This window comes from Urocitellus parryii, chromosome 10 (genome assembly GCF_045843805.1).
Source record: "Urocitellus parryii isolate mUroPar1 chromosome 10, mUroPar1.hap1, whole genome shotgun sequence".
Lineage (NCBI taxonomy): Eukaryota > Metazoa > Chordata > Mammalia > Rodentia > Sciuridae > Urocitellus > Urocitellus parryii.
The window spans coordinates 107,654,332-107,726,420 of record NC_135540.1 but is presented as its reverse complement, the minus strand read 5'-3'; the positions used below and the strand labels follow the sequence as shown (position 1 = coordinate 107,726,420).

At 38.0% G+C, this 72,089-nt stretch overlaps 2 protein-coding genes across 3 annotated transcripts in view; one reads left to right on the top strand and one right to left on the bottom strand.

Annotated features, from left to right (window-relative positions):
* The window catches only part of Nipal1 (NIPA like domain containing 1), a 19,744-nt gene extending 13,235 nt beyond the window's left edge, over positions 1-6,509 (top strand). The window contains exons 3-6 of the mRNA XM_026387088.2: positions 322-378; positions 2,881-2,971; positions 5,160-5,320; positions 5,824-6,509. Coding sequence (XP_026242873.2) covers positions 322-378; positions 2,881-2,971; positions 5,160-5,320; positions 5,824-6,452 — 938 coding nt within the window. The 3' untranslated portion in view covers positions 6,453-6,509. The remainder of the gene's footprint in view (positions 1-321; positions 379-2,880; positions 2,972-5,159; positions 5,321-5,823) is intronic.
* A 22,755-nt stretch (positions 6,510-29,264) lies between these two features.
* Positions 29,265-71,565, bottom strand: Txk (TXK tyrosine kinase). Of its 2 annotated transcripts, XM_026386383.2 has the most exons (14): positions 71,495-71,565; positions 70,379-70,481; positions 69,492-69,697; positions 67,682-67,747; positions 62,789-62,843; positions 57,906-57,985; positions 56,947-57,074; positions 50,962-51,033; positions 48,018-48,189; positions 39,649-39,865; positions 36,591-36,655; positions 34,101-34,219; positions 32,129-32,286; positions 29,265-29,457 (listed from the first exon to the last, which is right to left on the bottom strand). In XM_026386383.2, exons 1-14 carry the CDS (start codon positions 71,563-71,565, stop codon positions 29,389-29,391), a joined length of 1,581 nt encoding a protein of 526 aa, XP_026242168.1. In that variant the 3' UTR covers positions 29,265-29,388. The 2 variants fall into 2 exon arrangements, with proteins under 2 accessions (XP_026242168.1, XP_026242179.1); XM_026386394.2 differs by lacking the exon at positions 67,682-67,747.
* Positions 71,566-72,089: the final 524 nt, after the last annotated feature.

Here is a 72,089-nt window from a genome sequence, read left to right as displayed (position 1 = left end):
AACAAAATATTCAGAGTATATCACATTCAATGTCCATACCTCTGCCTGAGATAAATGCAATGGACCTGATGACTAAAATTTCCTACCAAAACAAACAAACAAAAAAAGCTTTCTGTAGAAATAAAAAAATGAAGTGATATAATGGAAAGTTTCAAAAGACCTTTGGAAATGACCAAGTTAGTAAGCTCAAAGATTTTAGATTTTGACTTTTTCTTTTTTTTATGTTTTTTTTTTTAATCGAGTGTCTTTACCCATTGTCAATTGTTCTACCCTTCTTTCTCTAATTTGGAACCTAATTTTTATTTTTGGTGTTTTTCCCAGGACAAGGTGGACATTCTTACCTCAAGGAATGGGTGTGGTGGGCAGGATTACTATCAAGTAAGTTCTTAATGGAGAGAATCGTGTTTACTTGTAAAATGATAAATCCATTACATGGAATTTTTCAAAATTAATTTTTCTTCCTGGCAAGGATGGAATTTAAGTCTAAAAGTTATGTGTGGATATAATGTATTGCCTTATACAGAATAGTAATAACAATGACCATTACTGTTACGATGTGGGTATCCATGTGTGTAAGATATGGATTATTTTTTACTCACCACCCCCTCCTCTCAATACTGCCCTGGAACACAAAGGGGAAAGTTGATATTTGAAATATTAATATAAGCTCACAAATTTCTGATTTATTTTTTTCATGCAAAGTGAGAAAGGTGCTTTCCATCCATATTTTCCCAGCTCCTTATGTGAATCCATGACTATCCTAGCTGCATATTTCTCAGGAATGGGTACATTTTCCTTGCAAGGACCAAACATGGATAAATTGAGGGATCCTTTGTTGACACTGGAAAAAATGGGGGAGAAGATGGAAGTGGTTGGCACAACTTCTCCCAGACTTGCTTTCAGAATCAAAGGAGACTTGGCAGCTGTGAAGGCGCTTTCTAAATGCTAGTGTAATGTCCTCACAGAAGGAAGACTTGTCCCCCTCCACCCCTTCCCCTGTTTCACCCTTGCTCTTGCCTTCTCTGAACTTTCTTAAATCCCAAGCTTGAAACCTCCAAAGAAAGGACACCATGAATGGTAGCTTCACACCACTCACTAATCACTTTCTTCAAAGTCAGAAGTCTTCATGGTTCCCTATATTTCCCCAAACCAAGTAACATATTTCAAGTATTTCATTATTTGCAAGCTCCTTGTAAGAAGGAACTTGGGTCCATTTCCTTAAAAAGGGGTGGGGGCATGGAATCCAAAAGGTGATGAATAAAACATATTTAAGTTTGTGTAGTCCTTTTGGTATTTTGTGGGGGGCGGTTACCAGAGATTGAACTAATGGGCACTCAGCCACTGAGCCACATCCCCAGCCCTATTTTGTATTTTATTTAGAGACAGGGTCTCACTGAGTTGCTTAGCACCTTGCTTTTGCTGAGGCTGGCTTTGAACTCCCCATCCTCCTGCCTCATCTTCCCAAGCCACTGGGATTACAGGCATGCCACCCTTTTGGTTTTTAAGATTCTTGCACATCCATTTCCCTACTTTAGTTGAATCAAAGTTAACAAGGACTATACTGAGAAGATTCCAGATAGATATGTGAATGATTCTCTTGTTTTTCTTTCTTGTATCTCCTCAACCTGTACTCACACTTTAGAATGAGAATAGAAGGAGACTATTTTATGGCTGCATTTACTATTGTACTCTCACAATGTAAAAACGTTGATGCTGGTATTAAGAGAGAAAAGCATACATTAGAGATTGCATCTAGTGACAAACATGGTACTTTAATCATGGAGTCAATGTTTTCCTGGAATGCTGTCCATAAAGATGAGAAAATAAGCAATTTAAAGTATTCCAAAAAAGTTTAGTGTTCTGAGAAAAATGCCATAATTTGTTTTTTTTTTTTTTTTGCTAGAATAGTCTTCTAATTGCTCTGTAATTTTAGAGTTGTTTATAGTGCTTTCTTAATGCAGGATCCTCCTTTAGATTGGGGGAAGGAGTGAAAAGGGTTAGCAAAGCAGCCAAAGAAAGGGAAAAAGAAAAAGTAGGTACTCGCACTAGTCTGCAGTAGTGTTATTTTATCTCTCCACAACAACCATTTGCTTGGTGTCGTTTGCCAGCATGAAATACTACATTCTCTGGGCAAGTGTCCAGTTATGATCTGTGAGAATAACTTGGCACCAAGACAAGAGCCCAGCTCTAGGAGGGATTTCCCTCACTCCAGGAATTGTTTGCACCACACTGCCTCATGGAAGTCTAGTGTCCTCAGATAAGGAAAAGATGACATTCTGGAGTACATCCTTAGGACTTTAAAACAGCTGCTTGGATCTTCCTGAGCTACTGAGCTTCTGTTACTTGCTATAGATCATCTGTAATTCAAGATGCCTGATGTCATAGGCCTGCGGTAGGGATTTCTTAGCTTTCCCCTATGTTGACACTAGCTCTCCACAAAGACTTCTAATTTTACAGATTGTTGTTGTCATTGTTGTTCTTAATTTGCCACAAAGAGATATTCAAGAATGTCAAGTAGATGTTCTTGAGCAAATGGAATAACTCTCAGATTATTCCAAAGCCACCTCTATTAGATTTCATCAGAGTGACCAAATATGTTTTCAGGACTGAAATAACTAAAATTAATTCTACTTAAAATCATTTGGAATGTGTATTCATTTGTCACCAGTAGTAGAGTTTATATCACCAGGTATATTGAGTTTATCTGACTCCCTTAATATTAATCTTTTCCCACTGTCCATAAAAAAATTAAATCATTCGATTTAGCTAGATCTTTGAGTGTCTTTGAGATGAAAGTCCACTGTTTTGTGAGAGTCATTTGTTTTTCTCTTCTGATAAATAAATTCATCTCATATATTAATACTTCAACTTGCTTTCTAGTGGGAGCAGGAGAGGCTGCAAATTTTGCAGCTTACGCATTTGCACCTGCCACCTTGGTCACCCCACTGGGAGCTCTGAGTGTTCTTATAAGGTAGGTAGCAATAAGGAGCTTGGCTTCTATAGGTATTTAATAACATGGTACAGTTAAACCATAAGAAACATTGCTGAATATACCTCAAAAAAAAAAAAAGGATTAGACTAACCTGGGCTCTGAAAGCATAAAAGACTCAAAATAATTTCTGGGGTCCCAGAGAAGCTTTGAACAAGTCACTTAATCTTAGTTTCCTCATTTGTAAAATATGGATTAAATAAATGATTTTTCTTGGACTGTGGATGTAGTTGAAAGTAGAACACTGTGCAAGGCCTTGGATTTGATTCCCATCACCAGGGGAAAAGCATTCTTGCCTAAAAAAAAAAAAAAAAAAAAAAAAGCAATCACAAATTAAATTGAGAAGACTCCAAAAAATAGGAAGAAATAGATTATCATATTGTTATTTAAAAAACAATGAGAGAGTAAGCTTGCTTTGTGATGATTCAGTGAAGCCTAACAGAGTTTTGTATTTTTCTACTCTTTTAACTCTGACCTGAATACATTTACAGAGTCCTTTTAATTCTTTCTGTTGTCATAGTGGTAAATGACTATAGAGGACTTTAAAAGGCATAGCATTTGGGCATAGCATAGACTTTAAAAGGCATAGCATTCTCACTAAAATGCTGTGTTGTCTGCTTTATACTTCTGTTTGTAGACCTGGTATATTCTTTTTGTGCTGGAAACAGGAATGATTTTTATCTTTTGTAGTATGTGGCTCTGATGTTTCTAAGGTGATCTGTATTATTATCCCAAATGAATGGATCCAGTGAGCCCATACACTCTTTTATTTCATAACTATCATTTCATTTTCATTCATTATCAACATTTACTATAAAATTTATGATTTGGCCTCGACATTTATCTTCATCATCTTTAATGGATTGTTATATGACAATTAACTGATGTGATACAGTAATCTGTATACGGGGTAAAATTGGGAGTTCATAACCCACTTGAATCAAACTGTGAAATATGATATATTAAGAACTATGTAATGTTTTGAACGACCAACAATAAAAAAAAAAAAAGAGTCAATACACATAAAGCACTTAAAACACTGGTCTAACGTTTTTCACTGGGGTTGCAGTCCCACAAGTGGCCACATGAGGGAGACTCTAGGCAAGCCTAGTATTTGCCCATGGGCTTGGGAGAAGATGGGCACCATTAATTTCATTTGTGCAAGTGCTAGAGCGTCAGAGGAAGGAGACTGACATGCTGAAGCCCCCATTAGGCCTACTGGTGGAGCAACAGGATGGCATACTCTAATATCATCATGGTAGTGCCAGTCTGAAGCTTCCTGAGGTCAAGGCACTAATAACAATTAAAGCATTGAGAGTATTGGCTGGGTGAAAGTGCTAAGGCAGTAGCAGGTAATAAGGAAGTATTTCAATATTTTTACAATCTCCACAGTTGTACTGGTGTTTACTAGCTACGTATCAGCCCTAAGCAGAGTAATTCTTCTTAATATATAATCCTTCTTTGAAATTTTCATGGACACACATAATTTAAGTGTACTGGTTGAGCATCTTTAGTCCAAAAAATCCAGAATCCACAATGCTCCAGAATTTGAAACTTTTCAAGCATGGACATGATGCCACAAGTAGAAAATTCCACATGTGACCTCATCAGATGGGTTGCAGTAAAAATGTAGGCACACCCAAAATATTGTATAAAATTCCCTCCAGCCTATGCATACTAGATGTATATGGAACACAAATGAATTTTATGTTTAGATTTGGGTCTCCTCCCCCAAGAGATCTCATTTCGTATATGCAAGATTCCAAAATATGGAAATAAGTAGAATTGGAAGCATTTCTAATCTTAAGTATTTCAGATAGGGATATTCAATCTGTATAGTGCCAGTAAGACATAAAAGACCTTTGGCTTTGCTTGGCTTTACAGGAGATGTTACAATTGAAAATGAATTGATCGGAACTCTTAGAAGGTCAGGGATGTTGACAGGAATATAAAAGTCTGTGATAACTCTTCAGATATAAAGGCAACAAAGCAGAATTAATTGACCATCACTTCCGAGTTTAAAACTAACTCAGATTTTTCAGTGTCATTTAGTATGTTTCAAGCCAATTTATTGGAATACAGAGTGGCAGGTACTGACTGGAATTCTGAGCTACTATAGGATCAAAAGGCAATTCAACTATAGTGATTTTGCTTTTCTCTCTCCCAACAGTGCCATCTTGTCTTCCTATTTTTTAAATGAGCATTTGAACATTCATGGGAAAATGGGCTGCATATTAAGTATATTGGGGTCAACTGTGATGGTTATCCATGCCCCACAAGAAGAGGAAGTCACGTCTTTGCATGACATGGAAATGAAATTGAGAGATCCAGGTCTGTGATTCAGCATAAAGAAGCACTTAAAGTCTGTTCCCTTTTCCTTCTTCATCAAATGATATTTGTAACAATATTATAATAGGCTTCCTACAAGTCTTCACGTGGGTTGTGAAATACAAAAAATTTTGCTTGTTACAAGTCTTCTGAAAGGAACACAGTTTATTTTTTGTATTCATTCTTCCCCTCTATACAATGAAAAAGAGAGAGAGGAAGAGTAGGGGCAAAAGATTTATCGTTAAACTCAAAGTTTTGCCATTTCTTCCCCATATAAAAATCAAAGGGACAATACTTGCCCTACCTCACAGTGTTATCGGTGAGATTCAAATAATATATTTATAAAAGTCCTTTATAAAATAATGTGAATAATGCAATTAGATGCTACTTTTAATTTAATCTCACTTCTATTTCTAAACTATCTAGGCTCTCAAATTCAGGACTAACAAGAAAGACCATGATTCTGTTAGATTTTCTGAAGTCTAATTCTGTTCTCTTCCTGACAGGATTTGTTTCCTTTGCTGTGATCATAACTGTGATCTCCTTGGTGCTGATTTTGATTGTGGCCCCCAGGAAAGGACAGACCAATATATTGGTCTATATATCAGTCTGTTCTTTGATTGGAGCATTTTCAGTTTCTTCTGTCAAGGGCCTGGGAATTGCCATCAAGGAACTACTAGAATGGAAGCCAGTTTACAAGAATCCCCTGGTCTTTGTTTTGCTGGCTGTACTTGTGCTTTCAGTCACTACACAGATTAACTATCTCAACAAAGCACTGGATACTTTTAATACGTCTCTGGTGACTCCCATCTATTATGTCTTCTTCACCTCCATGGTAGTGACTTGCTCCGCCATCTTATTCCAGGAGTGGTACGGCATGAAGGCTGGAGATGTCATCGGGACCCTGAGTGGGTTCTTCACCATTATCAATGGCATTTTCCTTCTACATGCTTTTAAAAATACTGACATTACCTGGAGTGAACTGACATCCTCTGCTAAGAAAGACATTCTTTCTCCAAATGGCAACGAGAACAGTTACGTTTTACTAGAGAACTTAGAAAGTTCGACCCCAGGATATGATGATGATGTCACCTTATTTAGCAAGACTGAAGATCGGAGTCCCCATAAAACCTAAATTGTAACCAACATTAGATACTTGAAGAGGAGAAAGAAGATTTATTCTCGAAAGGACTTCAGGGAAAGTTAGTGTTTCTAAAGTTCTGGTACCTTAGATGTGTAAGTTCAACTTCCATGAAATTTGAAAGTCAAGACCTGATATTCCTCCCAAGGATTTCTGCATGTTTTCACTGCTGAAAACTTTGAAATATCCCTTAAGCTTAAAAGAAGTCCAGGAGTTATATTTGTCTCATAATAATCTTTTTCTTCTGGTCACAATGGATTTGACTCTGCTAGGTGGATCTTCACTTCTAACTATTCTTAGATTCACAGTAATTCATAAAGTTAACTATGTTCTAATAAACAGAGTACCAATCACCAGGCTTTGATGAATCATAATCTCAAATTATTAAAACTGAGAAGAGAGAACTCTGGTGCTCTGAGCTCCCTTCTGCAACTTCCTTCTTTTAAAACTAGAGAGTAAATGGGCAAAGGGTTAAAGAAAAAAAAAGAGGCCTGCTTTGGACTCCATTCCTTCCTAAGCTAAAATGTACAAAACACCCTCACTCCCATGAAGGGTTTATGAATTACATTTTTTTTCCAAATATCATATGACTTCATTACCAATTACAGAGGGAAGACTATAGGAAGGAATAGAATACTTGACCTTTGGAAAAGGAAACACAAGTTTTATTCTTTTTTCATAAAAACACAGAAATGATTGTTGCCATAGGTTCTTTTAACAGAGACCCTGATGACATAAGACAAAATAGACTTTCTGTAGAAGTAAAAGTAAATCAGCCTTGGAGTGACTTATATTCATTTCATTTCTTTCTTTAATCATTTTCCCAAAGGTTATATTTCTTATTGACAAAGACATTTTTTTGGTAAAATCTATATTATTTTAGGATCATACTGTGCCTTTTTTTTTTTTACTAACGTTTTATCCCTAAAAGGTAAGTTTTCCATAGACTGTTTTAAAACAACTAGAAAAATCTTTTTGAAAAATTGGAAGAAATCATGCTAATGATTCTCTTGAAATTTTACTTTCACCCTTAATAAGGAAATTGTAATCAGTTACTAACTTCTCAAAATAGACCTATCCTACCACAACAAGTGCTGGACTGTCTTTTTCTGCTAAATTCATCCTGACCATGTTTTCCATGCAGCTTATTGATGGGGTTAGAGAAGATAATGCTAAGTGAAGTTAGCCAATCCCCAAAAACCAAATGCTGAATGTTTTCTTTGATATAAGGAGGCTGATTCATAGTGGGATAGGGAGGGGGAGCATGGGAGGAATAGATGAACTCTAGATAGGGCAGAGGGGTGGGAGGGGAAAGGAGGGGGCATGGGGTAATTAATGATGGTGGAATGTGATGGTCATTACAAAGTACATGTATGAGGACATGAACTTGTGTGACTATACTATGTATACAGCCAGAGATATGAAAAATTGAGCTCTATATATGTAGTAAGAGTTGTAATGCATTCCACTATTATATATAAATAAATAAATAAATAAATAAGAAACAGTAAAAAAAAAAAAAAAGAAAGAAAGAAAAAAAAGCATTTGGGGAGAGCAGGAGAGAGTGAACTTCCTTGAAAATTATGAAGACCTCAAAGGCTACTACAGGGAATATCTTCTGCATATTAAAACTTCCATACAATTTTTCTATCTCATTCCAGATTCTAGGTAAAAATAAGTTTTTGGTTGTTGTGTTTATAGACAGATTTCCCCTTACTCTTGATTTATTAAAAAGACATTACCTATCTTAGTTCTAGACTAAACTTATTTCTCTGAAAACAGAACAAAAATCTTGATCAAAAAGTTGCATTTGAAAAGAAAATTTTAGGTTGACTGGATTTTTTTCTGCCCTAACATCAAACATTATCAGTTTTGTTTTTCGTTTTTGAGCCAGCTCAAGCATACCCAGGGTAATAATAGTAACCTGTGCTTTTCAGAATTCTATTAAACTGACTTCAGCATTTCCACAGTTCTGCTGAACTGTGATTGACATTCACTGTGATGACCTGGGATGACTGCAAAGTCTTAAAATGCTTTAGAGTTTTCAGTGTAGTTTAGTGTTGAGCACAACTCCAGGCATTCTAAATTTTTGAAAATTCATGGGTTGATACCTCAGGCTAAATGTGTTTACTCTGTGCATTTCTGGTTCGCTGTACCTGTACATCAGCTATATAAGCTATGAACACAGTTTGTATGAAAAGTTTCTTCAAACAAGGTAATATGTGAAAAAATTGTAGAAATTATTTTAGCATTCTTCTTTTTAGATTGAAAACTTTATTGGTTTCTCCAGGACACCTTCTTGGTGAGGAAATTAATAGCATTTTTCTTGACATTTAACCCGAGGCTGTGGTGTTACTCCACTCTAATGAATTTAAGTTTCAGACATTTACCAAATGTCACCTGATACTTGACCACTTCAATGCCAATTCTGCCCTTGGTACATTGTGCCAAGGTCAAAAGTCCCTGTAACACAGGGATCCACGTGTACCTGGATTGAAAAATGAACTGATGTCGACATAAATGCCCAGGAGAAAGACTGAGAACAATTTCATGTGTTGAGTATGTGGAGAAACAATGAACTATTTGAAAACCTCTTTTTATAAAAATCAATGGTGGGCATATGCACTAAAAAACATTAAAATATTGCTGCAGATCTAACACAAAAATTGATTTCTTTCCCAAAATCAGAAGATATTATCTATGGAAGAGTAAAATGCTGGATTCCTATATTAATACTATATTATTCTTCTATAGTTGTTTTATATATGTATGTATTTCAATAGATATGTTTTAATTGTCATCATATAGATGTCTTAGGATTTATTATATGAATATTAGTACATGCGTTGTTAAAGATTATAAAGTTAGGTGAGCACAAGACAAATTGAAAGCTTTTCCTAGTTCTGTGAAGTTAACGGTTTTATTTTGACTTCTAATTGACTCTTATGTCAATGGTTAATGATTTTATTTTTAGTTCAGACTACAGAATGTTTATAAAAACCCTTTCGATTTAGCAACATGAAATCAAGTTAACACCTATTTTTAAAACTATTAAGCCAATACACGGAAAGCACTGGTATCATGTCCAATATATAATAGGCACTTGAGAAAATTCAGTTCTCTTTCAATCAAAATTTTAATTCTCACAGTCTTGTTATTAGAGAGGTAAGGAACACTGAATGCCAGTTGTTGTAAATCCCTTATCTTTTCTCAATATATGTCACATTAACTCACTTTAAGTACAAGTGAAAGTACATTCTAGCATTATACTATCTCAATAGCAGTATAAAATTAACCCAACAAAAACATTTAATTTTTCTTAATAAACACCAGTAAACAGAACTAAATGCTATTTTTACCTTCCAACAAAGCTTTGTGAAAAAATAATTTATTTGAGTATATATAAAATGTCCTCATATTTTACATAAATTATGTTCATGAAATGGTATATTTTTAAATGTTTATAAATAATGTTTATTTTAGGAAGTTTATACCTTTTAAATGGTTATGTATAGTTTTCATTTGTAATAAAATAATGTGGTTTAATTATGCTTTTTAGAGTTTATAGATGGTATGCATATGTAATGGCAAAGATATCCTTGTTTTGAAATTAAAAGAAGGTTCCACAGTTAAAAGAAAGCCTGCACTGATGTTTATTTTACCTTTTCACTTTCCTAAATACTGAAATTTGTTTTTAGAAGGCTGTTTTACAAAACTATCTCCCATGGGACAATAGCTTTGGCACCTCAACAAAAGAAACTGTCTTATCCTTCAGTGATTTTATTGAATCAGACAGGAATTGAAAGTCGTCAATATAATGAAATCTCCCCTCAGTTCAATAACAGTTTCTTTTTTAAAAAAGAAAATACAACCATCTACAGGGCAACCCCTTGCAGATACCAAAACCTGCAGATGATCCAGTCCTTTATTTATAATGGTGTAGTATTTGCATATAACCTGAGCACCTCTGGATGACTTGTACCTAACACAATATACATGCCATGTAAATAGTTTTCTCTGGTTTGGCTTGAACACATGTTTGAGAACAACTTCCTCCTTTGTTTCCAGTTCAGAGAAATGAATTGTCTAGTACAAGAATTATTTATCTCATCACTATTTCATAAACATGGAAACCTACTGTGCTATTCCTTGAATCAGTAATTAGAGTGAGGTCCAACACCCAAACCTCCAGCACCCCGATGGCTGAGTCAATGGAGTAAGACCTATGTGAGAAGGGCTTGGTGGGGGCTGCTGTGTATAAGAATAAAGCATCCACAGCCGAGTCAGAACTAAGGACAGGCTTCCTCAGCAAGCTAGGTTGGTACCAAACACATGAATGTCCTGACTATAGCTTAAAGGAAGCCATTAAGAGGTATGCTTGGGTCACAAAGATTCTTAAATTTTCCTTTTAACAAAAGAGCAATATTTTTTTTTCTGCCAATTGAAAACTTTGGTTGGGGGTGGGGGGAAACAGCTGAGAGAACTGACTCCCTGAGACTTTTCTCGCTTCAGTTCACAACTCATGAAGAAGTTTTCTTCTTGAGAACTGAATCTCTCTATAAATGCTATTCATGTAGGAGAGAACTTTGACGTAGCATGGATCTTCCAAGGCAGTTGAGGGAAAGGAGCGTTCCCAGATCTCTGGGGGCCACGCTCTTCTCAGGAGCCTCCACTTTACCATCTACTCCAGGACCCTCAGTTTCCAACTGCCTAAGGTGAATGTCTAGCATCAGGAGACAAAGTCTCACACCAGCTTTCCCCATGGGATGCTGCAGTCTGGCTGGGCACAAATCATGAGCCACTGAAGCAGGAACAAACTTTATTTCTGAACTCCACCAGCACACTCCACACACGCTCCCCGGGAACTCTCCCGAACGCCACCCACGAGGCTCCTCCAGCAACCACCAACCGGAAATCCCTCCTCAGGCACTTCCCCAACCAATGGGAACTCTTCAGGAATCCCCACGAGAACTCCAAAGTAGCAGGCCAAGGCGGACAGCAGGGGTCTAATATACACAGCTTAACATAATCATTATCATCTCAATGGCCATTTCTCTTTCCAGAATTCCCTGCCACACTCTGGTCCCATGATCCAGCCAGTAACTCCTGATTGTCAGTAAATGGCACACAGCTAAACCAAAAAGTTTGTGGACTGCTCTGAGAATGCTTTCTGGAGGTACTCACCAACCGTAGAAACCAAGTCAGGGCCCTGGTCATTTAGTCTGTATGGAGAAATCCCTTAGATCATCTCTGGAATGGCTTCGGCTATGGGGTAATGATATGCAGCTGCTTCCCATGCTAATTGTGCCTATCAAACATCCAGAAAGTAAACTCAAGGACTACCCTTAGCTAAATCCAATAAAACAGATTGTTTCCATACACCAGGAATGGGCAAAACAGCCCTCCAGCTCAGAAGGGTCCCTTCTCTCAATTAGCTTTTGCCTTTGTTTTTCACTACTAAATTTCATTGTATTGCCAAAACCTCTTCAGGCAAAGGTAATTGGGCAGCCAGGGCTAAAAATCGTTGTAGCAGATAAAATAGTTTGGGTTCCTGTTTGCATTGGGCTTCTTATGCTTGGTGTAATCAATAAAAGAGATCTCTCTTCTCTTAACCTGTGGAACTGTAAAATTGTGCTATAATAAACAAGACTTGGAGGAAGGAGACAAAAAAAATTGTATGGGCAGAATGCAATGGGGCTTTATTTACCAAGGTTATCTCGCTTGAACTTAATTCCTTCTGAGTAATCTTGCATGCACAGAGAAATGGGCAAAGCTCTCTATTAGTTTGGAGAGTCTTTTTTCAGGATCCTGGAGAGTAAGCTTAAGTAATGCAGTGATTCTGTCTTTTCAGCAAGTACTGAGCCGGACACTCCGCAAAGAGAGATTGCTGTATTGAGTTCACCTGGGCCAAAGGGAGGAAAAGCATCAGCAACATGCTGATGTTGTCTCACTGTGAGAACCAAACTGGTTTAGAGTGAGAAAGACTTAAGGAATTCAATGCAATTCAAGTTATGCACAATTCAATTTCACTTAGAGGGAGGCACCTGCTGATTGAAGATTAGCCTGCAGCAAAGGGGGAAAATAAAGTGTGGAGGAACTGGTCAAACAAGACCAAGCGTTCAACTATTTATTTTGCGTACAATGGCAAGTAGCTGGGACTGGAGGTACCCATAATATGAACATGTGATCTACTTTCACATATCCTAGCAAATCACAGTACAACAGTGTGAAGATTAACCACTTCTGTCCAACACATTTCTGTGTGTGGTGATTTTTAAAGGGGATAATTTTGCAATCATGAATGAGGTCAAACAGGTGAGATGCCAAATAGGAGCCACGTAGGAACAGATGCAATTCTGTTACCAAACAGACAACAAAATGAGGCTGACTTTAGTGAAAAACAAATAAACCAGCCCTGATTTTCATTTCACTAATCAACTAGCAGACTCCACAAAATAACAAATGCCCTTTTAAAATATTTGAACTTCTGGCTCTTTCCTGAGGTTTAGTGGAATTCTGCTTGTAGTATGGTCCCCTGATCAGATGTATCAGCTTCTCAGCAACTTAACTATTTCGTACTGAGAATAGATATTGAAATCAACTGAGAAGAAGCTGTTAAGTTCTAGCACTCAGCTTCGGGCTTTGGTAAGACAGCGTTATAGTTGCTCTGCTGTCCGTAACTTTGATTCCATAACTGTTCTGGTAACTAACATTGCTTTTAACCCTTGTCCAACAGTGAAATCACAGGCAAGCCAGCTAGAGCATGTGAGGACATGTAGAGATAGCTGTTAAAAAGTTGTTACTCACCAAGCATTGGAAGAATGTCTCTTTCTTCTTTTGTTCCATCTTTTAATAAATCTCATAAGAAGCACAATGCAAACAGAAATACAAACTATTTTATCTGCTACAATGAATTTTAGCCCTAGCTGCACAATTACCTTTGCCTGAAGAGGTTTTTTTTTTTTAATTTCCTTGTCTGGGATCCCTCCCAGGCCAATAATATAGAAAATCTGTGGGTGCAATCAAGTGCACAATATTTGTTAAATTCTTCTCAGATGATTTTTAAAATTTTGTTCTTATTAACATGACAGTAGAATGTATTTTGACATATTATACATATATGGAGTATAACTTACCATTCTGGTTGTACATGATGTGGAATTACATTGGTCATGTATTCATATATGCATATAGGAAAGTAATATCTGATTCCTTCTTTTCTTTCTTATTCTCATTACCCCTCCCTTCCCTTCATTCCCCTTTGTCTAATCCAAAGTACTTCTATTCTTCCCCCTTATTGTGAATTAGCATCCACATATCAGTGCCTATTCAGTTCCTTCATCCATTTATTGATTGGGTTATCTGGTTTTTGTTGGTTTTTTGTTGTTATTGTTTTGTGTTTGGTGTTGTTTTTTTGAGTTCTTTGTATATCCTGGAGATTAATGCTCTATCTGAGATGCAGGTGGCAAAGATTTTCTCCCATTCTATCGCTTCTCTCTTTATGATCTTAATTGTTTCCTTTGCCTGTGAAGACGCCTTTTAGTTTGATTCCATACGATTTGTTGATTCTTGATTTTACTTCTTGTGCTTTAGGAGTCTGGTTGAGGAAGCCAGTTCCTAATGATGTAGATTGGGGCCTACTTTTTCTTCTAATAGGCACAGGGTCTTTGTCCAATGCCAAAGTCTTTGATCCATTTTGAGTTGAGTTTTGTGCAGGGTGAGAAATAGGGGTTTAAGTTTCATTTTTCGACATGCGGATTTCCAGTGTTCCTAGCTCCATTTGTCGAGGAGGCTATCTTTTCTCCGATGTATGTTTTTGGCACCTTTGTCTAGTATTCGATAAATGTATTTATGTGGGTTTGTCTCTGTCTTCTATTCTATACCATTGGTCTACACGTCTGTTTTGGTGCTCCCCAGATGACTTAAATATGCACCTAGGGTTGAAAACCACAGATCTAATCTAAGACTTCACCTATTATAAATTGCATCCCAACTTCAGAGCTGTTTTTTAAAAAGTGCTGAAATACAGTATACACGTTCTGTGGTTGTGGTTGTTCTCAATTTCTTAGATTTCAGCAATCTTTGAAATGAGATACATCATTTGTTTCCACTGTCCCCCAACAGGGATCCTTACCCTTTGCACTCTTTTTCGAAAAACAAAGGTAATTTAACAATGCTATTCGTAACACACCTGAAATGTTTATTTACAATGATTAAAATAAAGTATTTTTGTATTAGTCCGCTTGGGCTGCCATGACACAATATCATAGACTGGTTCACTCAACCGAAAGTTATTTCCCACAGCTCTGGAGGCTAGATCAGAGTTCCAGCATGGAGGGGTTCTGGCAAGGGCTCTCTTCCTAGCTTGGACATGGCCAACTTCTTGCCATGTTCTACACAGTGTAGGGAAAGACAGAAGCTTCAGGATGTGTCTCTTATGTGCATGCTTCACTCTCAGAACCTCATATAAATCTAACCTCATCTACCTCCCAAAGGCCCTGCTTCCAAATACCATCACAGTGAAAGTTAGGGCTTCAATAAATAACTTTGGAGGGGTGGATTACAAACATTCAGCCCATAGCAAGCAATCTGATAATTTGAATTAAAAAACTAAATATTAGCTAAAACTCATTAAGTACTTACGATGACACTATGCTAAGTATCTCACATACAGTCTTATTTAATTCTAAAAACTCTGTAAGATATAGACTATCATCCCCATTTTATAGAGGAAATAAATACAAGCTGGCAAATAACATAGGGAACTAAGAAGTAGCAAAGCAGGACTGGAGGTCTGGTCTTTGGCATTGGTAATGGCTGCTACTCTTAGCATCTTTCGTAGAATTAAGGGCTTGGTAAAGATTTCTAGGTAGAAGTGTACAGTGCAGAATCTACCCTCAGAAGAGTCAGTGGAGATGTATTATTTAGGAATAGACTTGGCTCTGGGTAATGGTGGCTTGAAGAAATAGGAGCTCAATCCAAGTCTGGATGTGGAAGCTTCAAAATTGATGTCATGGCTCAACCATTCTAGGAGGAACCAAGACTCTGTCTTCATACTTCATAGGTAAGGTTGCCAGATTTAGTACATTTGAATTTCAGGTAAATAATGAATTTGTTTTAGTACAATCACATCCCATGAAATATTTGTATCACATTTTTGGTAATAAAGAGTCTGACCCCCTTTTTTGTTTGCTGATGGCTTTCAAGCCCCCCCTGCCTCTCCTCCCCTGCCTCCCCCCCCCACCTTCTGCTCTGCCCCACCCACACCTGGGCAAGATGGAGGAAAAAGCCTGGGTGCTCCTTCTTTTTATTTTTTCTTTTCTTTTTTGGTGACAGATACGAGTTCAAATCACACAAGCCTGAGATCCTCATAAAAATGGTCAATTATAAAAGAGCAAGATTGGACCCTCCCCATGTCTGGCTTCCTCTCTCACCACCATGCCATTCTCCATGATGAGACACAAACAAGGGGGCCCCCACCAGAGGTTGAACTAAAGGGAGCGCTTGATCAGACTTTCGCTTCCAAAATTGTGAGCTAAATAAACTTTGTAAAGTACATAACTTTATGTATTTTCTGTTATGGTAACAGAAAGTGGTTTAATGTAGGAGTTGATCCACTTCTGGAGGTGACCACCTAGAGAGTGACCACAACACATATCAGATCTACTTCTTTATCTGATATACTGAGTTATCAGGCAACTCATTTTATTTGGTAAGCTTATATCTGGGCCTTCATCTTCATAACTGTTTCATCAGAATCACAGATTGGGATTATGCCTTCAGTTCCCAAAGCCATATCTCAAGCAGAAAGAGACACTCTCAAAAGGTTGTTTGTTTGTTTGTTTTTTAGTGATGTTGGGCTTTTTATTTGGTAAGGGCAGCCCTCCTCAAACACTTCTGGCTCTATCTAATTATACGGAACTTTCTCATGTGCTTGTTCTTGATTTAAGAATGTCTAGAAAACTGAGTATTTTAGCTTTTCAAACAGGAAGAATGAATGTAGCTGACTTTTGGAAGATAAACCCAGGGTCTACTAGGAAGCTGTCTATTGCCACCTGCAATGGGCACAGTATTTTTAAAATACCTCCATTTACTTATAACCTCTCCCTGTCTGCTGTTAGCTAAAAGGGCTGGAGGAAGAAATGTAGCCTTAGGAAGAATAATATCGTCCTAGGACGAGCACCTTTGTCACTATCTAGGCCCTACCTCAGACCTTCTGAATCAGAATCTACATCCTAACAAGTTCGGAACTGGCTGCACATGCATTAAAGTTTGAGAAGAACTGTGCTAGAAGAATCCTGGTTTTCATATTTGGCTGCTGCTGAAATAACCCAGGGAGCCTGAAAAGTACCAATGCCTGCCTTGTAGATTTTGATTCTATTGGCCCACAGCACAGCCTGGACCTCAGTATGTTTCAAAGTTCACCCAGTGATTCTAATAAGCAGTGACATTTAAGAATGACTGGCCTAGGACAGTGACTCTCGACCCTGGCTGCCCATTGGAATCACACGAGGTGCTTGGTTTTCACATTACCCGTGCATGGATCCCCCTCAGAGTAGTTAAGTCAGAATTGGGAGGGAGTGGTGATAAGACAGGACACGGGCAACAAGTATTTTTTAAAAGCCCTTAGATCATTCGAGAGTAAAAGAAGAACCACACCAGGAAGAGGAAATGAAAAGCTCACCTCCTCAAGCCTGGTGGTTTGGGGCTGGGGATGTGGCTCAAGCGGTAGCTCGCTCGCCTAGCATGCGTGCGGCCCAGGTTCGATCCTCAGCACCACATACAAACAAAGATGTTGTGTCCGCCGAGAACTAAAAAATAAATATTAAAAAATTCTCTCCCTCTTTCTCTCTCTCTCCCACTCTCTCTTTAAAAAAAAAAAAAAAAAAAAAAAAAGCCTGGTGGTTTGTGGGCAGAAGAGGGAGAGTGGTGGGGGTGGGTTGAAGGTCTTGCTGTGGTAGGAGGGCTGGGTAGAGAGGACTGGAAAGGGCAGAAGAGAAGACTTTGGCTCTGATTTCTATGTGGATTCCTGGATGGGGTTACCTCACACACAGTCACTGCCCAGGTCTGGAAAACAGCCCTGGTAAGATAAACTGTGCCTCATGACATGATTAAGCAAGAGGGTAAGGGCAGGGGTGGGAGTGTGGAGGCCCAGCTTTGGGGTTCTACTCAGAGCCCTTGTTCTATTCAGGACCTAGAAGTTCCCATGTGTGCTCAGGATGGGATCCTGGAAGCAGCTGAGTAGAGAACAGGAAGTACCATTGTGAATGCCCAGCACTGCAAGGCAAGGTGACCTGCAGCCTCCAGGCAGCTGAGGCTGGGAAGAGCTAGAGTGAGGTCATGTCATCCAGGAAGTACTTCCATACCCTGGCCAGGTCAGGAGACCAGCCCACACCAGTCACCAACTACATCTGCAAATGCCAGCAGTGCAGGCCAAAACCAGAGTGATAAGAAATGTTGTTGGGAGATCAGAGGTGCCAGGGGACAAATAGCCTTTCCCCTTCCCTTCACCACTGCAAGGTCACCTTGCCAGGGCGATGGCCACAGTCCACATTGAAAAGGCTGATTTTGGCAGTTTGGGCAGTCAGCATTCATTCCAACTGATCTGTACCTGTGCCAAATCAGTTGTTAAATATTTTTAATATCATACCTGGATAAAGTCACCCCTTTCCCTTCTATGCCCAGCTACTATATTGGGCAGGAACAGAGGGAGGGAGAGGCAAAATCAGAGAGACTACCCACTCTACCTAAGGAAAATATTTTCATTGTTGCACTGGACTAAAGTCTTAGTGTTAAACTAAATCAAATTTCTCAATGCTACGCAGCCAGCAGGGGCACATGAAGCAGAGAAGTTATAGACAAAATAAAGTAACTATAAGTTGTCTGCACCTCTAGGAGTAGTGTAAGATTACTCTGCTGCAGATAGAAGGGTAATCTGCTTCCTCTATTTAGCATTTATCTGTCCACAAAATATAGATTCAGATTTTTATGTAGATGTATTGTCTTTAATCTGATGTCAGTCCCTAACATAATACATTTTTTTTCCTTGCCTACTTAAATAGGGAAAGGGAATATAGAAAATTGTGTGTAAGCCAAATTGTTCATGGAAAAAGGCAGGTCTATACCAAAAAGGGCTGCTGACTACCTGAGGTCATCAGATGGAACCAGACAGAAAAACAGTGCAAAAGCAATGGATTGTTCCAGAATCCCAAGGGGAAAGCTGCTCACCAGCCTGCTCCTGTCTCTGGGAGATGGAGCTTCTGGATGATTCCACTGCTTTTATTCCATTAGGTCATTTTGTGAATATTTACTTAGCTCTATGCCAGGCTCTGTGTTAGGACCTGGGATACAGCAGTGAATAAACAAAAATACCTGCCTTCACAAATGTCATAGTTTGGGGATGGAGGGTAATTAGCAGACATTAAACCAAGTAAATAAGTAAAGATATAGGATTTGTTATATAGTGTAAAGAACTATCAGGGAAAAGCATACGGAAAAGGGAGACAGGGAATATCCATGGTAGGGTTGCAATTTTAAATAATGAGTTGGAGACAGATACAGGAGAGGGTGACGTTTGAGGGCAGCAACCAGAAGAGATGAAGAAGGAAGTCACGCAGCTGTCGAGGAGAAGCCATGCTCAAAAAGGAAACAGCAGATGCAAAGGCCCTGAGATAACTAAGAAAGGGCCCCGGCATGTGCAGGGGTCAGCAAGGGGTTCAGGCAGCATGAGGGAACCAGGGAATGGCAGAAAAGAAATCTGTAAGCCTATGTGCTCAGGTGACAGAGGACAATGCTCCGATCCAAGCAGAGGCTTCAACTGCATTTTCAACTTTCCCAGGAAGCTTAGTGTAGTGGAAGCTGCCCACTCCAGGGGTCCTAAGACCACACAAGATTTTCAGCTATCTAAAACCTATTTATATACTATTAAGGTTCCCTAATTGTGAGAAAGTGTACCTCAGATGACGACAAATCTCTAAAGTGCTGGAGAAAACTGGGCCAAGGACCTGAACAGACACTTCTCAGAAGAGGATATACAATTAATCAACAAATATATGAAACAGTGTTTATCATTGCTAGCAATTAGAGAAATGCAAATCTAAGATACCATCTCACTCCAGTCAGAATGTCAGCTATTAAGAATACAAACAACAGTAAGTGTTGGTGAGGATGTGGGGAAAAAGGCACACTCATACACCGCTGGTAGGACTGCAAATTGGTGCACCAATATGGAAAGCAGTATGGAGATTCCTTGGAATTGGGAATGGAACCACCATTTGACCCAGCTCTCCCTCCCCTCGGTCTATACCCAAAGGATTTTAAAACAGCATACTACAGGGACACAGCCACATTAGTGTTTATAGCAGCACAATTCACAATAGCTAAATTGTGGAACCAACATAGACGCCGTTCAGTAGATGAATGGATAAAAAAAAATATGGCATATATACACAATGGAATATAAAGATAATAAAATCATGGCATTTGCAAGAAAATGGATGGAGTTGGAGGAGATAATGCTAAGTGAAGTTAGCCAATCCCAAAAAAAACAAATGCCAAATGTTTTCTTTGATATAAGGAGGCTGATTCATAGTGGGGTAGGGAAGGGGAGCATGGGAGGAATAGATGAACTCTAGACAGGGCAGAGGGGTGAGTGAAGGGAGGGGACATGGGGTTAGAAATGATGGTGGAATGTGATGGTCATCATTATCCAAAGTACATGTATAAAGACATGAATTGGTGTGAATATACTTTGTATGCGACCAGAGATATGAAAAATTGTGCTTTATATGTGTAATAAGATTTGTAATGCATTCTGCTGTCATATATATAAAAAACTAATAAAAAAGAAACATGTTTCATAGCTGAATAACTCCAACTTGTTACTAGAGAAGAAGGTAGGCTACATGTGAAATGGCCAGAAAACAAGAGAATACATGTGGCTCTCCGTATTCACAGGTTCAGTGTCCACAGATTCAACCAACCCTGAGTCAAAAAAATTTGAAAAAGAAAAAAAAATTAATCTAGACTGAATATGTACAGACAAAATAAGAACAAAGTATAAATAATTCATGTAGTATTTTCATTGTTCTAGGTATTATAAATAATCTAGAGATGGATTCAACTATACAGGAGGAGTGTGAGGGTTGTATGCAAATACTGTACCATTTTATATAAGAGATTTGAGTAATGTCAGGGGTCCTGGGATCAAGTCCCTGAGGATACCAAGGGATGACTCTAGCAGGAGAAGAGTGTCGGGTATTTGTTGGTTAACATTCCAGCATCCATCACTCCCCTTCACTGTTGGCCCTCCCAACACCTCTCAGTTCCTGTGGTCAAGATAAAAGGACTTCCAGGTGAATGGATTCCACCCTGGCTCTTGAGAGAATACCTGGCTGAGTCTAAGTCAATCAATCGTTTGGGCCTCTGGCTGCAGAGATTTTGTTCCAGGAGGCTGCAGTGATCTGATCCAGACAGAGAGAATGCCAGGACTCTGGTGGAAAGGCCTGGACAAAGACATTCTCTCTCTCTGGATAGTATAATTTATCAGGGTCACGTGTGAGATTACAGCATTCTCTTTTCTTCAAGAAGTGGTGGAAGAGGAGGCAGCCTGCAGAAGGAGAAATGGAGCTTGAGTTTTGATCATAGGATGAATATCTGCGTCCCTGGACCCGCAGTCATAAGGCCTAACTTTACTCTTCTCAACCTTGGCACCACTGACATTTGGAGCAGGATAATTCATCGATGTTGAGGGAAATGCTGTGCCTGACAAGATGTTTAGGAGCATCACTGGTCTGTGCTCATTAGATGCCAGCAATACCCCTTTCCTGATGGTGAAAACCCAGTCTAAATTGGAGTTTTGTTATGTTTGGTCTTTAGAAAGTGACATGGAACCACCCTGGCCTCCAGAAAGATATGATGGGACCACTTTCCCTCCAACTAGCCAGGGTAGGCTGGGGGAAAAGAGAGGTTGAAATGCCAGCATCCAGCATCTCTTTCTGCTGCCAAATGTGGGAGCCATCGAGATGCAATTTATCACAATTAGTGAAAGACACAAGGCAGGTGAGGAGGGGAATGCCCAGGTTAGAACCCAGGACCAGTCCTGACGATGTATGAAAAGGGAGAAGCAGATGGCTCTGAGGGTGTTCAGGGCTTGGCTGGCTCTGCACACTGGGAAAGAAGCCCACAAGACTGGCCAAAGCAGATCCTCATGGGTTGCTTTTCAGCCAACTGTAAGCAGCGGACCCGTTGTCTGTGTGTGATCCAGCAAACATCCCTCCAGATACAGAAATCCTGTTACATACAGGAGTTCTTCATCTTTTTTATTCCAAAGATCCCTTTGGAAGTCTGATGAAGACTTTATCCTCCCTTGTGGAATAATGTTTTCAAATGCATAAAATAGAATACACAGAACCCAAAAGGAAACCATTAGAATAAAGTTATTGAAATATTTAAAAAGCACATGTGTGTACTTATGATATGTTTTTGTATGTGTGTTAAATGACTATATCCAGTGGCGGTCCTGAAAACTGTCATGACTTTGAAATAGTGATGAATGTAAATTCAATCTCAAGAAAGCTGCAACAACTCCCACAGGATATGAAAGTAATATTATATCTTGACAGTGCCACAAAAACTGCTTATAGAGCTTAGTTTTGAAAAAAAAAAGTGGTTTTTTTCAACTATATTTAAGATTGTAAGAACTGCTAAAGTTTAGTGATAGGTCAGTAAAAATAAAGATGTAATTTTTCCCCTTCCGTGTTTAAGAATTATTCAGCCCAAAATGTGAACAGCACGGAACCAGGGGAAGAACACTTTGGTCTGGAGAAACTAGAGTCAGGATGAAGCATATTCTCCAAGGGAGTTGAGAAATCTGTCCATCACCCAAACCCATCCTTAGGCAGCCTGAAAACTCTATCCCATTTCCACCCTTAGGGATGCTGGTGTCCAGAAGATGTTTTCACAGTAATATAATCCAAGGCAGATAGAAGGGGAAAGTACAAGAACAATACAGGCAATGGAACAGCGTCTGTTATTCAAGGAAACACAATCGACTGATAGGACGCCATCTTGGGTGCTCTGGTTTCTATGTGAATTTTGTCAGGAAATAAGGAAACTGTCATTCCAGGTACAAATGGCAGGGTTGTGATGCTCAAGGTCTGTGCTCCTCACAACACCCTGACATCCCAGGATGGAAATAAATCACACTTCCTAGGATGAAATTTAGATACAATGAGGCCGATTAACCTGGACATGGGTGGAAAGTAGGTGGAGGCTGGTACTCAGAGTTGAAAAATACAGAGCCTGTCTTCTCTGAGACTGGCAGCTAACATGAGGAGAGATGACAAAGACTACCCCCTTGACCCATTTGAAGTCAGGCTCCACCGAGCCCTTTTCTTGACTAGGTCTCATCTGCTGCCATCTTTGACCTGGCTCAGCAAGAATCCTGCTAAGTCAGTTTAGCAGAAATTCTCCACCCTGTATATCTGATCAAATTTCTGATTTCCTTGCTAAATATCAAAATCCCTGACTTACTTTGGGTTAGAATCCAATTAAGCCAGTTTGGCAAGATTCCTTCCTCCATGATGGTATATTTCTTCTTAGTAACTTTGTATCACTGACCCCCTCACCAGTGCTATGACTCCCAGCTATTTTAGCTGTATTCAGAGTTGAGATTAGTTTTTCTTTCCTACCACAATAGCCTTGACCCTTATTGCAATTTTCTTGAATTAAAAAAAAAATAGCAAGTGTCAAAATACTTATTCTTTAACAGTCGAGGCTAAAGCTCTGCAGTCCTGAGGATGGGAAGATGATTCCATGGATGTGTGGAAGGCTGAGCACTAAGGGAAAGGCTTTGGAGAGAGCAGTGGCTAGGCTTTTGGCAGCTGAGACCACTGTCAGCATGGGAGCTTCTGCAAGGGAAGCAGTCAGTCAGGGGCAGCTACATTCTGGAAAGGAAAACAGAACATACAACCCCAGGACAGTCTTCTATTTGCCCACAACCATCATCTCTGTTGCTCATACAGCAAGAAATTTCAGGATTCTTGTACTTCCCTGGGGAGTCAGGCATAGTGTCTTTCCTCAAACGCATTTCTCACATTCACAGCAAGGGAGAGTGAGTCTAAGTGACCAGATTTAATTTGATTCAGAAAAGCAATGTTATACTATACTTCTTACACCAAGTATTATGGAATAACTCTATACCAGCTTTCTGTGAGTGTGTTATCTCTATTATGAGGTTGTGTTAGTCAGTTTCTTTTTTTTTTAATGTTCAAAACATTACAATGCTCTTGACATAACCCTAACTCTAACCCTAACCCTAACCCTACCCCAAGTCAGTTTCTTGTTGTGACAAAAATACTGACCAGAACACTTAGAGGAGGAAAAGTTTATTTGGGGCTCACGGTTTCAGAGGTTCAGTCCATGGTCGGCCAACTCCATAGCTCTGGGCCTGAGGTGAGGCAGAGCATCATGGCAGAAAGAGATGGCAGAAGAAAGCTGCTCAGTTCATGGCAATTAGGAAGCAAAGAGATGTGGGAGAGGGGAGGAATCAGAGACAAGATATAATCCAAGGCCACTTCCCCAATAACTTACTTTCTTCAACCAGTTTCCCTCTCCTGGTAGTCTCTTTGTCTATCAATGGTATAATCCAGCCAATGGATTAACCCAATGATGAGACTAGAGGCCCTAATTATTGCCTACAACTTCCACCTCTGAACCCTGCAGTACTGGGGACCCTCCAACACGTGGAGTTTTGGAAATATTACAAATTGAAATTAGAACAGAGGTTCTCCAGTTGACATCCAATTTCCTCTCGAAAAAGGAGTACTAAAATTCTTCTTCAGGTGTGGCTCAGAAAAATGACTCTTCCTGGTCCCAGACCATGCTTTTCTCCTTCATTGTATCATTGGCTGGTTCTCTTCGGTTAAATAGCCTGTTCTAAATTTCATACCGTTTGTGTCTGGATTTGTCCACTAATGCTACTGTCACCCAGGTGTGAACTCATTGATTCTCCAAGTTACCCTGGGTGATTAGAAGTTAAATATCTGTAACCCCAATGTTAACTAGTTAAACTGGCTGAAACTACCTCTACCCCATCTTCAGTGTAGCAAGTGCACAACTGATATGTATCCAACTTCTGAAAGACATAGATACATTCTAAGGCACATTATATGCCTGAAGTTTCTTCTGCCTTTCAGGCTTCTGCAAGTTTCATATGGTCTTGGTCCTGCATCATGTAGAACCACATATGAAATACACCCTGTACACTCCCCACACATGCAACAAAATCCATTCAAACACAGAAGTCAGGATCCCAGCACACTCTACTGAATAACTAGAGGGAACAGGGAAGGAAAGATCCATCATGGACAGCCCAAGAAAACAGAACTTCCTGCTTTCTAGTCTATTACTGCCTTCAGGAATGTCATATCCAGCTATTTATCTGCTTCTGTCCTTCCCTGCCCTTCTCCAGTTTCTCCATAGGTCAAGCGGTGCATCTGACTCCAATACTAACTCCCAAACTTGTTTAGCCAAACCTATCAAATTTCTCATCAAACATTTAACAAGACCTATACATGTTACAAAGCAATTAGAGACACAAGTAGCCAACTGTGTGTGTGTGTTTGTGGGTGTATGTGGATCCCTCAGAAGCTCACATCTGTTATATCTCCAGCTCCAAATTCTTCTATCAAATTTTCCCTTTTTTGCTCTGAATTACACCTCTAATTTTTTCTCTTTTGTATCACTCAAATGTCTTCAATCCTCCCCATTACTACATACTTTAAATTATACATGTAACCCACTGCGATGCTAACAACAAAGAGTGGGAGAAAGTGATTATGTTGCAGCACAGCTCAACAAACAAAACCAAATCTGAGCCAGCTCACTCTTAACAGCCCTTACATCCTTTTCAAGGCCAATAGAGATGAGCCTAGATGTTGAGGATGTGGATTAATTGCAACTTCCCACATGGCTGCTATTGTGCCCTTGTTTATATCCACCTGGGAACACTGCCTAACACTGTTTACAAAAGCTATGTATGTGCCCTGCAATTTCATTCCTAGGCATATACCTAACAAAAATGTACACATATTTTCACCAAAAAGACAGGTAGGAAAATGTTCACAGCAACACTGATTTTAATAGTTAAAAATCAGAAGCAACTCAAATAACCATCAAAAGTAGAATAAATGAATGAGATAATTATACAATGTAAGACAACACAGAAATGGGAATAAGTATAACTTAACATGAATACAACATGGATAGGTCAAAGGAACACATTGAGTGAAAGATGGCAGATCCATGTTCTGGCTTCTGTTCATGGAAGGATTTCTTTATGAAAAATTAAAAATAGCCCATACTAATCCATGGTGTTGGGAGTCAGGATATTAATTACTCTTGGGATAGTGAATTGAATAGGGAATGAGAATGGCTTCTGCAACTCTGGAATGTGCCACTTCTTTTTTTTTTTTTAAGAGAGAGAGAGAGGAGAGAAAGAATTTTAATATTTATTTTTTAGTTCTCGGCAGACACAACATCTTTGTTTGTATGTGGTGCTGAGGATCGAACCCGGGCCGCCGAACGCATGCCTGGCGAGCGCGCTTCCGCTTGAGCCACATCCCCAGCCCCCACTTCTTGATTGTGTCTGGCTACACAGATGTGTTCACTTTGTGACTGTTAGGAAAGCTATACACTTATGGTCTGTATGTGTGTTTATGTGTGTGTGAGTAAAGGGTTAATAGCAGACCTGTTCCCTTTATCTCCAAGACCTAGGTCTACCTGGGGAGATTTTTTATTTACTATCTCCCAGCACCAGTCCTTTGGAAATGACCTAAGTTCAGATAAATTTGCAATGTCAGGTGCCAAGTCAGAACCCTATTATGTACATTGTGAAACCTGTAATCTGAGGCACAGCACAAAGGGCTGAGAGACCTGTGGACTGTAAGCCTATATGACTGGTAGGCAACCAAGGGAAACTGTTTCCATGAAGGTGAGCCACAGAGCACGGCCTCATCCCCAGCAATCATGCACACTCTAGGCAGGTGAGGAGGGAGCTAGGCATCCGAATCCATGGAGAGTCTGGAGACTTTCATGGAGACTGAAGGCTGTGCATATTCTGTTTCCTGTCTTGTATCCTTCTCCAAAGCTAAGAAAACTTAGTGGTAGATGAAATGCTGTCATATCTTGTCAGTTTGCTTGCCAGTCTCCACATATTATCTATGAGTTGATGGGACCATGTATTGCACTTCAATAAAAAGTTTACTAAAGAAAGAAATTCCTGTGACTATTCTTGCCCCCAAATAATTTTCACTGATCATATCTTCTGCTTGGCCTCCAAATCCTTTTCCATTTTTTCTAAACCTCCTTTCTGCCATTTGACCTTGTGCCTGAGAGGCAAGCACTCTACCAACTGAGCTATATCCCCAGCCCCTATTGTCTCTTTTTTTAGGACTGTACAACCAGTCCCTAAAACACTTGTTCATTTCTCATGCAGAGCTGTTTAAATATTGTACTGTCTCAACTACCCACAGAGACCTTGTGTCAATAGCAAACATTAAGACTAGTTGCAAAACATAGCCCATACCCAGGAGAAGTTGTGTGGTAACCTCTTTAAAAAAAATTTTTTTTTTATTTCTTCAGCTAAACAAGGAATGGAACATCTCTGTCACAGACATTTGTATTCACATGTTATCTGAAGTCTTATTTATTGAGAAATAGCTCTAGTTATTCTTGTTTCTAATTTAGTATCTTAAACTTTCCTGATGTGTTAAAACAAAGGTGTAAAGATTGCCTCCAACTGCCAATATGTACTCTGGGAAGTGCAGTTGCAGTCACATGACCCCTTAGAATGACTTACCTCTGGGTGTCACTCTTTGCTCTGTACTTTGTACCTCTTTAGTGATGGCAGATGCCCTATAGTCAGTGCTAGCTTCTCACTGTTTGTTTCTGGGGCTTTGTTAATTTGTTTTTATTGGTTTTCTTTTTTAAGGGAATGAGGACTTTAAAGCTTAATAAAAATAGAAAAAAAAACACCTTATTTCATATACAGATAACACATTAGTTTTTGTATTGTGCACTTTTGCTGTTAAAATAGTCACCTGCCCTTTCTTGAGATAGACTTTGTTTTATTTGAATTAAGGTCTCAATAGTTTGAGTGTTCTGTCTTTCCTCACCATGGCCAGAGTCACAAAAGAAAGGGTGTGATAGTGTCAGAAATATCTCAGAATCTCATGCAAACATTTCTGAAACCACTACTTGATTGATAAAATCTTTTTCTTGTACCTTCTTCTTGTTTGATGTAATGCAAACTTATTGAGCACACTGATATTCAAAGAATTCTGAGTGGAGAAAATATGATCTAAAAGCCACCAGCAACTTAGACTCTAATGAGAATCATAAACCATGTTCCTCCAGAATATCATGTAGGGTGGGACAGTATACAATTAACACACATATATTGTTAGTCTTATGGTGATTACACTTGTACTTTCTCCTTATAGGACTTCTGCAGCACTTAGAATGATTAAAACCAATTTCCAACCATTTCTACAAATAGTGCAAAAGAAAGTAAGATTCAGTCATGATTTCTTGTTATTTCATTTTGAATTCAAAGTCCTAGACATCAGAAATAATGAGTCAGTGTCACATTTTGGTAATCTTACTTTGTGTCTCCTGCCTTGGAAAGAATAAGTCATCTTATAGAAAAGTAGAGGAGGCATTTACTATGACAAAATAAGGTTTCTTAATGTGTCCAGCCTCACTTGTACACAGTGTGAGATCTCAGAACTGAAATCAGTTCTGAATTCCCCTAACAATGGTCATCACTGGAAATGGAAATATCATCAAGGTCTGTTCAAGGGGGAACTTTGGTTAAGTCCTATAATAATGTTTAAAACTGGAATACAAGCAACCATGTGTAAAATAATCACATATGTACAAAAGGTTGTTAAATAACATATGGTAAGATTTACTAAAGACATTTCAGAATACTCACACCCATGTAGTTCCTAAAAGTATGATTTCTATAAAGATCTGTACAGTTACAAAGCACAAAATTCTGCTACAGAGGCTCCTTTACTCCATGACCTGGCAGAATCCACTTTCACCTTCTATGCATGGAATACTGAAGTACAAAAGTCACTCTTCTTTAGGAAAGAAATTTCCTTAGCCTTGGGAAGATTCAGGTTCTCAGTTATCGCCATGAAGAGCAGTCACTAGGAGATTTGTTATGGAACCTGTTTTAGTCAGCGGTTTTTCTGTGGTGACCAAAAGACCCAATAAAAACAATTTTAGATGAGGAAAAGTTTATTTTAGGGTTCACGGTTTCAGAGGTCTCAGTCCATAGACAACTGGCTCCATTCCTTGGGGCTTGAGGTGAGGCCAAATATCATGGTAGAAGAGTGTGGTGGAGTACAGAGGCTCAGGACATGGCCATAGGAAACAGAGAGAGTCCCCTCACCACAGACAAAATAAATACTCCAAAGTCATGTCCCCAATGACCTACGTCCTCCAGACATATCCTACCTTCTTACAGTTATCGCCCAGTTAGTCCCTATCAAAGGATTAAAGCACCAATTAGATTAAGGTTCTCATAACCATTCATCTCACCTCTAATCTTTCTTGCATTATCTCACACATGAGCTTTGGGGGGATTCTAATATCTAAACCATAACAGAGTCTTTTTTCCATCTTCACATATAGATGTGAAAGATATGACAGGAGTGTAGAAATCCCTCTCACACATGCAGAAAAACTATTGTCAGAATGTTCTCAAACTTAAAACAATTTGAAAAGCCTGTGATCTCTGCCCTATTTCCAGGAATCAGCAGCTCTACAGGAAGACATTCCCTTTAGTGGCATCCCACTCATGATTAGCTCTTGTGACAATTTCGCAAGATGATCCTCTGGGTTGGCATTGCATTTCAGGTCACCAGGTTTCTGCAATTTCTGTGAGCACTTGTAGCAACTCAGTAAATGCTGGGCGGCCTTTAGGGGTCTGGAAAAGGGAAATGAAGACGTCAGCTCAACTGATAACACTCAGACACCAGCTGTGGATCTTGTTGGCAGAGAATGGGATCCAGCCTGGTTCTCCGCAAAAAGAAAGAGAAAGACATCTTGGCTGATACACCATGGTGTGATTTGAACAAGGCAAGAGTGTGAAAATGTAAGAATAAAGATTACTGCAAAAATAAAATGGCTGGAACTGACTAGCTGGGCATGGTGGTGCATGCCTATAATCCCAGACTCTGGCGTGGGGTGGGGTTTAAGGCAGGAGGATCACAAGTTCAAGGTCAGTCTTAGTAACTTAGTGAGGCCCTAAGCAACTTAGTGAGACCCCCCCCCCATCTTAAAATAAAAAATAAAAAGGTCTGGGAATGTAACCAGTATCCAAACAAACAAACAAAAAACTATAAACACTAGCCACATGTGGTTATTTAAATTTAAATTAAGTAAAATTAAATAAAAGTTCAAGTTCACTTCTTCAGTCACACTAATCACTTTTCAAGACCTCAATAGCCAGAGGTAGCTACAATATTGACAGCGCAGATACGGAACATTTCCACCATTACAGAAATATCAGCACCACCCTGGAACCCTATTTGGATGATCTGACACATATAAGGGCAAAGAAGGATTTCACTCAAACAGCAAAAGACATGTTTCCATGAGGGACTTTGTGGATCCTGGGACACAGGCTGTGCTGTCTTTAGGCCCAGTCAATAAAATCCCTGGTCATGGAGCCAGGAATCAGAACATTTTTTTCTATTTCACTGATGGATGTGATTTGGCTCTGGATTTGTGAGGAAGAAGAAATGGCGCTGTTGTTTTCGGCATCCTTGAAATCTATAGGAAATGGAGTTATTCACAATATCTGCATTCTTATGCAGGTCACTGTCAGCTGAGTGGGGGAAGACACCACACTTAGTGGCTCATAAACAGAGGGTTCCAACAAAAAGGACGGAGCAGATGATAACAGCACACATTTGAGTCCTCTCTGAGACTCCAAAAATAAATTGTGGAGTCTCTTGAAGAGGCTGAAGTTCTGCAGGCAGAGCCTATAAAATGTGTTTATCAATGGTAATGTGATCTCATTTGAGTCTAGGGGTGCCTAAACACTTGGTGCAAAGTAATGGACACAGTCAACTTTTGCTAACAAATAAGCCAACATAATGGAAACACTGTTTTAATCAGTTTTCCAGTGACAGTTTGAGATTGAGGTCATTTGTTGATCTTTCTGGGAGCATCCATTTACCCCTCCCCCTTCTCTGTCTCCTATCCAACAGATACGTAACATCTCACTAAGTATTCTATGCACACTTACATGTATATTGTTTCATATACATTTGCTGAAGTTATGATGAATTTATCCCCTAATAAGTCCATCATAAGTTGAAAATATTATAAATCAAAAATGCATTCAATTCACCTAATCTACAGAACATCATAGATGAGTAACACTGTCCAACCTAGAGTTTTGGTTGTTTACTGTGATCATGTGGCTGCCTGGGAGCTGTGGCTTACCAACACTGCCCACTGTCCTTCAGGAGAATCATACCTCATTTTTCTATCCCAGGAAAAAAAATCAAAATTAAAAATATGGTTTCCATTGAGTGTATGCCACTTTTGTACTATTGTAAAGGTGAACTTTGGTAAGTCAAACCATTATAACTATCATGTGTATATTCCTGAGCTCTCTATGTTGTTATTGCAAGATGTTCTTAAGACAGCTGTTTGCTCACAACAACTTACTTAACATTTTTCTATATCTTTCAAGATTCCCTGTGGACCAATTAATCATGTGTAACATATTTTAATACATTGGGAATTTTCATAATTCCTGAAATGGGAACGAGCACATTGCTCTTGAAATACTGGCTTTCCCAGTGTCTGTGGTTTAGGAATGGAGTGATTTTTTTTTTCTTTCAGGCAGGAGGAAACTCCTCATGGGGCTGTGATTTTTCTAGCCCGAGACCATCAGCAGCAAAGAGAATAGAGCTCTCAAAGCCGCAGGGGAGTCTGATGAGAGCAGAGGGGTGTGTTGAGTCAGTGCCCAGAAAAGGCAGAACTGGGACAGAAACCCCTCTACTTTATTTTTTAAACTTGGCATTTCAACCAAAGAAGAAACGGGGCTCCTGAGAGATGATTTCTAAGTGGTGATTGCTGGCACACACTCTGCTTTCATTTCTAGTTTGCTTTTCTCTCTCCAGCAGGAGTCTTAAGTGCCATAGAGAGATGAAACCCATTCCTTCTAACCTTGAAAAGCAAGGAAAATCAAAGTGGAGTGAAGGAAATAAAACACCAGCCTTCTTTTTCCATGGGGAAGCTTAGCAAACCGTGGTTCTACCCTTGGGTTCACTGACCAATTCTCAAAAGGTCATATCTCATCGTTTTGGGCTTCAGTAACACCAACAGTTTCTGCAAAAACTCATCTTAGAAAGATAAGATTTGGCAGATATACTGAGCTCCTCAGCAGAGAGGCCACTGTGGAAAACAAAATGCACACATGACTGTACAGTGGAAGTTTCAAATAGAATGAGTATTTTGTCCCACAGGGTCATCAAGAAGACAAGCAGCTTTTACTGCCATGAGAGTCTTGGGTAACGTTGGTGAGAACAGGTTTGCTTTCATGGGCTGGGGCTGCCAACCAGGAAAGGCAGGACACTCACCTCATGCCAGCAGCTGTACATAACTTCATATACTGCCATGGGGGCCAGGTGAGGGCGATACAGCCGGAAACCGTTAGAAATGGCTTCCACGACTTGGAGATTTGACTTATTTTCAAAAGGCATTTTTCCTTCTGTGAAAACTTCCCACATTAAAACTCCTATGAATAAAATGCACAAAAACAAGAGGTTGGTGGGAAATTGTTACTTAGAACTGCAGGAACAGTTGACTTCAAATGACTGTTATTTTATTATTTTTCTTCTTCAGCCTTTGAGTTATAATCATCCAAAATGAGACTCTTCTATCTAGGAATCAGGCCATGCACACCTGAGTTTTTGAAGAGTACTGTAACTCAAACACAACCCCAGAGAAGGCAAAATCTTTCCTTTTCCATTTGTCTTGATGACCTCCATATTGGAAGAAAATGCTGGCGGCAATTTCATTTCCAAGTACCGCTCACATCCCCATGCCCTGAAATCAATGAGCCTTTCTGCTACTCCATAGAAAATGACAGAATTGTATGAACCTCTGCTGCCTGCTAAGTCTAAGTTTTTCAGCGGTGGGTGGCACAGGTTCCTCTTTTACTGAAATACTACACTGCTGGGCAGGGGCCTAGACTGTCTAGTGGGAACTCTGTACATAAGGCAGTGTTTAGTAATCACTGATTGATTGTTGATTGACTAGTGAAACTCCTTTAAGAACTCCCAATTTGAGTTCATTTAACTATAAACCTGTTTTACAAATATTTATTTGGTATCGGATAGAAACCAGGCCTATTCTTGGGCCGGATGATTCTATAAGAATGAAACTAGTTCACCTCCTTAAGAAGTTCACTGTCCAGGGAGGAAGAGAGAAAAGTGGTCAGGTAATATTTAGGCAGTTCTCATTGTTCTGTAGCCACTTGATGAAAGAGATGAAGCCCTCATATCACTATTTAGAGGTCTCATAACTCACCTATGCTCCCCAGTGAAGCATAAAACATTACCTACAGCACCATAAGGCAATGGAGAGGTAATGAGAACAACAATACAAGCATAACCTCACTATGGACAATAAAATTCATACCCTTCCTAAGGCCCAAACCCAAAAGTTATCCAGGAAGTTCTGAATGAAAGAAAATAGATGGGTTTTTGCATATTTATTGCCATGTTTTGAGAATCAAGCCAAAGAACAAACTTCATTAGACATGGTTCCATGGTTTCTCTTTCTCAGTGAAGAATATCACCCAGTATAAATTAACAAACCGATCCTAAAGACACCCATGTCTAAACCTACAAAATGTAAAGGTCATGAAGTAAATGAGATGGAACCACTTTTTTTTTTTTTCTAATTCAGGTTTTAAGTTCAGGTTGTCAACTGAGCAATTGACAAATAGGCTGCTTAGTAGTTAAGGAATAAAGTTTATTAAACACACATAAACTCAGTGATGACTTAAGATCATTTTTCCTTCAAATCTTTGTAAGATAGAAAAGTTGGTTGGGTTTGTTTGCTGGATCAGTAGAGTCTTTGCTAGGGTTTTAAAACAAGTGCTCACCAAGGAAGAAAAAGTTCCAGAAAGACAGACTTATGTAAAAGGTGTTTGATGCCAGTTGCCAAAGATGGTCTGGATGTGGTTAGAGCACAACAGGAAGCACAGCTACAAAAATACTTTTTTTTTTTTTTTTTTTTTTTGGTACCAGGGATTGAACCCAGGGGCGCTTAACCACTGAGCCACATCCCCAACCCTTTTTACATTTTATTTAGCGACAGAGTCTCACTAAGTTGTTTAGGCCCTGGCTAAATTACTGAAGTTGACTTTGAACTCTGGATTCTCCTGCTTCAGCCTCCTGAGCCACTGGGATTACAGGCATGCGCCACTGAGCGTGGCATGAGAAGAATGTCTTTTAAAGGTCGCCTTTTATTAAGAAATAAAGATAAAAAGATTACCCATTTGATTAAAACAAGCAGCACCAAAGGAGCAGTGAATGCACTCACCAAATGACCAGACGTCAGATTTACTGCTGTATTTGTTGAAATGGAAAACTTCAGGAGGAGACCACTTGATTGGGAACTTGGCTCCAGAAGAACTGATATATTCATCATCCAAAACATACCTACAGTCACCAGAATCAAAACACACTGTGTTAATTACCTCCACGATCTATTAACTTAAAATCCCTGATTTGCCAAAAGACATATTTTACCCCAGAAAGGCTCTGTATACATTCTCTTCTCATTAGCAGAGTGTGAAATTATCCTTCAGAGGGTTTTCTCCCCAAACCAAATCTCATTGTGTTTATTTTCATTGGATCTTAGAAAACCATAACAATTCCTCAGTTCAAAATAGTGGCCTACTCTATATGTTTATTTTGATTCATTCTTAACTATATAAAGAGGCATTCCAAATGTTCTAACAGCCAAAATTATTTTTTAAAGATAGAGAGGAGAGAGAGAGGGAGAGAGAGAGAGAGAGAGAGAGAGAGAGAGAGAGAGAGAGAGAGAGAGAGAGAATTTTTTAATATTTATTTTTCAGTTTTAGGTGGATACAACATCTTTATTTTATTTTTGTGTGGTGCTGAGGATCGAACCCAGCGCTCCGCGCATGCCAGGCGAGCGCTACTGCTTGAGCCACATCCCCAGCCCCACAGCCAAAATTATTAAAAAAGAAATAAAAGACCAGACTTCTTAGACTGAAAAAGAATGAATTCTAAATTGAATGCTATATTTTCTTTCATGTACACATTTTTGTGGGGCATAGAGAAAGGGAAGGGAGAATAAAAGCATATGAGCAGAATACACTTTGATGTGAAAAATCTCTAAAATATTGGTATGATAAAAAAGAACTAGGAATTGGAGAAGATAATGCTAAGTGAAGTTAGCCAATTCCAAAAAACAAACGGCAAATGTTTTCTCTGATATAAGGTGACTGACTCATAGTAGGGTTGGGAGAGGGAGCATGGGAAAAATAGACGAACTCTAGATAATTGTCCTCTCCTTAAAAAAATATGAAACTCTCTCTCTCTCTCTCTCTCTCTCTCTTATTATTTTTTTTTTTTTGTACTCAGAAATGTCAAAGTATGGGAATCTGGAGAGAAGATACAACAACTAATGTGTGCTTGTTGCCCCTTGAATGCACACTATAATTTTAAAATTATTTATTATTATTATAAATTATAATTATAATTTTTAAATTATGTATTAATGCTGCTCCCACACTCCCACTTTTCCCCCATGTACTCCATCTCACACCAACTTTAAGATCTCCCATATTGAGTCAGAGGTCATTCTACTTAAAGAATGAATAAGAGGAAATAAAGGAGCAAAAGGCATTTTCCATAGACTTGGAGTTTCTAGAGTCTACACAGAAAAGAAGGACTGGGTTATTAACAAGACATTTGGGGAAATGGATCATGAATTCTCACCAACACCACCACCACCATTCATCCATTTACCTAGAAAAAGATTCCCTGGGCTAAGAGGAAGGAAGAACTGAAGGGAAAGAAAAGGAGTACCAGGCATTGGTGATAACTTCTACCCTGTAAGGGCGGCCCAGGTCACAAAGGAGGAAAAGATGCTCCCACTCCTATATTGGGTAAATGAGACTCAAGATCAAAACAGAACCTATGCCTTCTTTCCCAGATGATGGCCCAGGAAAGGCAAAAATTCCAGAGAATAAATGACTGTGGATGTGCCTAGGTAAGTGAGATCTATGGAACTTTCTAGTCATAGAGAATGCCAGTTCTGAAGGAATTTGTAGGCAGAAATTCAGAATGAGTGAGAAGTCACCTGTGTGGTTGGCTGGCTGAAGCAGGAGGATGGTGGTGGTTACAAAAATGTCATTGTGCATGGATAACAGCAGGACCAGAGAAGTCACCTCCCTCCCAGAACCCAGCCCCATGACACATCTAGACCTGGGACACTGATGTTGAGAGAAACCCTGGATTTATTGATGTTCAGTTTCTAGTGCCCCCAAAGAAAAGGGGACTCAAAATGTTAATTACATTGAATTGCAAAATCCATGGCTAAATCTCTCACACTCTTGAGTTGTAGACTTGAAGCCAGCTACTCCACTCCATAATACATATGTTTGATGGTGACCTAGAAAGTCATACATCTTTTCCTTTTTCTTCCAAAAATCTACACTTATCAGGAAAGTATTTTTCCTTAATCTTACACAGATGAGTGGACTGAGAAATTCTTTTTTGATTTAAGACCTACCATAGTTTTGTTAATGATGACCTGAAAGATAAGAAGAGCCCACGGTAAGTAAATGCCTATCTCACAGTTAAAACTGGCACATGTCCTGAAATCCAAAGTGGGTCAGCGGGCCACACAACCACACCAACACTTCCCCCAGATGAAAAGAGCAGAGGAGAGCATCTTTGATTTCTCCATAGATAAATGTTAAGATTCCTTATAATGAGTGAAAAATATAGATAGATATAAATATAGCTGATTTAAATTATATCTAGATTTATCACTTACCTGGTCATTCCAAAGTCCGAAATCTTTACTATACATGTAGAACTGACCAAACAATTCCTTGCTGCCTATAAAAAGAAGAAAATAATCCAATTTGACTCTCAGTTTTTCCTTCAAGAGTCTCTGAGCTGGGGGGTGTTGCACAGGGTGCTGGGTCATTCCCAGCACTGAAAAAAGCATCTGCTCTCCTTTTCCTTAGTTTTCGCACACCTCTTGGTGTGGCCAGCCATATTATTGTTATGATGATACCTATCAACGTTACATATGATTTAATAGCCTGCCTTTATAGGATGAATTTTCCTGATTCTTTAATGTAGTAACAAATTGAAATGTCAACAGTTTTTAAAATGTTTAATCTTTCTCATGAAATACACTTCATAAATATGAGGATTAATTTAATCTAACAATGATAAACAATGAGTCTTTGCCTAACCGTAGTATGTTTTGTTACTTATCAAGTAAAAGAAGAAGCCCAATATCCATGATAGATAAGAAAAGTCATTTCATATCTTTAGGATCTCTACTAGGTGATAAAAAATAAGAAATTATAGTTTAAAAACTGAAATTTCACTGAAGATAACTATTTTGTAGTGATAATTTCATATAAAATTACTGCAGTGAACTAAATATGGTACAATATAAAATCAACATAAAATAGTTGATTCCCAAACGCTCCATCTTTACCAACTTAATCAAGAAAATCATTAATTTGGTTGTTTAGCATCATAAAGTTGAACTGCTTGATAGAATTTTTTTCTTTTCAGCCAATTTGTGGTTCAATGGGTCCGGCAACAAAAGCAAAAACTTAGCCAGGTGCAGTGGTGCACACCTGTAATCCCAGTGACTCCAGAGGCTGAGGCAGGAGGAGCACAAGTTGGAGGACAACCTGTGTAGGGATTCTGACCGTGGAAATGTACAGGGAAGCATTCCCCTAGTAAGAAAACTCCCGGCGGGTTGGGGGTGTGGACAGTAATAGGCACCCTTAGAATGCACTGTAATCTCTCTTAGGATCTAATAATATAGCTAATAAATGTGCAATGTCTAGCTGGTACGGCAATGCTCTGAGATGCCTTTATGTTAGAGCTTCATCAAGCCTCGCCCTTGATTGCAGGCACATAGCTCCTGGGAATAGAAGAACTTGCTTGCTAGATAACTACAATGTTTCATCAAGCTCCTGTGCTCCTGGAGCTGCCTGCCTAACAGTAACTTCAGACAATGGACTTTCTTGAGAACTACACAAAGCTCCTAACATTGCATATTGTAACTGGGAAATGTACCTGCAGAATAAGCAACCTTACTGATACTCTAAATAATAATGTGGTTATGGTACTAATGACCTAATGTAACCTAGTGGTATAAATAAATGTGGCCACTTAGACAAAGAGCCCTGCCTCTGCATCTTGTCTCTCTGTCTCCTCTTTATTATTATTCCTTACAAGCCTGGGCAACCTAGAGAAACCCTGTCTCAAAATTAAAAGAATAAAATAAAATAACAAGAGCTGGCACCTGTGGGCACAATCTGTAGTATGAAAAAAAAAAAGAAAGAAAAAGGCAAGAAAGTTGAAATGGTAAACTGGAAGGAGCCAGCAAGGATAACGCCGGCAGGTACCAACAATGATCTCAAAGCCAAACCACAAGAATGTCCTTGACAGAACAGACTCGTTATTAGCTGATAAGTTTTATGGAGCATGTAGGTAGATAAAATAGAGTGTAAAGAAAACAATCAAGGGAGATACCAGGTATAGGAGAACCTGTGGGAAACTAACTGGAGCAAATAGAACAATGAAGATGGTCGCACAACTGAGTTTTGAATTATAACTCAGGAAAGATAAACCTATAGAGACAGAAAAGTGAGCTAGGTGCAACAGATAGCATATCCATCAATTCAAAAATTTGCTCGATAGCTCCTGTGTGCTGGATACTGGGAGGTGTGCCATGAGGGATGAAGAACAGGGATCTGTCCCTGTAATAGCCCCAATTACCTTGCAGAACTCTCAGATGAGCCAGGCACTGTTTAACGAGCTTGCACATAGTCATTCATGGACTCCTCCCACCAAACCCATACAAGGGAGTTACTATAGTTAACACTGTTTTACTGGTTAACAGGCTGGCCCAGGGTCATACAGCTAGTAAACAATGTAAAAAATTAACTATTATATGAAGCAGTAAAAAATGAAAGTCATGAGAGTTCTGAGTCATGGGTGGGATAAGCTTACTTCCCAAGATGTACCAGAGCCAAGGTAACTAGGCCTCCTTTCTCTCCCCTATATAACGAGGACAAGTGACAGAAACAGGAATGTGGTCACTCTTGGTCAGATGTGATGGAAGAAGAGGATTAGTTCTAGGTGACAGTGTCAGGGGTTTCTTACAGAACCTTCATATACTCATTTAAGTTAATTTTTATATTCAGAAATGAGACATGGAAGAATGTAGAAGGAATAGAATGAATATCTTGAGTAAGTGTGGAATGAACAGAACACATTATTGCAGGGGAGCAGTGCTGTTAACATTTGTTTGGGACAAGATAGTAATTTTTTAAAAAATCAGAATGTTCTAAGCATTTCTAGTCTCCTTCCCTCAGTAATGCCAATAACTGTCTTGCAGTACTGTCAGAACCAAACAGCTGCACACTGTGGCAACTGCACCCCGGAGAGAGAACCACTGGAATTCGCTCTTCGCTGTTGTCTCAAGTACCTAGAAGAGTGCTTGGCATAGACTAGGCACTTGGCACATGTTTGATTACATGTTCAAAGGAATAAGGTGGAAGGAAAGTAAATAGAAGGGAGAAAGCAAGAGGATAAACCAAAGTAAATCCATTGTGATTAACTGACGGGCTAGGTGGTTAATTAATTCAAGGCACATTTAGAATAAAATACTAGGTTACAACATCCCTGGGCAATAAAAAAAAGTAAAACTACATTTCACAACAAATTACATAAAAAGGAAAGGTTTTAAAATGAAGTCATAGGATATATTCTTCAAAGTATTGAAAGTAATGACCGTCTCCTTCCAAACACAGGTACAGTGGGTGAAACAAGAAGGGAATTTGCACCATACTCACTAAATCTCTGTGGATATAGCAGTTCCTCTCCAGATATTCCATTCCTTCACACACATCCTGGCACACACTCAGGAGCATCTCCTTCCTAAGCTTTCCTTTTCTGTCCCTGAGGTAGTTAAGCAGGCAGCCATTCTCCATAAACTCTGTCACAATATAAAGGGGCTTCTGCTGTATACATACCCCATAAAGCTGAACCAGCCTTGAATGGGATAGTTTCCTGTTGAAGAAAAACAGAGCAGTGAGCAGAATGGGTTTTGCAATTCAAAGTGTTTGTTTTACACAAGTGGCAATGTTTGCCATCCATATGTCGTTTTCATTGTCAAGATAAACATCAGCTCAACCACAGAGAGAGTATTTTTCTTTCCACTTCACACACTGAGAAAGTGGGGTCAGAAATTTAAGCAGCGCTTCCAAAGTCATTGTTGCCGTGTGTCATATTCTAGGTTAGCATTCTAGTTTTCTCCTTTCCGTCTTGTAAGCCTTCTGCTTCCTCATTACTGCTTCTCCAGGCCCAGCCCTCAGAGATCTGCTCCTTGACTCCCAACCTTTCTAATTTTCTCCACTCAGACAAAAACTCCTGGATGGACAGAAGAGAGGAGTGATCAAAACCATCAAGCTGGGCACAGTGGCATATGCCTGGAATTCCAGCAGCTGGGGAGGCTGAAGCAGGAGGAATTAAGCCAGCCTCAGCAATCTGGAGGCACTAAGCAACTCCATAAGACCCTGTCTCTAAATAAAATACAAAATAGGGCTGGGGAGGTGGCTCAGTGGTTGAGTGCCCCTGAGTTCAGTTCCTGATACCAATAAATACATACATACATACATTCTAAAGAGTAAAGGCATTTTCAATGGCTTTAGAAATTTTTAAATAGAGACTAAGAAAACATTTACCAACATGAAATCTTGCTTTGTATTTAGTAATTACATACACACAGGGACCTTGAATGTTGTCTGTTAAAACATACCCAGAAATTCCTAGTCATCTAGACTTCAAAAGTTTATTGTTTCTTCTGTGGAATATAAAATGCAATCTCTAAAGGCCTTTTATGCTAACTGATCACCATGGAAAATAACTTTGAATTAATGTTTGTAATTTTACAAGATGTATAATAAGCAATTCTCTGTTAGTCAAAAGTATTTTGAAAATTACCTCTTCTTCTCATTCAGAACAGTAAAATAAACTCAGTGACTCTGGAAGAATGTTTACCTTAAAACAAAGTACATGATGTGATTACAGACACATTACCATAAAATCGATTTGTGAAAACACTCCAGTTAATGGAGAAAAGGCACTCAGCGACCCTAAACATTATTTTAATCTTGGATATATATATATATATATATATATATATATATATATATATATATATCCACACACACACACACACACACACACACACACACATACATACATATACATACATCTACATATCTTGTCAGATTTACCTTCCAAGTTCTCAAAGTATACTTTCAGTTAAGGAATGCAGTTTATGTGTGCCAAGCAATGGCAAGAAAGCAAGTCTTGAAATGGAATATTAATTTGCCATAAGAAAGCCACCAACCTAATATCCACAAGGAAACATTTGAGAATCGAAACATTACACTGCATTGGCTTACAAGACCACTGGCAAAAACCTATCAGAACTAAGGCAAAAACAAATAAACAAACCCTCATGTATATTCAGTCTAACAAATAAGACAAATATTTCTCATCGGCACAGGAAAAGTACATTCTTGTTTGCTTTAAATTTAGTACTTCTTAAAAACTTAGAGAAATATATGAGTCATTGTAGAGCAAATGTCATTAATTTATCGAATATTAATAAATACCATTTATTAATATATTTGCTTATTAAATATTATTTATTATATATTCATTTAAATTTTTCAAATCCATTGTAGATTTCTCCATTGTACTTTTATATTTATTCCCTTTCCTGTTGAATCAAGTTTCATGGTTTTAAATATCATCTCTGGTGATCACTCTCAAATTAATGCCCTCCACCTTGGCCTTCCTCCTGAACTCCAGACTCATGTATTCACCTGACCACTTGGTCACCATTGGCTGTCTGATAGGGCTCTCAAATTTAATATTTCCAAAGCAAAATTCTTTATTTTTCCCCGAACCTATGTATGTCAGTAAGTGAAACCCTCTAGCTATCGGTATACTTTGGAATCACTTTTGTTCTCCTGGTTTCCTCCCATTATCTTCCACATTTGGCATAACAGGTCTTGATCACTTTTTCTCAAACATGTATCTTGAGACAACTCTCTTCTTTCATCTTCACCTTCATTCCACCCACCATCATCTTCCACCTCGACCCCTGCAATAGCCTTCAACCTACTCTCCTACCCCTGATTCCTATCAATCATTCTCCACAAAACAACCAGTGTGACCTACATAGAATATAAACCAGATGAAATGCTTCTAATCTTCCTTGACCATCCAATCCAACTGAGCTCCCCAACCTTCCCATAATATCTTTGTCATATCATTTTGTTTGAAGTCTTTATCCTTACTTCTCTTCAAAGCTATACTGCTCCTTTGTTTGTTGGTCTGCTATCTGTTTTCCTCCCCATTTCCCACTAGAGCATGGGCATAAATGAACTTTTCAAGAGTAGGAAATTGACCTGTGCTACTTATCAACCTCTTTCTAGAACTTAGTACTTACAAAACCAGCAACAGACATTTATTGAGTGAATGGATGCAAGAAAACTGAATGATGACCCGGATGCTATATTTTTTTAAACAAAGCTGTAAGGGATACTATGAAATCTTTGTAAAATAAAATAATTTCTAATTCAAGAGATTGCTGTGGATATCATAGCAAGAGTTTGCAATGTGATCTGCATTTATGCATGGTTTAGCACAAACTCAGGCAATTAGAGCCAGGCTCTGTCTTTCCCAGACGGCTGCCCTTGGGGTGTTCTGTCCTCTTTCTTTCTAACTCCTTACACAAATAGAAGAGTTCCTCAAAACTTACACTTCTGAAAGTAGATTTTCTTTTATTTTTCCTTTTCCTCTCATTCCTGAATCCTCCTTCTTTTCCTGATCTGCTATACTTCTAAAACTTTCTCTTCATTCACCTTGAAGTTTTTATTTTTTAGGCATAAAAGAAGACTCAATACAATTTTATAAAAATTGAATGGAAAGAATAAAAGCTATAAAAAAATAGCTCTGTTAGGAGAGATATTAGATGAAACCTCCCCCTTTCTCAGTTTTCCAAATGTCCTGATTTTAAGTGATATTTAAAATGTGTTTCTTATAGTATTATTATGTAAAAGCATTTAATTTTAATAATATTAATTATTTAATGTAAGTAATAGGGTCTAAGAATCCAATTAAAAACTTTATTATTAATTAATTACCCCTGGAGAAAATACTTCAGTAGGGAGAGAGAATAACAAATGGAATTTTCAATTCTTCTGTTTAGCATGAATATAAAATGTTAAAGCCTGTTTTTCAAAAACTAAAATATTCTACTGTGAAGACATGACACAGACATAATGAATCAAAAGAGATTCACATCAAAGCTCTTAGGAAATTAGATGTACTTACACATATTTTTCTTTGTTTTAAATCTTATAAGATCACGTATCTCCAGATAGTGCAAGGCTATTGATATGCTACATCTAAAGAGACAAACCCACAAATGAAAAACTAAAACAAAGGACCCACTAAAGGCAGATCAGGGTTTTAATAACTTAAAGGGAATATTTTACACCTGTTCCAAAGAGCTTCGTTCAAGTTTTTTTGTTGTTGTTGTTGTTTCTGTCCTATTGGCTACATGACTGGAAATGACTTATTTAAGCTTTCTAAGCCTCAGATTTGTATGCATGAAATGGGGATAATAAAACATTCTGTTCTTGCTTTCAGGGAACATTTAAGTGGGATCATGTTCATGAGCATATAAGAAATATAAACCCAGGTTAAAAATAAAAAACGAAGATGACTTAGAAGGTTTAATCAGATTTTACGTGCAGAAGTTATCTAAGGTGCAGACTGATTTTCTCTCATTTTGAACATTTTTAGAACATGCTCTGTAAACCCCAGCTAACAGGTCCCCCAGTGGAGGCAACATACAATGATCAAGAGCACAGCATATTAGGTCTTTAGGGAATAGACCGAGAAGGGGAATAGCTGGGTCAAATGGTGGTTCCATTCCCAGCTTTCCAAGAAATCTCCATACTGCTTTCCAAATTGGCTGCACCAATTTGCAGTCCCACCAGCAATGAACAAGAGTGCCCTTTTCCCCGCATCCTCTCCAGCACTTATTGTTGTTTGACTTCCTAATGGCTGCCAATCTTACTGGAGTGAGATGGTATCTTAGGGTAGTTTTGATTTGCATTTCCCTGACTGCGAGCGATGGTGAGCATTTTTTCATGTACTTATTGATTGATTGTATGTCCTCCTCTGAGAAGTGTCTGTTCAGGTCCTTGGCCCATTTATTGATTGGGTTATTTGTTATCTTATTGTCTAATTTTTTGAGTTCTTTGTATATTCTGGTTATTAGGGCTCTATCTGAAGTGTGTGGAGTAAAGATTTGTTCCCAGGATGTAGGCTCCCTGTTTATCTCTCTTATTGTTTCTTTTGCTGAGAAAAAACTTTTTAGTTTGAGTAAGTCCCATTTGTTGATTCTAGTTGTTAACTCTTGCGCTATGGGTGTCCTATTCTCGGTCTATTCCCTAAAGACCTAATAAGAGCATGCTACAGGACACTGCTACATCGATGTTCATAGCAGCTCAATTCACGATAGCAAGACTGTGGAATCAGCCTAGATGCCCTTCAATAGATGAATGGATAAAAAAAAAATGTGGCATTTATACACTATGGAGTATTACTCTGCATTAAAAAATGACAAAATCATAGAATTTGGAGGGAAATGGATGGCATTAGAGCAGATTATGCTAAGTGAAGTTAGTCAATCTTTAAAAAACAAATACCAAATGACTCCTTTGATATAAGGGGAGTAAACAAGGACAGAGTAGGGACGAAGAGCTTGAGAAGAAGATTTACATTAAACAGGGATGAGAGGTGGGAGGGAAAGGGAGTGAGAAGGGAAATCGCATGGAAATGGAAGGCGATCCTCAGGGTTATACAAAATGTCATATAAGAGGAAAGGAGGGGTAAGACAAGTTAATACAAATGGAAGAAATGATTTACAGTAGAAGGGGTAGAGAGAGAAAAGGGGAGGGGAGGGGAGGGGAGGGGGGATAGTAGAGAATAGGACAGACAGCAGAATACATCAGACACGAGAAAGGCAATATGTCAATCAATGGAAGGGTAACTGATGTGATACAGCAATCTGTATACGGGGTAAAAGTGGGAGTTCATAACCCACTTGAATCAAACCATGCAATATGATGTATTAAGAACTATGTAACGTTTTGAACGGCCAATAATAAAAAAATAAAAATAAAAGTGGAATTGTTTCCCAGTGGGAAAAAAAAAAAAGAGCACAGCATATATTTGAATTTTGTTTGTTTGTGTTGCTGCACTGGAAAAAAACTATATGGTGACAATATTGGCTAACAGTTAAGGCAGCGACTCTTAAGATCTGCCATATATTGATCTATCAATAATTGTTGATTGTTGTGTTAGTTAACATTATGGGGGGCTGGGGATGTGGCTCAAGCGGTAGCGTGCTCGCCTGGCATGCGTGTGGCCCCGGGTTCGATCCTCAGCACCATATACCAACAAAGATGTTGTGTCTGCCGAAAACTAAAAAATAAATATTAAAAAATTCTCTCTCTCTCTCTCTTAAAAAAAAAGAAATTTATAAAAAGAAAAAAAAAACAAAACATTATGGGCTTTGTGCCAGATAGTTCAGGGTCCTGATTTCAGTTAGAAACTCAAATTGTGGGACTATAGATAAATTACATAAGCTTCCTAAATTTCCTTTTTCTCATCTATAAGATTAAGATCTATCTCCTAGAATTGTGGTGAGGATTCATTAACTTATTCTATAATCTACAAATTCTTATTTTAGCACCAAGTTCTGACTAGTCATCGTTTGGGGCACTCACCAGGTTGAACTGAGAGACACAAATAAATGGCCTTATTATTATGGAATTCACATTCTAGCAGGGGACTAACATGAAGCTTCAGAGTGGTGACAAGTATTTTGATGGAACGAATACAAGGTGACAGAACAGAAGGTGCCTGGGGCTGGGTGCTCCCACTTAAACAGAGTAGTCAGTGAAGACCTCCTGTAGGAGACAACATTCACACTGCACACCTTCAGAAAGGAAGTAACATGGGCAGAGCTGTGGATATGCAGCAGACAGAACTCAATGCATGTCAACTATTTAAAGATGAACGTATTTGCAATAGGATGCTAGAATGGAGCTTTTCCTGCCTTACTTAAAAAAATTTTTTAAAAACACATTCAAATCCAAGAGCACATTATGTCCATCTGAACTGGCTTAGAAGTCGTTGGCCTCATTCCTGCTTCTATAAACTGCCAGAAGCTCTTTCTATTCTCACACTACATACATCTTCCATCACCTTCAAAATATTATTCTCAGGAGATCAGTGGAGTAGATGAAGGGGATTAAAAGGGAGGGAGGAGGGACAGGAAAAGGGAGGAACTGTAGAATGAAATTGACCAAATTATGCTAGGTACATATACAAACATACTAGTGAATTCCACCTTTATGTATATCTATAAAGCACCAATTAAAATAAATAAATTAAAAAGGAAAAGCAGTTTTCATTGGTTCTTTTTTTAGTTATTTTTGTTATAATTATACAAGCTTGGAATATATCATATCCTAATTAGGACTCCATTCTTGTGAAGGTACACAGCGGTGGGATTTGTTGTGATGCATTCATACAGGTACATGGGAAAATTATGTCAGATTCATTCCACTGTCTTTCCTTTTCTTACCCACTCCCTTCCCTTCATTCCCCTTTGTCTAATCTCCTGAACTTCTGGAAACCAGTTTAATAGAAGAAGGGAACAGCGGGAGGAACATGAAAGGGAAAGAGGAAGTACTAGGGACTGAAATGGAGCAAATTGTTTAACATGTACGTATGGTTATGTCAAAATGAACCCCACTGTTATGCATAAGTATAATGCACTAATAAAAACATTTAAAAAATCATCCCCAAAGATCCTAACCCAATTTCCCAACCAAGCTTGAATCATTAAAGAATTCCCTCATCATGATATCAGATATTGCTAATTCTTGTTTGATAGAGATTCCAATATGCCTTCAATTCCCTCTGAGTCCTACATCTCTCACTCATTTTCACATTATGCCTATTTAATCTAACACACAGGACTATAATTTTTGTCCTTTAGACATAGGAAAGCCATGGTCAGATGGATATCATATCCAAGAGAGCAGAGGCCAGGCAGATAGGTGCTTGAGCTACCTTGAGACACAAAAATGTCTTTGGGAAGCTGATGTCACTGGAAAATTGTGCTTATCATAACCTTCCTTTGGATTCATTCTATTATGTGGCCAGAAAGACATTTTGATCCACTACTTGGGAACAAAATTCAGAAGAACCAAGACATCATTGCTCTGCCTTCCAAGGAGAACGGGTCCAGCTGATTAGTTTGGGTTGTCGTTGGTCAGTTTTGGTGTTGTTTTGTTTCCAATTCTGCAAGTTTGAGATGGAATTAAATTGCCCTGGACAACTAAGTAATGCTATTTAGTGTTATTCTTCTTCAGGGCATTGATACTTTTCTAAGTAAAGGTGAACCGATATTTAAAGAATGTTGATTTGAACTATGCCAAATTGTTGATTTGTCCTGGTCCAACCCAGGTTACAATTATAAACCACAGCTATGAGTTCAACTTAGTCAAAATGGTGCCCTGGAAAATTAAAATTTTAAGAGCACTGTCCAATGGTCTACAATGAACCACTTCTCTTTTAAAGCTCAGTATTCTTAAATTCTCTGGAAGTAGATACTTTATCCTTGCCAAAAGAAAAAAAAAAAAGAAAGAAAGAAAAAAGAAAAGGAAACCACTAGGAGATTCCCTTTCAAAAAAAAAAGAGCAATATACTACTACCCAAACAAAATCAACATTTTTCTTCAGGGAAAAGGAAAAATAGAAAGAACAATCAAGCACCTATTCTTGAACTGAAAAGAATTATACTTGATGGTCTATTTTGTATCCTCATATTTAATTCACACAATGATCCAGAGAAGTAGGTACTGTTATCCCCATTTTTTACACATGAGGACACTGAAATAATTCATCCAGGATACAGAGGTTTAAGAATTTGTCTGGATTACACAACCAGTTTGAGCAGAATTGTGTCATAACTCCATGGTGGGCCGATTCCAAAGTCCATGTTCTTTCCATGACACCAGGTATTAGGCAATATTTATCTGTGTGTTCCTTATACTTACATCATCACTTTGGCTTCTTCAATGAAATCCTCTTCCGACATAGAGCCTTCATTGATGGCCTTGATAGCTACCGGGAGATGTGCTCGCCATTCACCTAAGTGAACCACCCCAAACTGACCGCTTCCAATCTCCTTGATAAAAGCCAGTTCAGTCGGATCTATCTCCCACTTTTCTGGGAAAGTAAAACATCCATGTTACAAGGAAGGGAAAGAATGCTAAAATTTTAGAGTTAGAAAAGATTAAGGAATTATCTATTCCTATCCCTTTATTTTACACAGTGGTTAAAAAAAATATAAATGAGTGGAGAGAGGGTATAACGAATTTTAATACTCTCCTTGTGGGTTACCGGTGCAATTCAAAACATTGAGTTTAAAAATTCAAACTCTACTTCCTTGGAGAGCAATGTCCAACAAAGTGAGGATATCAAAACATGTATAAGAAATGAAACACATTTCCATGCCTTTCTAAACTAAGCTGACCAAAACTAGGTCTGGGACATAAAATAGGTATGTCCCCAGTTTGGTTGTGTCCTAGTGTTAACTTGTAAGGCAGATGAATTTTGTGATACTCCCTTTCCTCCTTTCAGCCCCTTCTAGTGTTCTCCCTCACTTCATCCTAAAGAACTTTTCTACCTTGGTGTGTCCTCATCTTATGGAAATCTAATCAATTCATCTAATAAATATGTCCAATGTCAGAACTCTAACCCACACACATCTAAGAGTATATTTGAGGGGCTGGGGTTGTGGATCAGCAGTAGAGCGCTTGCCTAGTACATGCGAGGCCCTGGGTTCGATCCTCAGCACCACATAACAATAAATAAATAAAATATAGGTAATGTATCCAACTACAACTAAAAACTAAATATTTTTTAAAGAGTATATTTGACGTAAAATTTGTATTACTGTGTATTTCTCATTCTATAGAAGCAAATGGGGTGGAGGGGAGAACTATTTCTAAAATAACCTTCTTGAATAGTGTTAAATATCAAATAATTTTTTAAGCATCTCCCTTTTATACATCAATACCAACACCTGCTGGAACTTTAGAGTAATGCACTTAAAAAAAACTATAAAAGCTGATGGCCTCATTCCAACTATATAAATTATTCCTCCTCCCAGGGGTGCATTTGAAAAGGAACCTGGTAGAATATAGTCATCACCTTGGTATTAGCATAAATTTATTCGATAGAATATTATCATAAAGGAAAACAATGAAAAATTACAGTTCATAATTTCATCTGTTCATCAAAACACCGCATTGAGAAAGCAAAAAGGTAAGTCACAGACTAGGAAAAGATATTTCTAAAAACATATATCCATATTTATATTCCTATTTAGAAAATAAATGAATTAACTAGAAAAGACATGTAGCAAAAGTTATTTGGTCATAAAAGAGAATTCCAAATGGCCACTAAACCTATGAAAGAGTGATCAAAATAAATACTCATTAGGAATATACAAATTTAAGCCATAATAAGATACTACTTCTACACACTCACCAGATTGGCTAAAATAATGGTGTTTTTTGTGTGTGGTGTTTTGTTTTGTTTTGGTACTGGAGATTGAATCCAGGATTGCTTAACCACTGAGCCACATCCCCAGCCCTTTTTTAAATTTTTTATTTTGAGATAAGGTCTTGCGAAATTGCTTAGGGTCTTGCTAAGCTGCTGAGGCTGGCTTTGAACTCAAGGTCTTCGTGCCTCAGCCTGCTGAGCTTCTGGGATTAGAGGTGTATGCCATCATAGCCAGCTAAAATGTTTAAAAAAGAAAAAATAATAATACTGAATATTGACAAGGTTAAAAATATGGAGCAACTGGAATTCTTGTACATTGTATGTGGGAGTGGAATTTGGTATAAACTTGGGAACCTAACCATATCTACTAAATCTAAGCACGTGCATACCCTGTGACCCAGTAAGACTGCTCTATGGTATATATCCAACATTCACTGGAGCACATATGCACACTTAGCTTCATCTAAAGATGTCGAGTAATGTTAGTAGCAATACTGTTTGTTAGGACCAAAAGTTGGTCAAAACCCAAATGACCGTCTAACGACACATGAGTAAATCATTAGGGGGTCAGTCCTGGAATATAGCACCATGTCACAGCAAAAATGAACCTACTATGGCCAGCACCATGGGTAAAATTCACAGGTGTAATGAAGACAGGAAGAAGTCAGATACAAATGGATATATAGTGTCAGATTATATAATATTTGATATATAAATAAGGTGATCAAAACAAGGCAAAATAGATCAAGCTATAGATACTAACTTTGCACTGTTTTATATGTGGCAAAAAGTGGAAAAATTTATTTCTAAGAAATTAAAGAGCATCTATTTAACTTAAATATGTGGCTGATAGTGGCACTTTTATTATATATAGTTTCTACAGGGCAGAGGAATGATGGAGGCAACCTGAAATCACCCTTCCATCCACTTCACCATACAACACCCTGATATAATTATGTCATCATGATTTTCAGCATAACCTGAGTACCACTAACAAGAGAGATTTAAGGGAACAAAATACTGCCAGATTATTAAACAGGACTCCCTGGCTCACTCTTATTCTCACAGATTCACAAATACCACTTTCTATAAAAAAGATGAAAAAGACACTTTTAACAGTATTTTTGGTAGGTTCTCTTGGGGTTCGGTTGTTTCCCAAACACCCTTGTAACCAGAGAGTAACAGCCTGAACATCCAAATAAAAAGAACTGTCATTTATCTAAAGGGTGAAGATTAAGTCTCCTGGTGACATGGAGTGAAATATGAAGTATTTCTCCCTGGAGTTGAAATTGCCTTTATGAAATGCATTATTTAAACATGGTGGGAGGGTTAAGCTTTGAAAAGAAGTTTATCTAGATAGACATTTCAGAAGGGCTGAGGATTTAAGGTGTCTACGGTAGGTAGGTTCTTTACTAAGTGTGCATACCTTACCATAGCTAAAGCCAGCTGTGGCTGGTAAACAACCCATCAGTCCAACTGGGCAGCGGAGGCGGGTCAGGAGACCTGCGGAGAAAGAGAAATCTGTTTCAAGCCTAGTTACTAATATAGAAGAAAGAAAGAGACACACCCGGAGACAGTACTATTCTTTTAATAATTTGGCATAATAATGCTTTCTACACATTATTCTGGTTGCTTATTCTTTCCATTTGAAAAACATTTTTTATAAAATAATGTATGTTCCTGGTACACAACTGAAAGACAATGGAAAATATAAAGATCCCTCCTCACAAGATCTTAGTGTCAAGAGAGAAATGGTTGCCACTTTGGTGAAAAATCTTCAAAAGAATGTTTATATACACAATTGAAAGTATATACACATTCAATATATTTTATGGAAATGGAAATGTTTTGTTATATGATTTTTACAGTATGCATGTAATTTATGTATACCAATGACTATAAATAGACCTTAAAATTATTTCTAAAATTTCACTAGTATAAAATATGCTGTATATTCTTTTTATTATTATTATTATTATTATTATTTTAGTTTTTATATAACCTCCCCTCCTTTCTCAATAGATTTTATTTTTTAGAGCAAGTTAGGTTCATAATAAAATTGTGTAGAAGGTACAGAGATTTCCCATATATTCCTTGCCCCTGTACTTGCATAGCTTCCCCCATCATTAGCATCTCCCACTCAGAGAGATGTTAAAACTAATGAACTACATTGACACGTCAGTATCACCCACCGTCCATCATTTATGGGTTGATGCTGCACATTCTGAGTTTGGACAAATAGGTAATGACATGTGCCCACCATTACAGTATGATGTAGAGTAGTTTCACGGGCCTAAAAATCCAGTGTCCCACCTATTCTTCACTCCTTCTCCCTTCTAAGTGTTTAGTCCTATACACCGTCAACCAAATTGAAACTTTTTAGTCAGATTTCTGCAGAGTGCTGTATATTCTTGAACATACATTTATATGTACTTCTCAAGTTATTGTCTTATAAAATGTGATTTCAGGTTGAACAGTGTACAGAAAGGCTACTGCAGTTCATTTGACCACCATCAGTGTTTAAATGTACCCATTTCCTTACCCCCACCCCTTTGAGAGTAGTTCACTTTTTTCTTTTCTTTTCTTTTCTTTCTTTTTTTTGTACTAGGGATTGAACCCAGGGGCACTTAACCACTGAACCGTATTCCCAGTCCTTTTTAATATTTTATTTAGAGACAGGTCTAGCTGAGTTACTTAGGGCCTTGCTAAATTGCTGAGGCTGCCTCAGCCTCCTGAGCCACTGGGATTACTGACGTGCACCACCGCACCCAGCTTAGTAGTAAACACTTTTGAAAAATAGCATGGTAAAGTAAATGGGACTTCATTTGACTGGGTCAATGTGCAGAATTCTAAACAATCAATTTCAATTTAGTTCAATAGGCACTTATTGTTTATTTTTTTCATTAATATTCACTAAGAGCCTGGCATGAGTCATTTACTATCACAATGTTCGGTCCCTCGGGGGCGGGAAATAAACAAGTATATGCACACAAGAAAAGGTAGCTGAGGATAGGTGAAAGCAGAGAAGATAAAATACAGAGACTGTAGATAGTTGCTCAGGGAAGCCCCTCCTGACAAGATGACAGTTATATGGCTTTGGTTGACAAGGAGTCATCTCAGAAAGATCCAGAGAAAGATTCTTGCAGGCAGATGGAACAACATGTGCAAAGACTGGAAGACAGAAACAAGCTTAGCCAGTATAAAAACAGAAAGAAATTTTTCTATTAAGTGCCTACTGAATGCAAGACACTCATCTAGGCAGATCCAAAGATGAATAAAACAAGGGGGCTCTATCTCAGTGAAGAAGGAAAGGAGAGGCTGTTCCAACATCAAGCACTGTGCCAGAGATGCACGCAAAGTTTGCTGGGATGTAGAGAAGGAGCACTGAACACATGGCTGGATTTTAAAAAAGAAGTTTTATGGGAGGAAATGACACCTGAGGTGAATCTGATAAGTGGAGTAACTCACAAGGAAAAAACTGGAAGGACATTCTAGGCAGAGGTGACAGCATGAATGATACTGAGAGATGTGAAGCAGGAAGGTGGTACTTGAACAAAAAGCAAGAGGTAGGGAGAGGCAACAAGTTGTACTTGAGAAGTAGAAGGATTTGTGGTTGTGATGGGCCTTGTAAGTCATGCTAGGGAGCATTGCATTTTCCTGCAGGTGGGAGAGAGCCATTGAGATGTCCCAATTAAGGAGGTGAAATATTCATATTTATATTTTTGGTAGTTCACTCTGGCACCAGAACAGGGTTGGATTAAGGGTGAAAAAGCATCAGAGACAATGACAGCAGTTAAGAGCCTACTGCAATTTTTCACCTGAGCACTGATTAGGGTAGCACTAATAGGGAGAGGCAAGGGTCAGAGGAGACACTTTTAGGGTATGAAATTAATTCCACTTAATAATTAATAAGAAGTTAATAAGAAGTTAGGTGTTGAGAATAGAAACATCAACTACCAACACATCCAGTCTCTTTAATTGGCTACATGATGGCACCATTGCCTGAGATAAATAACAGCAAGAAGCCTAGATTTGGAGGGAGAGAGAGGGTATAAGATGAAGGACCCAACTTCATCACTGAAGTTCAAGGCCAGAGAATTCCAAGTGTCTGTGTCCACCAGGTAGAATTATGCAAAGGGAGAACCCTAGGGTGAGACGACGAGTGATCAAGGATGGAACCCCGTGGAACATCAGTGTTTAAAGGAAGAAAAGAAGGACTCTTTGGGAAGATTCATAGGGAATGATGTGAATCAGAGAAGACCAAGAAAGGATGATGTCAAACGTCTGGGGAGCAGGAAATTCAAGAAATGTCACCACCAGATATAACAAAAAAGGCTGGAATATAGGAGCACTTGAAAGCTACACTGCATGCGCCCAAGTGGGGGTTACTGGCAAAGCACAGAGCTGTGGCAGCTGGAGGTAGAAGCCAGATTCCACAAGCACACCAAATGGAAAGTGAGGAATTGGAGGCAGTCGATGTAGACACATTTATTTTTTCAAAAGTGTGACTAAAAAGAGCAATACACACACACACACACACACACACACACTCACTCAACAGAAGTTTGTTTTTGTTTCTAAAATAAAAATGTCTTAAGGGGTAGGAGGACTGTAGGAGAAGGTTAGGGGAAAAAAATAGAAGAGTGAGCAGAGAGAAAGGAGCCCCAGCAGAAGAGGAGAGATGGGAACAAGAGCACAGGCCAGGCCTTGGCCTCTTTACTGTTGGAGGGTTGGAGGGAATGAGGGTGATGGCGGTGACAGGAGACAATGGAGGAAGGTCATGCTGAGCTGCTTCCATGTTCTTAATGAAGAAGACAGCTAACTGATGTGCTAATAGGCCAGGGATGACTGTTGGAAAAGGCCTTGAGGAGAATGTTAAAAGTTTGAACAAAAAAAACAGAAAACAGTATTACCTAGCAACTCTGAATACCTACTTGAGGTTAGAGCTTCTCCCTAGTGGAGTCTTTATATACAGTTGTTGTTGTTGCTGTTGTTGGACACAAGACCTTTAATTTATTTATTTATTTTTATGTCGTGCTAAGGATCGAACCCAGGGCCCACATGCTAGGGGAGTGCTATACCTCTGAGCCACAACCCCAGCCCTCTAGGTGAGTCTTCATAGCACATGATTCAAGTAATTAAAGAGAGGAATTGGAGAAATTTTCTCTAACATCCCAGTTTTTATTTGCCAAATATTTTTATCCTGGGAAATACTACCAATGGATTAGTGATAGTCTTTCTGTGACAGAAGGAAGTCTGTCACTCTCTTGGCTTTGTCCTTACTTCTGGGTAAGGTGGTGAATCATCGTGGGTTTATATGTTTATATGTACACAGAAAAAGTCAAAGTTTAGGTAGTAATTTTTTAAAATAAGGAGACAGGATCGCCATGGACTCTAATTCACAACTTTTCTAAAACTGAACCCTCCAAAATATCCTCCAATGACATGAGTTGTCTCTTTCTGGAGGATACAATAGACCCTGGAGCCAGAGGGCTCAATGGTTTCAATAGTTTCCATTTCTTCTGTGGGTTCAAATCTCAGCATAGGTACTTATTAGCTATATACTTTGAGCAAGTTATCTCAAAGTTACCTCAAGTTTTTTCATCCATAAGATGAAAATCTCAACAGCACCTACTCATAGGTTGCTCTGAAGATTAAATAAACATAAAAGCACTTGAAACAGGATTTGCCCCAAAGTAAATCTTTAGTAAATATCAATTATTTCTGGGGCGTATGACTTTCTTCTTATCCTTATCACCCTTCTTTCTTGTTTTCTTATTTCTTTTATAGTTTATTTTCTTTCTTTAAAAAATAGCACAATGGTTATGAATTTTTTTCTTTTTTCTTTTGTAGTTGTAGATGGAGAGCATACATTTATTTTATTTGTTTTATTTGTTTATTTGTTTTACTTGTTTATTTTTATGTGGTGCTCAGGATCGAACCCAGTGCCTTACACATGTTAGGCAAGCACTCTGCCACTCAGCTACAGCCCCAGCTCCTGATTATCAATTTTTATCTCCTGTTTTCACTTTTTTTTTCTTGTTTCAGTTTTTTTTATTTTTAAAATTATCTTTGTGGTATTTTGTAGATGATAAGAATGATATACATGCATTGTAATTTTAAAAACTCTAAAGCCATCTATAAAGCAGAAAATAAAAGTGTCCTTTACTTCCAGTCTCAGTTTCCACAGATAAACATTAACAATTTATAGTCTGTTATACTCTTGTTTGTAAATCATATATATGCTTCTTTTTACCAGGAAAAAAAATGGCACTATGATCTGAATATATTGCTTGGAAATTTTTTTTAACTTACCCACATTTTTAATGTTAGTACATTCTAATCTACTTCATTATTTTTCTTAACATCAGTTTTTAAAATTATTTTCTTTGAAGGAAGGAGAAGGAGGAATGAGCAGAAGAAACTCAGAGCCTGTCTCCTGATTCAGGGGGTTTGTATCTCCAGCCACACCTGTGGCCTCCCAGACCTCCCCCTCTCAAATCACACTCCCTGTGACCATCTAGAATATCCATGTGGGCTCATCCTATAAATGGATACAAATTTCTTTGGGTTTATTCCTAATATTTAGGGCCAGTTTAATGGAAAAGTGGTCTCTTTCCAGAAAGGATTATTTTGGTCAACACCACTTTTCATGAGTGAAATCAAAACAGCACTGCATGACAAAAAGTCAAAATAATATGAAAAGTCACAGTGGGTTCCAAATGCTGTAATGCTGACGTCAGAAGATGCCCCCGTGGACTCATAGTGATCCAGCCCACAATGAGTAGGGGCTGAAGGCCAGAGATGTGGTTGCCATTGTGGTGGAACTTTCTGGAATCCTATTATCTTTCTGCAGATGATAGGTTTGCACAAATGACAATGTGGCAAACAATAGCCGGGAAAGGAGGTTAAATATTTCTTCAGTATATTTAGGCCAAAGTGAACCTATAAAAGGCTGGATTTTGTTTAACTTTCTCTTTTCTCCAAACTAGAAAGAACAGAGAGAGATTTAAAGAGAGTTTTCTGTTACAATTGTCTAAAGTAGAGAGCAAACCTAGGAGAAGAGAGTAAAGAGAAGGAGGCATGATCATTTAGGGCATTTGAAACCTTATTACATTTTCCCCTACATAACTTTCCAGAACAAATGCATAATGACCAAAAGACCTTTTGTTCTCAGCCACCCATCATTTTTCTAACATGGTAGAAGTTTGAGAAATAGACTCACTTCTTGCCCCTTCACACTAGAAAAACAAAGGCACATCAATGAAGAGGACAGTGGCCCAGAAAACAGGGTTTTCCAAGTTCCTAAGCTCTTTGTAGAGGGAGACTTATTCCTGTTGAGTGTCTGATACCCACCATGCATTGCTGTCCAGAGCCTGGCTCCCCAGCCCTCCCAGCCCCATGTCCCTCACTTACCAGCGGCATTGTGCTGGTGATACCAGATCAACTCAGGCACTGAAGGAAAAAGGTGTCTTTCAGCCACATACCACTGTCCGGAATCATTCCTTTTAATCTGATAATGTTTTATTGTAGCCTCTGTACTTCTATAGCAGATAAAATGTGAATTAGTAAACAATCAAAAGGTCACTTTAGAACTAAGACAATTCATTAAGCAGCAGAACTCAAATTCTCATGCCATCAACACCATACACTGAAGAGAAGATTGATCAGTTTAACATGTGCCTGACCATCCTCGGAAAATTCCTCAATGGTCTTATTGAGGCCTCAGATTCAAACATAACTTCAGCCAATACTATTTAGGTGAAAAGTTCAATGTCCAAAAAAGTGGAGCTCATCATGGAATACAGAATATTTTGAGCAACTTCAATCCTTCTAGGAATCTATGACAGACTGGAGAACATACCTCAGAACTGCCCCACAGAAGCACAAAAAAAAACCCAAACAGACAGGTGTTTATCCACCAGCTCCCATTCCTCATTGATGGAGCGCTGCTCCTGATGTAACTGCAGGTATTTCCAGCCTAATCAATGGGTCCTATTTTCTTCCACAACCAGAGAACATTCTCAGGCAGGAAGACCATGGGAAGTTTTCTAAGAGAAAAAACCTCCCTGCAGGTCAATCCCAGAGTAGACCAAGAGACAGGAGGAATGCAGCAATAGTATCTTCTACACCTAACCTTATCTAACCCCTTTATTTGATGGTTGAGAAAAGGAAGACAAAAGAGGTCACAGAGCTAATATAATATCACACATAGCGTGTTTGTTAGGATACAATGTGGACTGGCTAGTCCTGACTTTCAGGCCAGCAATCCTCTCCCTAAACTAAGCTCTCACCTCTATTCTGTACATGATGGTGTCACCATAAAAACAGATTGTCCTAGGGCTTATATATTAACCAAAGTCACAGCTGCTTACCTTCTAGCTCTTATAAACACGGAAATGGTGTAAGACCCCAAATGTCTTGAATCTCTGACAATAAATGCACCTTCTTTAGCCTGAAAAACAATTTATTCATTACATAAGTCTATTCCTGCTCAGAAAGACAACATTATGTCTTGGTGATGAAAACCAAAGCTATACCAACTTACTATAAGTCACTAACTATATTCGTACTATAAAGAATGAGACTGAAAGTACACCCAATGTTTTATATCCCCTATAGGTTTAGAAGTCACATTTCTAAAAGTGGTATAATTTGGACATGAATTTATAATGCAAGAGTATTTAAAAACATTCTGATTTTTATAAAAAGAAAGTTCTGTATCTAAGAATCTTGTACCCCACTTATTAGTTATTTTATTGTATTAATTGGGACAACAGATAAAAATAGCTGATTGATAAGATGAACTCTGAGACTGACAGGCCTGTACTTTGGAAGAAGAGAAATAAGGTAGTGGATAGGATGAAGGAAGCAGGTAAAAGTATTTTTGGAAAGACAGAGAATGGATGGAGAGATCATAGTTTATGAGAAATAATGGATTTGGGAGAGTCTGAGGGGAGAAAGAAGTTGCTGTAGGGGTGGGAAGAAATGAAAAGAGAAATGGCAGGAGAACATTTCAACAAGTGTGATAATAAGTTAAAAAGCAGGTCCCTGGGGGCTGGGGAATATATCTTAGTTGGTAGAGTGCTTGCCTTGCATGCACAAGGCCCTAGGTTTAATCCCTAGCACTACAAAAAAGAAAAATTATATATATATTCATTCCTATGGATATTCTTCTAGAGACTCTGATAAGGTTGAAAATTGCTTTAAAATAATTTTGAATATTAGATTCTTTTGATTTCTTTGTTTCCTATTATGAAAAGTTTCAGTCTCCCTGGATATGTTTGTTTTCAAGTGGGAAAACTTTTGGAATCATGTCAAACCCATGACAGTTTACCCTTAGGAAGTGCTGTGCCCCTTAACCTGTGCTTGCAAACTGTGTGACCCAAAGAGCAAGGTCCCCTCCAGGTGCCTATAATCCATCGCCAGAATCTTTTCCTCCTCCTACCAGGCATAAGCCTGATTCCCTGGTCCAAGTGTTTTAAATAAAAGAATCTCCTATAGTCATTTGAAATTTTAAAATCTATCTTTCATTGAATTCCTACAATGTTCAAGAGTTGTGTTATATATCAAAGGGCAAAGATGTAAAAGACAAAGATATAAAAAGCAAAGGTGCGTGTACAGTTTAGATTGCATATACAATAATATATATACATGTCAGTATATGTAATATGCAGATAATAAAGTTGCAGTAGTCTCCTCTTACAAAGAATCAAAGTTGAAAGAACACAAACAGTATTTCCTGATCACAAAGCATTAACACTAGAAATTCCCAACAAAACCCCAAATAAAATGCTCCTACCTCCTATAGATTTTTAATTCTCTCTCTCTCTCTCTCTCTTTGTGGTGATAGGGATTGAACCCAGCACTCTACCAACTGAGCTATATCCCCAGCCCTCTTTAATTCTCTTTTATATAACTCAAGGAAATTAAATAAAAAATGAAAATATCCAGAAGATAATAAGGAAACATCATCTTTTGCTATGCAGCTCTAACAGTACTCAGAAATAAATCCAGTGTTATTATTTATACCAATAAGTAAAAGAAGTAAAAATAAGCATAGCCAACTCAATAAGTTAGTTATAAAATCCAAGTACAATAGAAGAAATAAGTTAAAAAGATCAAAGATAATAAATTATTTTTAAAAAGTAGATAAAATATAAATTATAATTATGATAGATAATAAATTATTTTTAAAAAGTACAACTAACAATTAAGTTCAAAGTCTGGTTGCTCAGGGAAAACAATAAATAAACAGCTAATTCACCTAATCAATAACTAATGGCAAAAGTTTATAAAAAATAAGTCATAAACCAGGTATGGTGGCACACACCTGTAATCCCAGTGGCTCAGGAGGGTGAGGCAGGATAATCTCGAGTCCAACCAGCCTCAGCAAAAGCAAGGCACTAAGCAACTCAGTGAGACCCTGTTTCTAAATAAAATACGAAATAGAGCTGGGGATGTGGCTCAGTGGTCAAGTGTTCCTGAGTTCAATCAAAGGGACTCCGTCCCCAAAAAAGTCATGGGTACAAATATGCAAAAATCCAGAAAAAAATAAAAATTTACTAGACTCTATACAATAAATTTGAAAACTTGAATGAAATGGATAATTAATTAATAAAACATAACTGTCTTAAAATTTAGTCCAGAAGAACTGAAAGTTTTAATGAAACTATGAATAAAAAAATGGATGTTTTTAAAGAGCTAAATTTAAAAGCACCATAGTTACACATTTTGATGTATTAAACCTTAAAAAAAAGTACAGAGATTAAACTAATCCTGAACATATGAAAAGAACAAAAACTTCTAAATTTATGTACAGGTTGAGCTTAATATCAATACCAACAACCCAACTGTGCACAAACAAAAGTACTGACCAGCTTATGTCAACTTACATCACTTAACACAAAAAGTCTAAATAAAATGTTAACAAATCAAATCCAGTAGCACAAAAGAATAATACACCATGACCAAGAGGGTTTGCCTACAGGAATGTCAGAGAAATTCAGTGTTGGAAATCTCATTAATAAAATTTGTCATATTAACAGATCTGAGGGAGGAAAAAAAATCACAGACATCTCCAGAGATGTTGAAAAGGCATTTGACAAACTCCAACTTCTAGTACAACTTTTAAAAATTCTCAGTACAACAGGAAGATATTTGTACTTCCTTACACAATAGCATTCTTTTTTTACTCTAGTCTCAAGTCTTTTATTATGCTTTATGTGGATATCATTCCAAATAATATCAGGAGAAAAAAATCATGCCCACTAACAACACTGGTATTTATACTATTCTGGTAACACTAGGCAATGAAATTCAATGAGGAGCAAAAATTAGAAGTATTGTATTAATATTATAAAAGAGTAATTGAAATCATCACTATTTGTTGCTGGTAAGATCATGTATCTGAAACCTAAGACAATCCAGTGAAAAACTACCAAAATTATGAAAACTCACCAGCATTATTGGATACAAAATTATTTCACAGAACTCAAAATCTTTCATAAATAAAAGCAAGATATATTCATGTATGATAGCAACACAAAAGATAAATGTACAAGCTACATGAGAAAAACTCTTTTCAAAAAAAATTAAATAGGGGCTGGGGATGTGGCTCAAGCGGTAGCGCGCTCGCCTGGCATGCGTGCGGCCCGGGTTCGATCCTCCATGCACCACATACAAACAAAGATGTTGTGTCCACCAATAACTAATAAATAAATATTTTAAAAAAAATTAAAAAAAAAAGATTAAAAAAAAAATTAAATAGGAATAGATTGGAGATATAAATACACAAAAAAAACCATTAAGTATCAAGAAACATAAGAGTTTGTTGTTGTTATTGTTGTTGTTGTTTTCTGTGTGTGTGTGTGTGTGTGTGTGTGTGTGTGTGTAACCTTAGAGTAGGGAAGATAATTCTGACACAAACTCTCAATTCTTACAAAAATTTTCCTGACAAATTCAAACATACATAATTCAAATATTATTTATGCCAGAAAACCATAGAACAATTAAAAAACTGGAGTAAATATTGTCACACCACAAAGATTAATTTCCTTAATATAGATACATAGGTCCTGCAAATTCTTAGAAAAGGATAAAAAATAGAAAACAATGCAAAGGATATGAACAGTTTACAGAAGAGAGAATACAAACATAAAAAATTTAATATATGAATGATATTTAAAATCCCCAGAATAAGAGAAGTGCAAATCAAATCCACACTGAGATGAGGTGTCAAAAGCAAAGATCCAGATGTTTCCTATAAACCACTGGCTGGAGAGGTTATGGGAAACCAGACACTCTTCATTTCTGATAGGTATTCAAGCTGATACAATTCCCACAGAGGGCACTTCAGTCTAGGAAAATCAGAAATGGACATTCTCTTTGAATTTACTAACATCATTTTACAAAAGCCTGTCTATGGGACCATGCCAGGGAAACACCATATTTATTTCAATTTCCTCTTAGCAAACAAAGCTCTACCCCAATATTGCCTGAGGCTGGGTCTCTGACCCTCATCCTGTCTGTCCCTCTGCAACAAAGTGAGTCGATCCTGCTCCTGAACCATTACAGGTATTGAGTTTTAGTTACAGAACTGATTCTTTCTCAGTCACATTTCAAGATTTCCTCAACATCCAACAGCAGTGCTTCATGATACAATACCTCTTATCTAGTTTCTAGTTTTGACTCTATGTTTCCCCACAGTTAATATTTACCGACTATTGGAAATTTAACTATATGCAGTTTTGTTTTGGTTTGACCTAAATGAGTAGTTCTGATCTGAATTTGATATTTTGTCTACCCTACTCTCCCCTTGTTTCCAAAGAATGAAGAAACTACTACATCATGTATTTTTCTGTTTGTGTTTTTAATGAGTGTAAGTTTGTGAGGTTAGAGAGTATATTTAATTGCTTTTGCAGCAGAGGTTATATGAGCAACTCAAATACAAATTCTACAGGCAGAAAGCATGTTAGAATGAATGAGGAGTCTCAGTACATTGGAGTTGAAATCATTTCAGGAGAAATAGATTTCTGAAATTATGAAGAAAGTTAATGGAAAACATGATGTGACATAAATATATTTGACTTACCAACTTACCAAGAAACACGTATTGGGGATGAAGTCGTAATAAGACTTCAGAATTAGAAAGAACAAAAAGCAAGACACCTTGTTAGTTGGTTAAAGTCTTCATAATACGCTTCTCTCAGACATTTTGAAAATATTCAGATTTATTCATCACTACAATGATAATTACCTCCTGTTTCAATAGACGTTCTGCCTGATTTCTGGTAATGTTCCTATGGTACCACCTATAAAAGCAACACAAATAATGTTTAGATTTTTTATTAAATTTTTTCCAAAAAAAAATCTGACCTCTATTTCCTTCATTTTAAAGACCTTGGTCCAGAATTAATTTTAGAAAGTTCTGGCTTTTAAAATTCAGATAAATTATGATACAGTAAGTATTACAGGACAACTGACCAGGTTTAATACAATTTTACTAATTTCAGGCCTGATTGTCTGGTTATTCTAGCATAGCTCATTCAAACTTTCTGACATACATGCTTAGCACCTGTATGTAATTTTGATGGACTCAAGATCTTGTAAAATGCCATGAAAGGCTGGTGGGTAAGAAGTCATCATCTTCAACAAATGCTGAGCTTTAGCAGACAAACTAAAAGTCTCAGGAACTTCTTATTTGAGTTCTTTCATAAGTGTTATTTCCCTTTCCAAAATTAAAATTCATCCTAATGTATCTGATTCTCTCAAGTCCATTCCCTCTGAGCAGAGAGGGCAGTTAACAGAGCTCATGGAACGGCCAACATGGGACCCTTGCCCCGGAGCCCTCTCCTGCCACATCTCTTCCCCACTCTGCCCTCGCTCACAAAGCTTTGTCATGTTGGGGCTCTTTCCTCCCCAGACTCACCAAGCCCCTTTCTGCCTTCAATTGTCCTGTTTCCTCTGCATTAAGCACGTCATTAAGTGACCAGAATATCTGAACACACAGTAAACATGATTAAGTCATATTATAAAGTAAACATATAGTTTGATATGACCATACCTAGATAGTAAGCAAATGTTATTCAGAAAGCAGAGAAAAGTGGTAGAACAGGGAGATTTTTAAAAATTGAAAAGTCTTCGTTAAAAAAAACAACATTTTTACAAAGAATTTGGAATTTAACCTAATATTACCAGAAATTTTGTGGATAGTAGAAGAAAGGAGGTGTGTATTTAACTTTGTACTGAGTCACCAACGGCCGGCCAGATGGTGACTAACCAACTCCTCATCTCAACTTGTGGACTTCTCTTCACAGCTGCCATCCAGTCAGAAGGGTCAGTTATCTAAAATACTGATGTCATCAAACTGAAAGTGAACTTTAGGAAGATCAACCACAGACAATGCGAGATGACAGAGGGCTCTGACCACTGTCATCTGACCACTGACCACGAGTGTTGGAAGAAAAGTTACTCAGTGTCACACTGTGCAGCATTCTGAACTTTTTAGTCAATATTAATATTCAACTCAGGAATTTCAAGATGAGTCAGAGTTCTTGTTGTAGGAAGAAAAAAAAATCCTTCAAACTAATGAAGACACGGGGAATTAGCATAAGGAGCCCCCACTGGTTAGGTTGTGAAATTTGGATGTTAAAAGGAAAATAATGATTATAACTCACTCAAGTAAATTGAATCTGTGAAAAGCCGTGACTGCAGGATGATATTCAAGAAGGAAAAAGTTAACATGAATTATATATTTTTTAAAATAATGCTTTTTAAAAACATTGAGCTCATGCTGCTTTTGTGTTGGTGCTAATTATATTACTGGTATTCATTTATCAGTGATAAATAGCATAAGTAAATTGCCAATTTTGTTTAAACATAAATTAAAAATTTATACATATGTGGCTATCATTAGAATGACTTCAAAGTAGTTACCCAAGAGCCACATAGGAATATATCACAAATTCAGGGTCCTAGAAAATAAAGCCCAATTCTGTTAAGTAGTAAAAGGATTCAGTGAAGGTAATTTAAGGGAGGTTGGGAGGATAGTATTTCAAAATTTTATCTAAAAGTCAGAAAAGTCTTTTTTAAAAAATAGGAAAGTCCATAACTTATACTTTTAAAGCAGTGTTTATAACAGGTACAAAATAATATGAACACAGGAGTTGGGGCAGGGCTTCTGTTGATCAAAAAAAAAAATTAGCAAGTCCAGCTACATTTGAGTCAAAACTTTTGTATATATATACAGGCCTTGAGTTTCGTGCCCAATCTTAGATTTCTAATCAATAAATAACAGTATTGGGCTCCTCAGTTTCTGACTTGGAAATCCCACCAAAGCTGAGAAGGTACATCAGTTTCCCTTAGGGAGCTGTTTTATAACCCTGGGAAGATCAAGGACTCAGTGTAGAGATGTGGAGATAAACTCCTATAAGAAGTTCAGGATAATCCATGTTTTGGTATTTAAATTGTCTACCATTTTAAGAGAATCCAATGTATTCATTTTTTGTCTCTGATTTCAAATGCATAATCAATTTAAAACTTGTTATTTGAAGTTGAAGAGAATTTGATTAATACTTAACAGATATTCATACAGTTAGGAGAACTTGATTTCTCATATTTACAAGTTTAATTTATTAGATTTGTAGAATCATTCAAAGACTTACATGGGGCTCATTACAATTGTGAATTTGCCCTGTCAAATATGTGAAGTATTTAAAAAGATAATTGAATGTATTCAGTTTATTAATGCTAATTACATGTTTCAGGAAATTTAATTAACTGAGCTTATAAATAGAACTGATTGTTTAAGAACATTTAGTATGTGGAGGGTGAATAAAGGAAACTGTTCTTATTTATTTAAATTTATAAATACCTTTCCTTAGAAAGGTCTTCCCAACTCAACATCCCCATCCACTTTATATATCCTCTTCCCTGTTGTTTTCTCCCACAATGTCTTACAGTCTTCCTTCATAATACTACAATTTAGAATTATATATTTGTTTTTGAATTTAGTGTTGTTTAATGTCTCCATGAAACTGTAAGTTCCATGAAGGCAGGGAAGGTTCTGTGTGTTCCATGTTATATCTCCAGGGCTGAGAACCACTCACATCTGATCCATCTTAAATGTACAATAAACACAGAATTTACAGATAAAGTGATTGGGGGGGCCAATGTAACAAAGGTAAGGCTGTATATTTGCAATACTAAGCAAGGTGGACCAAAATTTAAGTGTCTTTCCTATTTATGGAAAGAATAATAATCCCTAGAATGTAATGACCAATTACTAGATACCATAAAAGATATAATTGCCCCGCTTATGAGATCATCAGAGGTTCAGAACAGCCAGAGACATTTGGCAACTTTGCTTAGAATCAAAAAACTAACCAGTGGTGATGCCAGGTTTTGGAGCCAGTTTCCTCCATCCCTAAGCTCGTATTTCAGTACTTCAACCTGGGGCAGCAATTCTTGTCCATAATTAGAAAAAATGGCTGGCACACATGTAAGTGATCAATCAACTTTGTGATTAATAATGATACCTATTATGACTATATTTTAACAAATTTGGTTTTTTAAATCAATAAAGTTAAAAGTCTTCCCAGAATTAGAATGATTGATAAGGATGATTTTTCAAACATCAAAAAATAAATTTAAGCCCCCCAAAATGAAATGGCAATGGTAACCCCAGAGTTGTTTAATTCAAATGATGTGAAATCTACAGTGTAAGTGAGTGTTGCAGCCAGAGCCCAAGCCTGTTCTAAACAGTGGTGGCCATGAGCAACTTAATTAACAACAACAACAACAAAAAGAAAGTAACAGTACTGGGTAAAGTAGGCACTGACACAGATGACTCCTTTAATCTTCCAGAAAATCCAAATTGGGGTGAAAAATAATCTTATTTTTCTTATTTTTTGTAGCTGATTTTCATCCAAAATCTCCTGTAACATGGCCTTCAAAGAGTCCTGCTTCTGTTGGTCACCCTCCACCCAGGGGGCTATTAGACCTGTGTGAGGCATGCCTGAATAACTATAGATAGTTGTGAAGCTGTTTTCTAAGAAAGGTGTGAGTTCAGCCACCTAAGGGCTTGGCTTTTACTGGGGACTAGAGTCTTGGGTCAGGACTACAAAGCTCAAGTTAACAGAGTGGACACGGCAGATGGGCTGAAGGTAGAGAGAAGACAGAGGACAGTGGTTTGTGGGAGAGAACAGAGAGTCAATGGAGAAGCCTGGTAGAGTTGTCCTGTGGTCATCTCCTTCTACTCTCCAATAAAACCTACATTATTCGCCAAAGCTTTTGGAACTGGATTTACTTTAGGGAAGAAAATACTGAATCTGACTTTCAGGTGTGTTTCAATTAGTAGCAAGGCCAAGCAAGTTTCTCTCATTTCTTTGATGTGTGGTTCTCAAAAAGGCCCTTAGTGTGGCAACTCCTATCATCTACTGCCACCTTCTGGAAACATTTGCTAATTGCAAAATAAGTACCTGAGGAAGGAGGAAGCGAATGCTCAAACTGAAAATCTAAATTTATTTTAAAAAACAGGGCTAGTCCCAGCTCTGCCACTTTCTACCTGTAAATTAATCTTTCAGCCTTATTTTCTCACCTGAAAAATGAGGCTCTATAAAAAGTGGTTGTGAAGATCTCCTTGTTTCAAATCTATAATTGTATTAAAAATATCTTTTGAGCAGAACCTTTTTTGAACATGCCTAAGTTTCTCCCAAATGATAGCACTAGCCTAGTTCTTATCTTCAGCAATGTCTAATATACCTCAAAACGTGAGCCAAAATATAGGAATTATTTGCATAGTAGATACAATTTACCACTCATTGAAAAATTGAATGACATTATTTAAAGGAAACTTTCCACTAAGGATATATAGGTGGTTTTTTTGTTTTGTTTAAGTGCGAGATGGCCTCATTCTGTCCCTGTTAAAAAAGAAACCTGGCCATACAAAACAAAACAAAATGAAGTTTAAGAAAAAGAAGTTTCTAAATCAATCATGATAAGGACCAATGATCTCTCTATTGCTAAAACTGTCAAATGTGTTACTTTCTTTTCTTTTCACAGAACAAAATAAGTGTCTAGACTTTGAAACTGCCAGAATGTCCCTGATTTTCATAGGTTTACCACATAGCAAACTTTGGAAGACACTTACTCATATAATTCCAAATTGGTGAGTCTGTTTTCAGTCACATAGTTGCTTGGGATTAAGCCCTCGTTCCTGCAACAAAAGATGCAGCAAAAATCAAAATGTTAAGCACACTTGTGACATTGTCAGGACAAAAGTTCTTTAAACTCCCAAGGATGCAAGAGAAAATCAAATGTGTTTACTGATTAAATTCTCAAAAAAAGAATAAAACATTTTTTGCATTCCCAACTCATCAAAAATCCCTGTAGAAGAAATACAAAAATCTTAATTTATAAGATGAATAGTTTAGGAGGTTTTGTAACCTCAAAATAGTTTCAAAAAGGGAAAAAAAGGCACTTAAATGATAATTTGAAGTCATAGTGACTAGGTTAAAAAAAAACACGAATTACAAAGATGCTGGCTTTATTCTTTTTAATTGCTGCCACGTATTCTATAGTGTGGACATTCTAGTTCAGCTGCTCCCCTATTGAAAGCAGTAATCTTTGAACATGCCTTCTTGTACACAAGAATATTTCTCTAGGCTGGACCCCAAGCAAGGAATTGCTAAGTCACTAAATATGTGCTTCTTTCAGAAAACACAGCAAAATGCCTTCAAAATAGGATATACCAATTTACACATCTACCAAAAGGGTGGGGGCTGGGGAGAGAGGGCTCTTCTCCTGTGTCTTCATCAGCATTTAAAATTGCAAAATGATCTTCAAGACATGTTATTGAGAAGTAGAAGCAAGTTGCAGGGCAAAGCATGGAGCGTGGTAAGATGTAGGTCAATTAAACCTACAAACGATCCCATATATTTCAATCTATGTGTATAAGCTCATTGAACATGATCTGGAAGGCTGCTCACTAAATGGTTAATGATATCTGCTTTGGGGAAAGATACTGTGTTTGGAGGATGTAGCAAAACAGAATTCCGGCATTATTTTAAAAACTAAATTCATCTAACTATGAAATCAAATATTAATACAGTGTTTTGGGTTTTTTTTTAATCTGAGGCATGTCGATAGTCTACCTACAGAGGTGATTAATGACACAATTTTGAACCTACTAATGCCTCTTTTTCCACTGAAAAAGTCATCATATGATGAGCTTAAACTCAGAACTAAGACAGTCAACATCAGGAAATATAATTCAGAATTAAGGCATGTAAATTGAAATGCTCATAATACTTATATACTTACACTCTCTTAATCTTGTCAAATACCAGAAATCAATGCCAGCTTTCTCTCCCAGAGAACCAAGAAATCCCTCAGAATTCTTCTGAACCCAAGATTATAGTCAGGCATTAGTAATCTATTGCATCTAACATGACGAGATCTATTTGCATGAAGGATCTTTTTTCTTTCCAGTCTCATTCAACAACTACTAGTATGTTTGCCTCCAAAACTAGTCACCATAGAAATATAAAAGTGAATAAGATACTATTTCTGTTCTTACCTTAGAGCTTAATTAGAACAAAAGAAAAATTCCCAACTGAAGAAAGTACAAATCAGAATAAGAACCTGTATGATAGGAATCACTGTTCCCATTTCACAAATAAACTCGGGGTGGGCTAGTAACTTGCCAAGGACCCACAGCAGTAAATGGCAGCATGAGGGTGTGAAGCCAGGTGTATCTGGTTCTGAGCCTCCCTGCCTGCCTGAAGTCACCGTGGTCTAATGCTCGGTCTTATAGATGGAGGTAGGGCATGAATCCTATTCCATGCAAAGGGAGGTTATAAAGGAGAAAATGAGCCACCATATAGAGTCTTCTTTATGTTCTAAAGTTTTCAGAGCCTAATGGAGGAGAAATTTGATAAGGACTCAGCCATGAGCCTTACCCTAAACGGTCTCTCGCCTTCCACCAGTGAGGATCATACTTCTCCAAAATCAGGTATTCTTCTGCTCTCTTTAGTGCTAAATTACAGGGTTCTCGGGGCAGGAAATCATACAGCGCCTTGACCTGGATCTTCTCTTCAGCAAGCTCAGAGGGTGGAAGGGGAGGCAATGGCTTGCGTTTTGAAGGTTGCCCACAGCTCCTATTGGACTGTAAACACAGGAGTAATGTCACTCTTTTTTTTTTTTTCTGGTTAATTACTTTTTTAGCAATCTGTACTAAAAAGCAGTGTGGATACAGCGCATCTACCTGCTACTTCATGTCTCCCACCCAGGTATACACCAAGACAGAAATCAGGGTGGAAGACTGACTAATAAAACAGCTTTTGGAGCCAGCGACACACATCATTTTGTGATTTCTGAGATCACAACTTCTCTTAACAACATCACACTGGGTTTGGCATGTTACAATTCTTAAGAGATGATTGACTCCTAAGTAGTTTCACTTTGTTTTAAGGATTCTTGTGAAAGAAGACAAGTGGCCACCCCCTTTCCTGTGCTATAAGCTTGTATTGAGTTCACCTCACTTCCTGGGAACACTTCTTCTCCCAACACTGAGCTGAAATTTTCTCCTTGCCTCAAAATGGCAGGAACCAAAATGCATTTCTCTTTCCCCATTCACTGTTCAGTTTCAAGTTCTATCTTTAAATACAGCAGAGTAGGCTGTTTTAACTGTCCTTTTTTTTTTTCTTTCTTTCTTTCTTTCGCTTGCTTCTAGAACATTCACTCGCTATGCATTGAGCACTTGTTACAGGCCAAGCTAATGGTAGGTTCTGGCCCTGGTGACAAGCAGGAATCGCTGGGTGCAGACTACCTTGGACCTGATACTCACATGCTTCTTACTTGACGGTTCGCTGAGCCACCATCTGTGACGCTGAGTGTAGTTTTCTGGAAGTTCTTCATCTCTGCTCAGGCTTATTTGTGTTCTCACTTGTCTGGTATTGAAAAGCAATCGTGTTACAAATAGCTATAAGTATGAGTATCCATACATCCACTAGATTAACATAACCGTAGTAGAGAGATCCAGATATCTAGCCATCTGCTTTTTTATTTAGAAGGTTTCTTAGCTCTCTCTCCTCAGGCCCATTGCCAGTTCTCAGAAGTGGAGTTTCCTTCTCTGAGAGCTAGAGATGCTAAGAGTATGTAGAGTGGTGATGAAATAAAACTGAGAGAACATGTCACAGACCTGTTCAGAGTCTGGTGCATATTAGGGACATAAAATCACAATCACGATAATGAAAATCTTACTGCATCAGGGCCAACATTTATCGTCTTATGTGCATTACCTCATTTGATGGCATCTAATGTTATAAACACACATGGGGTCCTGATTCACAACATGAGTTTCAGTCCCAACTCCAACATTTCATAGTGTGGCCTTGGCTAGGCAGTGTAACCTCTCTAAGCCTCAACTGCCTCATCTGTAAAGTGAGAATTGTAAAAAGAAAATTTGAAAGTTATGTGAATGAATAAATGCAAACCTCTTAGCATAGAGACTGACATGGGGACATTCTTCTTAAATGTCAACTGTTACAATTAACATGGTACCTTGGGTTTAATATTTTACACATCTACTGGACACCAAAGTATAAGATACACCAATAGTTTGAGGGAGATTCTCAGGTAACTAAGACAAGTCTCTTTAAAGGAGAGAAAGTAAAGAGTGGAACACAGACATAAAAGTAATAGATATGAAATAAACGTCAGGTAGAGAACCAAGTGGCACAGCTGTGGGCATATGAGGGAAGGAGTGACTATCTAGAAGGGATGGAGAAAGATCACAGACCACCTGACATTTGACCTACACCTTTCAAATGGTCAGGCAAAATAGGAGAAGGGTTCCCAGGTGGAGAGAGCAGCAGATACAAAGAGACACAGAGACCCAGTAGATAATAAGGAAACCATGAAAGAACTCATTTCCAAGAATTTGCTTTCGGAACACACTTACCGCTTCTGTACTGAGCAGCAACAGCAGCAACAGAAAATGGACTGGAAGGTATTATCTGAAAAGCAGATCATTCTCACTGTTAGGGAGTCACAAATCCATGGCATTGGATAGATGAAGCTGGGGGTGTTATCCCAAAAGAGGAAGTCCCTAGGGACTTATCAAGCATATGACCATCTTGAAGGTGCCCTCCTTCACTAGTGAAGGACAAAAACTGTCACGAAAGCAAAAAAATAAGTTACTAACACACTGGCCGATGTGGTTTCCCTTCTCAGGCTCCTCTTTCCTGGTCCGGCTTACGCATTTCCTCAGTCTGCATATGATAAATGACCAAGTATATTCTTTTTACCTTTGTCAGGACTCACATTAGCTAACAAATGCACAGAAGAGTAGGAGTCCAAAGACAGTGTTCTCCTTGGAAATCTCTTAGCAGGGATTCTGAATTAGGTACGTCATATTTCTTTAAGAATTTAAAAAATAGAAACAAACTCTTAAATTTTCAGTGAATTAAGTCTATATATAAACTGAAACTTTAGAAGAAAGAAACTAGCCAATAAATCTGGGTCATGCTTAGACTTTTATGGCGCAGCTTAATCTT

Coding starts and splice junctions, on each gene's coding strand:
- Txk (XM_026386383.2), bottom strand. CDS start 71,565: ATGATCTGCTTTTCAGATAATACCTTCCAGTCCATTTTCTGTTGCTGC. Junction 57,075..57,905: donor GTGTTTATAAGAGCTAGAAG/GTAAGCAGCTGT, acceptor TATCTGCTATAG/AAGTACAGAGGCTACAATAA. Junction 34,220..36,590: donor TCGGACTTTGGAATGACCAG/GTAAGTGATAAA, acceptor TGGTGACTGTAG/GTATGTTTTGGATGATGAAT.